At 47.6% G+C, this 72,089-nt stretch overlaps 1 protein-coding gene across 6 annotated transcripts; it reads left to right on the top strand.

Annotated features, from left to right (window-relative positions):
* Positions 1–16,783: 16,783 nt before the first annotated feature.
* LOC133350267 (monocarboxylate transporter 13-like) lies at positions 16,784–60,882 on the top strand. 6 transcript variants are annotated; one of them, XM_061564452.1, is made up of 7 exons: positions 16,784–16,947; positions 50,226–50,352; positions 55,860–56,149; positions 56,776–56,919; positions 58,048–58,181; positions 59,112–59,955; positions 60,571–60,882. In XM_061564452.1, exons 3-7 carry the CDS (start codon positions 55,945–55,947, stop codon positions 60,783–60,785), a joined length of 1,542 nt encoding a protein of 513 aa, XP_061420436.1. In that variant the 5' UTR covers positions 16,784–16,947; positions 50,226–50,352; positions 55,860–55,944; the 3' UTR covers positions 60,786–60,882. The 6 variants fall into 6 exon arrangements, with proteins under 6 accessions (XP_061420436.1, XP_061420444.1, XP_061420453.1 ...); XM_061564460.1 differs by having other exon boundaries at positions 50,226–50,367; XM_061564469.1 differs by lacking the exon at positions 50,226–50,352.
* Positions 60,883–72,089: the final 11,207 nt, after the last annotated feature.

Below are 72,089 nucleotides of genomic sequence, written 5' to 3'. Positions count from 1 at the left end.
ATCGCGCGCAGCTCATGCCCGAGTATACAATAAACACGATCAACACGGAGCGATGTTTGTCCACGGGGGCTGCGGATCGAAGGGGTTTTGTCGTCAGAGTCCAGCCGTGATTTTGAAATGCCTGCTGTCGTGTCGTGGCGAGCAATTCCGCCTTGTGCGCTTCGCACACAGACGCGTGCGCGTTTTGTGCGTGTTGTTTTTAAAGTAATCTATTTATTAATGTATTCAAGGTGTAACCGTGTCTGCGGAATATGTGTATGCACAAGAAATTGTAATATAGAAAATATATATATATACACATACGTCGGCTCAACGGTTAAAACGCAGCGCAATAAAACTCAAGGCGGATATAAATATTTACATGTAGATGAAACCGATTTCATTTTGCCTCGCCTGATAACGCAATATACAAGCAGCATGCAAATGCACATTGTCAGAATTCATTACACGCGCTCCGTGTGCCCCAGCAGTTGCGAGAACCACGCCGGATCTCTGGCGCATGAGCATTCACTTCCTGGAGGTCTTTTCTTATTATTATTAACAGCGGGGGCATGTGTTTCGGTCGCACGTACGATCGCTGCCTGCCCCCAGTGTTCGCAGCGCCATATGTGATTCCATGCAGAATTCCCAGGGTCAAAAGCTTCGAGTAAAAAAATATATAGAAGGGAAATAATAAAATAATTAAAATAAAACATAATAAAATAATTCTCACGACGTTTCATTCAAACGCTGTCTCCCCGACAGACCTGGTCTCCACCTGAGGACGGCTGCTTGCGTTGTGGCCGAAACGTCGTGAGAATTATTTTATTATGTTTTATGTTTATTATTTTATTATTTCTCTTCTACGTGACTTTACCGAAAGAACCAAGAAGATGAATCCCTGCAGTCACGAAAGCTTTAAATCGAAAAATATAGAAGTCTACCCGTGCACAAAATGAGCATTCTGGAAATTGCTCGATTCCACTATTGGTACCCGAGCCCGTCTCTTGGAAATTCCACAATGCTATGGCAGGGCCCAGTGTGTACATCGCGTAGCAATGACAGGAAAGCTGACGATGGCAATGTTGGATGGTGTTGACTTTCCAGGAAACATTGGGCTTTGCGGCCACTATTTAATTACACAGAAATCATTGTTGACATTTCCACAGGAAGTTGGCGTCAAGGCGGCTTTCAGCAACGTACAAGTTAAACTGAGCATCCGTAATAACAGTTTGTTTTGTTAGATCGTGTAAATATATAAATGCTTTGTTAAACCTGCCACCACCTGACACAGCCAATTAGTAAGGCTTGTCACGTAAACGGAACGTGCCAATTGGTTACTACAGCACACTGGGTGTGTTGGAAGTAACCCCCACAAGATTTTTCGAGTTGTGGGTTTACTCTCCAACACACCGGATGTGCTGAAGTAGTAACGAATTTCCACGTTTTGTTTCCGTGACAAACATTACTAATTGGCTGTGGGTGATGGCGGGTTTAACGACACATTTCTATTCATGTGATCTCATCCCAAAAAATACATTTGTTATAGATATTGGACGCGAAAGACTGCACGTTACAGTAAATTGTTAACGTCACTCATTCCGTCGGCAATGCAATTCTACAACCTTTTTGTGCCTTTTGGCGTCATCTGGTCCAACACCATGTGAGGCTAGGCTCTAAGACAAGCTGTCCCGGGTGTGGACCAATCAATTTCAAGGACAGTGCATACATTATCAGAGTTGTGTTTTTTGTTGCATTCCGACCGCAGGTATTGTGGTCAATGCAAATATGACTCCTTGTAAAAAAGGTGTCGTTTTGTTGCCAGATAAAAGGGTAAAAAAACAATTATGATATTTTACTATTGGCAAAGGAGGTTCCAATGGCGGTACAACCTTTTTGTCAATCCACTGCTAAACGAGGGTCATTATTTGACGATGCAATACTTCACCGCACTGGTCGTCAGTACGAGGTGGTGAAGGTGGCGAGCATTGATATCGGAGCAAAATACATGACAACAGAGGCCTACGATAGCCGTTCCATGCACGGTGGCCGCCGATCCAAGCCCTATCCAGGCCCAAAAATCTTGCTTAGCTTCTGAGAACCCAGTGATTTGGGCGTAAGCCATCAAGCTATTGGCCATCACCTAATTAGAATAAAGGTTCCTTGTCCCCTTGCTCCAGCAAGCATGGGGCGACGCTCATTCCCAATGGCTGGCCTGATTGAGGGTGAACGTTCATGTGCTGGGTGCCAGTTATCTCCCCAACACGGGCACTTGATTTTCCACACATCGATGAACCCCCAAGGAGGATATGAACCCATGCCCTTCCTATTGGTGAGTCAAAATCTTTATTTGCAGCGTGGGGAGGTGTGTTGACAGAGGAGAGCGTTGGACGATGTCTGACCACGTGAAGCCATCGATGGTCGCCCATTTCCTGCCCAAAGCTGCAACTCATAAACACCGAAGCCACGGAAAGCAAAGCTCCAGTGGCAGTAGGCAAGGAAAACCAGGCAGGTGCCGCGCAGCGATCAGTGCACTCAATTTGCGATTGGAATGTGTATGGGGGTCCATACACATTTTTAGATAGTCAACAGAGTGGTCATCCTGTGGATGAACCGGGTCCCCACCATGGGAATGTGAATTCCACCATTGGCTCAGAGCCCCCCAAAAAGAGGTGAGTGCCACCCTGAAATAATTGAGCAATAAAATAATCAATTCTAACTTGTACGCCTTGATGTTACGGTTCATTTACACAACACAGACTGTTGGGGCAGGTGTTGTTCGAAAGCATCAATGAAGGCGTGCATGGCAAACGCAAAAAGGTGATGTTGCCAATCCCATGGGCGATCCAGTGCTTTGCTTCGCCAGTGCTGGTCTCGCTGCCACACCGGAGCTGGTACTCGCCCGTTCTCGACAGAGTCAAAATAAAGGACGCCCCGGAACAAGCCTAGATACCCAGTTGCAAGTGGTGCTACGTATCCACGGCAAACAATCGATCACTACGAATTTAGCGTGGTGCACAAACCATCGCAAACGTCCCAGATTTATCTTAATCGACCGTCAAGAGTGCCAGTCGGAGAGCGCCTATCAAAGCCATGGCATCATCCACTCATGATGCGAGACATTATCTTTGGTTTCCATCAAAATCCCAATTGCATTGTCTCAATAAAAAAAATGGCATGAGGTTAAATCCAAAGCTATTGAATATTTTACAGTTTCATGCAAATTACATTTCTATTCAATGCGGGTAGAAAATACGATGCAATTTGGCATTCAGAAGTGTTGCCGAAATGCCGGGGGTAACTCATGGCACTGTGTATGCTCTTTAGCGCCGAAAACCAATATAACAAGTTCTAAAAATGAAACGCGAACCATAAACGTGAAATGTTAAAGGGGGGATTATATACGAAACATATTCCAAGCGACAAATACTGTGTACCGCTACGCCGACGTCAAAGGGAAGTGGGGACGGTGGCCATCCCTGTTGGTGGGACCAATCGCTCAGGAGACAACACCGGTGGACATCGCACAAAGCGGTCCCTTATTTTACTGACCCCGGAGGGATGAATGGCTGAGCCGACCCACGAGGTGTGAGCTGTACCCGTGATCTCACCCGAGACTTTTGCTTGACGAGGCAGCCGGCACTTGTGATACTGTCACTTTCCTCACATGCGTGCAGCTCACAGTCACACCGAGGCTCAAGTTTATATTTGTTTTTTGTTGCATGTGACATCTGAGGAGCCTGGGAAGGCCTCCATCCAGCAGCGGATAGACAATGGCTGATGATGGTGGTCTATTAGTAAAGTGACACTGTTGCTGCTACTGATGATGATGATGGTGCCCATCGCAAGGGTTTCACAACAACGGGTGCTGTCACCAAGCTTTTGTATAACAACAATGTGGCATAGGGACATGGTGCCGCTCCTTGTTTTAAACGGCCCGGACATGAACGAGAGCTTTTGTCCCGCGAGCAGCACCGCGTGTTGATTTTTTTACCTGCACGGCAGCAAATAAAAAGGCACGGAGGCCTCCCCTTCGGCCCATATCTACAGAGTGCTGGGGAAAGTGCAAGCGCCTATTGAGTAAGGGCTGTCAGCACTCAAAGGAGTGGTGTGGTCAGTATCCTGGGTGCCTCAGTCCAAATGGTGATGTTGATGTTCACCCAACAGGTTCTTGTCTCCTGCGCATTGAGGCTAGCTCTGGGTAAGTGGGGTACAGGCGAGAGAAACAGAATGTCGATTTACAAGTGGACAAGAAATAAAGACCTCTACCGTCTGGCGTGTGTGGACGTGTGCCTGCGTAGTCGTGGACAATACAAAAGCAAGGCACGGAGTAGGCGGGGGATGGTTGTGACACGAGGATGTTAAGGGGAGTCGTGAAAATAATCTGGGCAGAACGAAACACGAAGAAGAGGTGAAGAATCGCGAAGTGCATTATGGGGAGGAAGAACATGCGGATTGACCGGCTAGTAGCGCATGTCTGCCGTACGCTGAACTTCTTTCACACCGCACGTAGCCAACGGTGCCAAGTGGAGGCGCGGGGGGGAATGGCTCGTGAACGGGAATGGCTCGCCGGAGAGGCGATCGACAAAATATTCTTCGACGAAGGAGGAGAGCGGCGGCGGTGGACGATGTTCAACAACGAGTTGACATGCGACCTGATGAAGGCAGCAGTGGGAGACAGCGCAGCATAGAGGGGATAGTCACGTCCCCCCGTATACGGACAGGACACCAGAGGTCGCAAACGGGTTTTGATTCCTTACCCGTACCCGGCCGCACCAGGGTCGCAATCGGGTTCCCGTACCCTACCCGATACCCGGCTACCCGTACCCGTATCGGGTAGGGTACGAGTATCGGATACCCGATTGCGACCTCTGGGATGAAGCCATGTTGCAGGCGCGGGTGGGTTGATTCTAGGAACTTGAATTGTGAGAAGAGACAAGACGTTGGGAAATGAGTGACAAACGGTGACTCACCAGTGACTCACGGCCTACCCGTACCCGGCCGTAAACGGGTACCCGTACCCGGCTGGGTACGGGTAGCCGGGTATCGGGTAGGGTACGGGTATCGGGTACCCGGTTGCGACCTCTGCATGACACTGGATGAAAAGGGGCAATTGCCACGAGCTCGGACCTGTGAAGGCCGGCACGGCACACGGTGGGCGTGACTAGCGAAGGGGTTTGGCAACCACAATAACAAGAAGAGACATTTATTTATTTTCTTCTTAGAATAATGTCGCGACGCGAGTTCCTGAAGAGCCGCATGCAGCTTCGGAGCCAAGGGGTTTCCCTACCCCCTGGGCTCTCACTGGGCACATACCCCGCCGTTTAAGGCCGAACAGACCTAGGGGGAAAGGTCCAGGACTGGCTCGCATGTTCGTCAACCTGACGCTGGGCGCGAGCGAGATTCGATCTCGGATCACCGGGTGTCGTAGCGCAGTGCGCTAACCACTACACCACCACCTCCTCCGCCCAAATGGTTAGATCGCGTAAACATACATGTGGCGGTGACGGGTTTAACGACGCGTTCATATTTATGCGATCCAACCCAGAAAAAAACCCAAACAGTATTGTGAGCTTTTTTTGATTTAAAGCTTTCGTGAATGCAGGGATTCATATTCTTGGTTCTTTCGGTAAAGTGACGTAGAAGGGAGATAATAAACTAATACAAATATAAAACAATAAAAATTCTCACGACGTTTCGACTGCAACACACGCAATCATCATCAGGTGTGAAAGCCACAGCAAGAAAATTTTCCATGCTGTGGATTTTTCTTGCTGTGGATTTCACACATGATGATGATGCTCGCTTGTGTTGCAGTCGAAACGTCGTGATAATTTTATTGTTTATATTTATCTTATTTTATTATCTCCCTTCTACGTGACTTTTTATTGTGAGCATGAAGCTGTATCACGGACCAGAAACAAGTCGACATCGCTGCCCTCTCGGCAGCGAAGGGAAACGCCGCGATCAAATTTAGCTGGGGTGGTGGTGGTGGTGGAAAAGAGCTTCCGAGAAAGAGAGCGGGGGGTGTTTCCCAGTAGTTGGCTGGCGAGGGGGCGTCTGCGTGCGCACCGCGGTTTTGTGGCCAAGGCGAAAGAGCAAAGCGTTGCTCTCGACATAATTCTTAGAACTCCCTGCCCAGAGTACCGTCGTGCCCCAGGCTTTCGAAGAGCCGGGCTAAAGTACACACACACACATCAGTGGGAAAAACAAACAAGCATCGCCAACACGACCACCACCATCGTCATCACCGCTCTGCCTTTTGACGGAAGTATAAACCAGCTGCAAGCGAATGTTTCTTCGGAGCAGGAGAGAAGTCAGGCAAGAAATGTGTTCATCTTCTTGGTTCTTTCGGTAAAGTCACGTAGAAGGGAAGTAATGAAATAATAAATAATAAAACATAATACAATAATTCTCACGACGTTTCGGCCACAACGCAAGCAGCCGTCCTCAGGTGAAAACCAGGTCTGTCGAGGCGACAGCGTCTGAATGAAACAGCACACGAGCTTGGAGCATATAAGCTGGGCTGGAAGGGGGGGGGGGGGAAAGAAATGTGTTCTGTCTGACTGACCGTAGTCGAGTCAATTTATTTTGGGTTGACACGTGGTTACACATCTGCCACCCACAGCGCCATTGGACGGCGAACGCATTTCACGACGTGAAGACAAAGGTGCAAGCCTGCATTTGCGAGCTCACAGCATTGCTGGCAGAAGAGACTCCACTAGAGGGAGCTCTGAGAGAGCGCTCACGAGAAGTTCTCGTCCACTCAATTTTAATTTGGAGCTTTCGTGACTGCAGGAATTACTCTTTGGTTCTTTCGGTAAAGTCACGTATCAAGAGGAGAAAATAATAAATTAAATACTGGCATACGACGTTTCGATTGCAACACAAGCAATCATCAGCAGGTATAAATGAAATAGAAACACAAATCTAGTATACTTAGAAATGTAATGTAATACAACTGAGAGTCGGATAACATTACAGTCAAACACCCTACCTGGTTGATTACGTTCTTCCTGAGAATGCTAAATTTGAGAGAGAGATAAAACACAGAACCAGAGACATATAGACAGACATATAAGTAGAGACAGATATCACAGAGATACATAGAGAGAGGCACATACATAGGCACACAGAGAAACCACGCATCTGTGTCGAGGCCTTAATCGAGAGAGGGGGCACGCCGGCAAGACTTCTAGCCCACCAGAGGCGACCTACTGATCGACTGCCCATCCTGAAGCTGCAATTTCTCCATTTAACAATTCCCCATCAATTTGTTCGCCGACGACACCCAGATTTTATTTTTTCTTTCCCTCATTTACCACCGAATTTTCCTCCCGCATTTCCGACTGCTTAATGACTGATAATTGTTTTTTTACCCTTTTATCTGGCAACAAAACTGACACCTTTTTAACGAGGAGTCATGTTTGCATAGACCACAATACCTGCAGTCATAATGCAAACAAAAAACACAACTCTGATAATGTATGCACTGTCCTTGTTGTCCTTTGTTGCCAGATAAAAGGGTAAAAAAAAACAATTATCATATTTTTTACTGGCAAATGAGGTTCCAGTGGTGCTTAATGACTGTTCGTCCTGTATGTCACACCACCATACCTCTCCATGAATCCTTCGAGAACTGAAATCCTTTTATCCCCCTTCTCACCCCTCCCCTCCACCCTGTCCCTACCATCTCACTCCCTGCTGCTAAGGGGCCGTCCATAAATGACGTCACTCTATTTTGGACAATTTTTACCCCCCCCCCCCCCCCTTCGTCACACGACGTCACAAAAAGTCAGACCCCCCCCTCAAATATGACGTCACAAAGCTCTGCCCCCCCCCCCCCCAAATAAAACATGCTTCAAATCGCTTTAAACTATTGTCATTGTAGTGCGTATTTAATGTGGCGCTGCACTCTGATGTTGTAGGAGAAAACATTTATTAATAAGTCTATTTAATAAGGTAGAACGTGTTGTCTGTATTTATTTAAAGTTGCGCATTTTTACGTGACGTTACATTTCTCAAACCTCCCCCCCTTCGTCACACATCGTCACAAATGTCTGACCCCCCCCCCCCCCAGGTGCGTGACGTCATTTATGGACGGCCCCTAAACCCCTGGTTCCCTCCCTCGTTTTCACCCAGCTCGACTACCGCGACCTCTTCTGTTCTCGGCCTTCCTGCCCCACGCCGTCGCTCCTCTTCATCAACAACAGATACAAAGCGACTCAGCCCGGATCGTGTTCGACCTCCTCCTACAATTCCCACACTTCTACTCTCCATTCCCAACCCCACTGGCTCCCTGTCGATTCTCCTGCTGTTTGTTGACATTTCTCACTCTCGTCGACAAATCCCGCCGTGGTCTTGTCCCCACCATCACTCGCTGCTCTCCTCTGTCACATCCACGTCGTCTCCGCTCCCAATCTCGACTGTCCCCCCTCTCTGTGCCCCCCTCGCCCTGCGCCCAGTCACCCCTATCACAACACATACCCCAACCCCTATCACTACACAAACCACTATCACAACACCTACCCCAACCCATATCACTACCCCAACTCAACCCCTATCACTACACCAACCCCTATCACTACACCTACCCCAACCCATATCACTACCCCAACCCCTATCACTACTCCAACCCCTGTCACTACCCCTATCACTACCCATACCAAACCTCTATCACTACACCTACCCCAACCCCTATCACTACCCCAACCCCTATCACTACCCCAACTCCAACCCCTGTCACGACCCTTACCCCTGTCACTACCCCAGCCCCAATCACTACCCCATCCACTATTACTACCCCAACCCCTATCACTACCCCAACCCCTGTCACTACCCCAACCCCTGTCACTACCCCAACCCCTATCACCACCCCAACCCCAACCCCTATCACTACCCCAACCCCTATCACCACCCCAAACCCTATCACTACCCCAACCCCAACCCCTATCACTACCCCAACCCCCATCACTACCCCAACCCCTATCACTACCCCAACCCCCATCACTACCCCAACCCCTGTCACTACCCCAACCCCTATCACTACCCCAACCCCTATCACTACCCCAACCCCCATCACTACCCCAACCCCTGTCACTACCCCAACCCCTATCACTACCCCAACCCCTATCACTACCCCAACCCCAACCCCTATCACTACCCCAACCCCTGTCACTACCCCAACCCCTGTCACTACCCCAACCCCTGTCACTACCCCAACCCCTGTCACTACCCCTGTCACTACCCCAACCCTAACGCCTGTCACTACCCCAACCCCTGTCACTACCCCAACCCCTGTCACTACCCCTGTCACTACCCCAACCCTAACGCCTGTCACTACCCCAACCCCTGTCACTACCCCTGTCACTACCCCAACCCCTGTCACTACCCCTGTCACTACCCCAACCCTAACGCCTGTCACTACCCCAACCCCTACCCCTCCTCCTAACCACCCCCATCTATCCTCCTTACCGTCGCCATAACTACAGCACCACTTTTAATAACCCCGCTCTTAATTTTAACCACTGTCATGGAATGTACAATTTTTTAAATGTAATTATTGTAAAGCGCCTTGGATAAAGAGCTGCTATTAAAAAAATCTATGGAAGATAAGATTTAACCCATTTACACCCTTGGGTGGACAAAAGGCTGGGGGTGATTCATGAAACCATCCAATTTGCTTCAATCGCCGCGCCGAAAAATCAAATTAAAGCGGGGACCTCCGGATTGCAAGGTCCAGTGTTCGTACACATTAAATCACGGCCGTGTTCCGTTTCACAGTGTGGTGCTTTGAACACACTGGCACGAGACATTTGAGTTCTACGTCAATGCGTACGGCGTGGAGACAACCGCGTGACAGGTTCGGTGTGTCTCTGCCGAAAGCAGCTCACGGAGCAGATTTCACAATATCTGGTGGCCCTGCAGCTTGTGGTAGAAATCCCATTCGTCCCATCGCAGAGGCGAATTTTGCTTTCTGTTTTCTCCAGAGGACAACCCCCCCCCCCCCACACACCTGCTTACTTCCCACAACGCACCGCTCGTTTCATTGATCCCAGAAGGATTGTGGGCTTAGGCGACCCCCAATCCCAGGGGCATGGGTGTCCAAGTGACAACATTGTGACTTCGAAGTCGAGTGGAGCTACTCAAGAGACGTGAAAGGCGGCGACAGGGGGAGCCGTGACGAGAGCGCGAGACCGCTTGGCATGAGACCGTCACCAGCCACTGCACGGCAGAGGTCGCAACCGGGTACCCGATACCCGTACCCTACCCGATACCCGGCTACCCGTACCCGGCCGGGTACGGGTAGCCGTTTGAGACCCTGGTGCGGCCGGGTACGGGTAGGCCGTGAGTCACTGGTGAGTCACCGTTTGTCACTCATTTCGGGTAGGGTACGGGTAGGGAACGGGTACCCGTACCCGGCCGGGTACAGGTACGGGTACCCATTTGCAACCCTGGTGCGGCCGGGTACGGTTAAGGAATCAAAACCCGTTTACTACCTCTGCTGCAAGGCAAGGGGGTCATCCATTGGGTAGGAACGCAAAAATACGTCAAAATTTGACCCCTCCCCCACTCCCTGTACGCACGCGGAATTTTTACACCCCCCCCCCACCTACGTACGTACGCCTGACCCCCCCCCAACACCGAATCCTATAGAACGGCCGATATTTAATCCACGCAGCAACGATCAAGGATTGATAATATTAACGTGTTTAAGCAAACAGACAGTCCACCGCCGGACTATGTAACTAATTTGAAGGCCAATGTAGACACATTAGTATCGAGGCTTCACCCCCCCCCCCCCGTTTCCTATGCGTACAATGTCAGTAGACCCGCCCCCCCCCCCCCCCCAATACTCAAACGTACGAGTTTTGGTTAACCCCCTCCTCCCCTCTGCATGCGTACGCACTAAATGAATATCCCCCAAATGTACTGTGTTCGAGGTGATCGTTCCTGCTCCACTCCTCTTCACGTGATGTGAATATAGCCCCTTTGCACGTGCGTGCAATGGTGGAGACGTGGTGGACGAAATCGATGAGAGGACGCGGTGGGGACGAACCTGTGACGATGCGTGACTTCGGTGAAAGCAAAACTGACGGCAATAGATGATGGATCGAGTCAATGGATGAATGGGGTTGACTGTGGAAGGGGCCGTCCATAAATGACGTCACACACCATGGGGTGGGGGGGGGAGATATTTGTGACGATGTGTGACGAGGGGGGGGGGGGGTTGAGAAATGTGACGTCACATCAAAATGCGCAACTTTTAATAAATATAGACAACACGTTCTACTTAATTAAATAGACTGTAATAAATATTTTCTCCTACAACATCAGAGTGCAGCGCCACATTAAATACGCACTACAATGACAATAGTTTAAAGTGATTTGAAGCATGTTTTATTTGGGGGGGGGGGGGACAGAGCTTTATGACATCATATTTAAGGGGGCGGTCTGACTTTTTGTGACGCCATGTGACGAGGCGGGGGGGGGTAGGTCGAAAATCGTCAAAAATCGCGTGACGTCATTTATGGACGGCCCCTAACCTCCTGAATGAATTGAAATGAGGTTTAGTACCTCGGCAAAAAAAAAACAATTCTACACACGTCCCGAGGCCCTGTGGGAATGTGCTAATACAGAACATATGTAATAAAAGGACTCAGACACTTCTTGCTGACTCCGTGTCCTTTATTTGGGGTTCGCGTTCTCCTTCCCACACGGCACTCCTCCTGAGACTCTCTCCCTGGCAGCCCCACATCTGCCTTCGCTCCCGTAGCCTTCCACGCTCCTGCAGCTCCGCTGCAGGCTCTTGGTACAGCCCTCTGGCTGCTCCCCCAGCAGCTCCATCTCTGCTCCCTGTTCCTCCGTGCGTGGCGATCTCGCCACCTCCCAATGTCAGCCCTTCGTGGCCTCTGGCTATCTCGCCATTTCCTACCTCAATCCTCCACTCTCTCTTCCACCCCGCTGGCTGGCGCCGTCATGAGCCCCTCAGCCACCAGGCTGAGGCACGGCGACCACCCAACGTGTTCACCACCCTTCACTCCCCCGACTGCTCCCGATAGCTTCCTGTCTCCCCGCTATAACTTCTCCCCCACGTCACCCTGACTCCTCCCTCTCGGATCGTCATATCCGCCCCGCCCATTTACGCCCGCATTACACATACACTGCTTTAAGAAGAGCAGTGGACAGTCGTATTGTCATGGGGAAAAAAAACATTAATTCCGATGCTCGTCATTCAACGAATGCGCGGACAGGTAAGAATTTATATTAATCCCAGGTAAATAATTATATTGAGATGTTTATAATCCTCAGGCAGTTCAATAACCGTGGCATGCCCTTGCCATGGACAATATGAAAACCCTTCAATGAATACGATGCAATTGCAAAGTATAAACGTCAACTTCTTGTAAGCACGGTCTCAGTGGAATAATAACCTCTGAACACCTTTCATCTGATTCGTTTCATATGAATTTCAACAGATCTGAAGTTAAACTTACCTTCAGGGGTGCCTAGGGTATATTTTTCATACAGCACACAAATATTAATACCTTGTTAAACGTGCACATTCAGATGGACGTTTGTTAATGCCTCTAACCATAATTACTCTAAATCATTAGACCTCCTTTGCCAGTACCAAAATATAACAATAGGGTTTTCCCCCTTTTTTCTGACAACAAAACTGAAACCTTTTTACGAGGAATCATGTCTGCATTAACCACAATACTTGTGGTCAAAATGATAGTGCATTGTCTTTGAGCTGGTCTAGCAACAATTGAGACGAGGCTCAAAAGAAAGCTGTTTCTGGTGTGGACCAATCAGTTTCAAGGACAATGCATTAATTATCAAAGTGTGTTTTTTGTTTGCATTTTGGCCAAAGTATTGTGGCTAATGCAGACGTGATTCCTCGTAAAAAAGGTTTCAGTTTTGTTGCCAGAACAAAGCGGAAATCCCCTATTATCATAATTACTCTCTTTAAGGAGTCTCGAATTGGGATTATGGCCAGTTCATGAATGAGCACTTTTTAAAAGGTAACGGTGCAGCCCTGCAATTGCTTGCCCATGCTCCTGTTGTCAGAAGGAACTCCACGAATAGTGAGATCGAAGGAGGCAACCTGCGGCTCTTTAAAGACTGCTGCTTCGTGATGTTATTTATCAAGTGACATCGTCTCGCATTCACCCACACGGCATTGCGCCACTTTAAATATTGAGGGGGGGGGGTCTATGCAAACATGACTCCTCGTAAAATAGGTGTCAGTTTTGTTGCCAGATAGAAGGGTAAAAAAACAATTATCATAATTTTTACTAGCAAATGAGGTTCCAATGGTGTTAATGCTTACCCCGAGCTCTCATACTCTGATGGTGCATTGTCTTTGAGTTGTGCGCCTTTTGGCGTCATCTGGTCCAACCCATGTGAGACTAGGCTCTAAGGAAAGCTGTCTCGGGTGTGGACCAATCAATTTCAAGGACAGTGCATACATTATCAGAGTTGTGTTTTTTGTTTGCATTATGACTGCAGGTATTGTGGTCTATGCAAACATGACTCCTTGTAAAAAAAGGTGTCAGTTTTGTTGCCAGATAGAAGGGTAAAAAACCAATTATCATATTTTTTACTGGCAAATGAGGTTCCAATGGTGGGGGGGGGGTGTTTTTGTTGTACCGAATTTCGAAAAATATTTTCACTTCTTATTTTTGGCTTTTCGACCCCTGCTCTCGAGGCTATTTCGCCTATTCTTCCATGCTGGTCAGACAAACTTGGAAAGGGGTGGTTTGGTAGCCACACTCTACCCCACCCGCATGCAATCTGCCGATTCACGAAAGCGTGGTGTTACCCAGTTTATATTTGTCGGTAAACAGGAAACACGCCCAGTCCGTTCAGCTGCCGCGTCTGGAGATCAAACCGGCAAATCCACTGGTCACAAAAGCAAAGTTTGTGGGGAATAAGAGCCATTTTCTATACTTTCTAGGCATAAGCATTTACGAAATAACACTTACTACCCAGGAACAAAAATTGTGTTTTATAGTGTAATTAATGACGTATTTGTTGTTGCTGTTGAGATTTTTGCCAACCCGTCATGAATTCGCCCGGTTGTCTGTGATACAAACATCCCGAATGCATTCGCACTTTCAACCTTATGAAACGGCGTTAAAAAAAATCGTATCGGAACTCGTTGACCCTTATGTGATTAATTAAACCGCATAATATATTTTGTTTATTAATGTTTAGCACACCTCAATATCAAATGCTGCACTGTGCTCCGTTTTAGGACGAGGTTTACGTACGCTCATACGCAGAGGCACAAACTCGATATATTTACGATTCGATGCAGAAATAACAGATGCTTGGAATTAAGGAGGGAATAAAGATGCGTGTGTGTGTGTGTGCTTTTAACCCCCGAAGTAAAAGTAGGGCAAGGGCGTCAATTATGTAAGCAGGGATTGAGCAAACGTCTTTGGAACAAACACGTGGCGTCAACATGAACGGAGGCCGTGGTGCCCTCTCACACATTCTAGATTTGAAGCTTTCGTGACTGCAAGGATTCATACTCTTAGTTCTTTCGGTAAAGTCACGTAGGTAAAAAATGAAATTAAAATTAATAAAAATAAAATAAAAATCACGACGTTTCGGAGGCAACACAAGTCTCCTGTCATCAGGTGGGACCGTCACAACCAGATTTGCTGCATCAAGTGATATCAAGTGATACAGCAAATCTGGCTGTGACGGTCCCACCTGATGACGGAGACTTGTGTTGCTTCCGAAACGTCGTGATTTTTATTTAATTTTTTATTCATTTTAATTTCATTTTTTACCTACGTGACTTTACCGAAAGAACTAAGAGTATGTATACCCTCTCACACACTCACAGCCACAGACGTCCTCGGTCAACACTCACAGCGCCTTCTTCCGACATACCTCAGGCAACACTCGCAGCGCCTTGCTACAGACATTGGCAACACTCTGACATTGCGCGACTTTGAACTGTTTAAATGGATCAGAGTGTTCCACTATTTTCCATCCCGTGATGAAAACTTGGTTGTGTGTATAAATATTTTTTTCATGCAAGGTCAGAGTTTTCTCCCGGCTCGCATGAGCGTAGGCGGGTGCTCTTATCGACTTGCAGCCTCCTGAGGCCGGCAGTGGAAATTCCACATTCCTCAGACAGGGCCGAGACATTTGTAGTAGTAACAATAATGTCAAACTGTGCCACAGTTATTCGTGTGGTACGACATACAGGCGGGAAGGCAGCAGCCAGGCAGTGAGCTGACACAACATTCCCACACAAGTTCTGCTGTCCTCTGTATATGAAGGGTGTTTATCGGCCATTCATGAGTGTTTCCACGTGGGCGGAAACTGGAGCACAGGGGTAAATCCTAACCCATACAGATGGAACAGGTTAGGTCCATAGAAACCGCACCGCCTTCTCCTGGCAAGGCAGGATATATATCTATTTTTAGTTTTACTAGGTAAGGCCCACTGAGCCATGTAGCTCTTTCTCAGAAGCGACACGTGGACGTGTAGAGCAGCGTGGTGGTTCTAAATGTGGAGGGGGGAACTCCAGAGGACACGGAGAAAAATCCACACGACCACGGGGAGAATCTGGCGCCTCAACAACCACGAGAAGGGAATATCACAACCTTTGCATGCTCCACCAAACATCACATCCACAGTGCTGGATTACAAACATAGACGACCACCGCCCAGCTCGCATACTAACTTCATCTTGTGGTGCTTTCCTTTGCCAATTCCTCCACGAATTGCGGGGCAGTCGTCCACAGATCAACGATCAACACCGATTCGAGACTTGTTCTACATTTCTATCCGGCTATTCCTTGTGTATATTTATCTGTTTACCTCGGAGAGCCTCTCCCAACACTAATAGCTATATTCTCATTTGAAACTTTCGTGACTGCAGGGATTCATATTCTTGGTTCTTTCGGTAAAGTCACGTAGAAGGGAAATAATTAAATAATATCGATATTAAACAATAACAATTCTCACGACGTTTCGACTGCAACACAAGCAATCATCATCATCAGGTGTGAAATCCACAGAAATATTTTTTTTTTCTTTCTGTGGATTTCACGCCTGATGATGATTGCTTGTGTTGCAGTCGAAACGTCATGAGAATTTGTGTTTTTTATATTTATATTACTTTATTATTTCCCTTCTACGTGACTTTACCGAAAGAACCAAGAATACTAATAGCTGTGTTCTCTGAGTACATTTGCCGCTAGCCGCTTGCGCGTTCCGACATTTGGCGTTGGCGTCTCGGAACGGGAAAGGGTTCATGGAAACGGTGCATCTACCGTGCTCCACTTCTTGGCAGTCCCGAATCGGGAGTAGAATTTCCGCATTGCCGTGGCGAGGGTGAATATGTCTTCGCACAATCGACACCGCTGAGGTTTTCCGCGAAGCGCTCTTGAATTTCGCATCTGGAAAAAAAATCACCTCCGGCCAGGATTTTCACCGATTTGCGCTCACTTCAGCACCGACGGCTCAGCAGTGGACGTGCACCACCTTGCAGGGCTGAAAGACACCATTCGCGCTCCATCTCACGCCACTGCGCTCAGTCTCCGCCACATTGAGAGAATTTGACATTATCGCGCCGGATGTATGACTTTCATGCGTCTGCTATATGCGACTCGTAAGTATATTTCTCAGATGTTGTTTTACGAGTCGAAAGCAGCCCCCCTCGTGGCCAAGTCACACGGCGTCGCTATATATAACCCCTATTCCGCGAAAATAAACAGCAGCACGTTTGACACCCGGGTGCCACGCGCGCGTACCGATGGAGACGAGACACAGAGCCGGGCACACTGAGCCCTTGCCAACGCTGAGCACCCCACGCCAGCACACGCGCACAGAACGAGCGCTTCTCATCATCGTCGTCGTCGACGTCCTCAGAGCGGGCTCAACTCCCACCCAACAGCTTGCGCCGCATCGCGCCACATATCAGCTGCATAGGAGCCGGTAAGTGTACGCCTGATTGTTCATCTTCTGTGTGTGTGTGCGTGCGTCTATATAGGGAGTCCTGGCCGTAGTGTTGGCCAAACCACCCCCTTGTTGGCCACACCACCCTCTTGTGCGCCGTGCCGGCCTTCATAGAAACGTGCGTTTAAGAGTAGTTGGCTGTTGATATGAATGTTCACGTGATGAGCCACTTCGTTGGGCTATCATTTGTGATTGCCAGGTCGCTGCTGAAAAAAAATAGCCTACGTAGCTCCCAGTGGGCCTTACCTGGTCAACAAAAAAGTGCTCGCTAAGTGGAATTTTGCCCCAGCAGCCTGGAAAGTCTACACGGGAGGGAGGGGGTGGTCTTTGTTTGTGCGGGGGCAGCACCATGAAAATCCTCTCACCCACGACCCACTTATCCACCTACTACTTTGCTCTGTCGGTTCACCGTCCACAACTCCAGTTGACCACGGGGGCCCCTTTTCCACATCTCGTCTGTTGTTATTTTTAAAATATTTTATATTAAGTTCACTTGCTTGCTTGCGTGCTTGCTTGCTTACGACCGTGCAAATCTTTCGGTCGTTTTTTAACCCACTTCCCGTGATCCAATCGAGCTGACATTTTGCACACAGACTCGTTGTGCGAGACAATTAATGTTCGTGAAAAAATGTTTTTCAAAATTTTACACTGTTTAGGGAAAACAAATTAAATATTTAATTACCAATTGGTTAATACTGGCAGACAATCATCTGGCCCATAGGTGGCAGCCATCTCAAGCCAGAGGACGAGAGGACTCTAGTCGCCACGCATATAAAGGATTTAGAGTGAAAAACTTTGTTTTTACGGGTTATACTTATTTCCAAACTTGCTTTGACAAAGAACGGCTTCCTATTATCTGCAGGTTTTTGTTTCACAGCTAAGAGGAATAGGTGCTCACCCACAACACTTGCGCGAACAACCTGAGTAGGCTATGTAAACGAGCGGGGGGGGGGTCGAGGTGACAAAGACAAAGATCCCCGTATAGCCTTAACAGACTGTTGTGGCAACTGCTGTTAGCGAGCACCTATGAAGGCCAGAACGGTACACGGTGGGTGGCCAGCACCACGCCCGGCATCCTTTGTCTCCCCGGTGGCGATGTTTACTACACACCGCACCAGGTACTCATTTGAGGCCGAGTCTACCTAGGGGAGGCCCAGGACCGGTTCAGATAATCGTCACCGGTGAGCCAACAGCAGTACACTTTTTGTACAAACACAAATCCTGGCTGTGGCCTCATATCCGCGTGGTAGGCGGCATCAGAAATGTCCGTGTCGGAGCTTGTGTTGCAGCAGTGTAGTCGCGTAAGCGCTGGGAAGGCAACAGGGTAACTGAACACTATATGGGGGGGAGGACTTTGCTTGATGTGTGTGTATATATCGGTGCCTTTTGGCACAGTGGTTAGCACATTATGTTACAAACCCGGTGACCTTCATTTGAATAACGACCGTGGCTAACCATCAGTGGCGAGTGATATCCGAACAAACACTGGACTTTCCCCCCATGTGTCGACTCAGCCTTAAATGAGTTCCGCTGTATAAACTTCACCACAGGGGAGACAAAGGTGTCCGGGTGTCGGTGCTATCCACAACACCACGACGCGCACTGTTTAAGCCTTCACGATTGCTCGCGAACAGCACTTGCCCCACTCCTCTAGAAGGCTATACGGGGAATGTCTTTTTGGGGTGCATGTGCACTGTTCTAGTATCACGGCAATTTGGGTCTTATTCCAGGCTGCTATGGCTGTCATCGCCACGTGATGGGGAATGTGAAAATCAATTAATGGGGGGGGGGGGGTTCGGGGGGAGGGGTTGGCAGCCTACTAAATAGGTGCTCGCAAACAGCACTGGCCCCTAAGGTCTTCAAGGCTAAAAGGCGAGGGATCATTGACCTCGTAGAATTCAGTCGTGCAGTGGATCACACACACACTGCACTACGACCTAGGATACATTCCTGGCACTGATGCTAAAAGGAGATCGTTGTTTTTGCGTGTGCTGGGCATGTCACTACTTGACCCAGCCAGCGCAGCCTCCAATCCATCGTGTCAGAACGCCAAGTGATAGGACTCAAGCCGAGGTTGTTGTTGTTGTTTCAAGAACCTGTGAACTCCTCACACAATCCAATCGCGATAAACCAGGGATGACTCACAGGCGAGGGCAAGCTTGGCTGTCTCAAGACGAAAGCGATCGCTCACTGCTCTACGTCGAAGCAGTTGTTGCATCGCTAAGCGGGGGACAAACAGCCTCGGTGCGGTGACCCACAGCGGAATGGCTTTGTCACTGACTGAGTGACTGGTAACCTGCGCTGTCGCGGTGAGCGTCTGGGGAATGATGATGATGATGATGATGCTCCTGGGCAGCTGGTGGCAGCCGCCCTCCAGCAACAACGGGAGGCGGGAGGGAGAGCGGCGTTGGGGAAGCATAAGCACAATGAGCTTGCAGAGTGGGGGGATTTGTAATAACACGACAACATGTGTACAAAAAAGCATTCGGCCACTTGCACTATGCCAAAACCATCGAAAGTTCCAGAAGGACTCCATTGTGGTCGTCCTGTCTTAGGCCACACTCAAATGAAATGTGAGTAAACGTGACCGACTTGCAAGCAGCATTGAGATGGGAGAGACAATTGCTGGCCGGTTTTCATCATCATTAGGACTCATCAGTCCATAATGGTCATCAATGCTCACTGCTGAAAGGTCAACCCCAGGGGAACCACACTTCCACACGATGGGGTCTATTAGCCTGATTAATACCAACAACAATAAAAGCTGTAAATAATGAGAAACGCCCATCATGACGTAAAAAAAAATGTGCAGGCCGGAAAAAAACATCTATTTGATATCACGCGCAAAAACGCGTGCAAAAAGCACTCAGCCTCTTGCATTTATGCAAAAAAACATTAGCAGTTCCTAAAGAGGAATGGAGGTGGAGCATATGCCAGTCACTTTGCCGGCAAGCCTCTGTCACACCGAAAACTCTCCCGTGTGCGAATGTGGTCATCCAGAACCATGCAACACGATGCAATGCCCAGATCCACAACTACGAAGCATACATCACAGCGACGATGGACTACTCAGCTCCTCCTGACGCGGTTGTCTGGCTTGACCACCTTGGCCGCATTCTCCCATCAAGTGGCATGCGATCTCCAAACCTGTCCCCGGGGCTCTCCTGGGTTAACTCAGCCTAAAACGAATGGGATTGGAGCTGGCCCGAACACCTCCATTGTCGCACCGGACTTAATAGATGCTTGCTCACCGCACTTGCCTCAAAGATCTATAAGTCATGCGGAACACGCGGCCAGAGCTCCAAACTTGATCTGAAGCAGCAGTACGTATACCCTGCACATCGTATGCGGGACATTGTTTAGCGGTGATCAGAACCTGCCTGGAGAAGAAAAGTAACGGACGGTGCAGTCCTCTGTGAGAGCAGGAGAAGCTCCTGTGCTATCTTGAAGAGGCAGCAGCGCAAATCTACCAAGGAAGGACGTGTGGCTGCACCTCAGAGCTCTACATCCTCCCTGACCTGCTGTCCAGTGTGCCGCAGAGAATTCCGGGCTCTGATTGGCCTCTTCAGCCATCTGCGCACTCATCAAAACCCAACAAAATGACAAACGTGCCATGGTCATCATCAACTTTGATTGAAGAGGGCCGGAGTCCTGCGGTCCGCAACACAACCACCACCGTCCACCTCCCCTCCGATTCCCACGGCCCCCACCACCAGCCACGCATGGGCGCGTGCTCTTCACTGTTGCTACACAGCAACAGTCGGCGGTCTGTCTATTTAAACGCCAGTCGAGCTCGTTCAGCACGTGGCACAGGAGCTGAGGAGTGGTAAACATGGAATCTGTCGGCTTGCGCTGGGGAATCGGGGGTGGTGTTGCGAAACCCCTGGGCGAATGGCTCGGGCATTGCTTGTTAATCAGAGCAGAGGATAAGGAATTTCTTTCATTGGCTTTAAAAAAAAATAATAAACAGAGCCGAGGCCTCGAACGTGTGAACTCGTGATGTGTTTATCGTTTATAAAGCGGCGTTGATTTGCGACGACAATGCGTTTAAGCGTTTTCATATGGAATATATATTTTAAAACACTTTTAAAAAAACACGCTTTAAGCTTCTTTTTGCAGAACCTACCAAGCCACAGACGATAGCTGAACGAAGTAGCACATCGCGTAGAGATTCATAGCAGCCATCCAGCAGTAGATCGGTCGTCACATCGTAAACATGAATGTTCTGTAGTGATGGAAGAACTCCACAACTCCAGGAAATGGCCCCGAAGCTTGCCATAATGTGGGCAATTAGACCCAAGCCGAAACATAACATAAAAAAGAATGTTTAAAAATATAAAACATTTTATGATAGAATATAGTAGTATCATCAGTATGACATAAGTATACCAAGTTTGCAGTCGATACCACATTGGGAAGTGGGTTAAAATTGAGCTACAAGATTTGAGGATACAACAATAACAGACATTGGGACGCTGTCTTTCCGACAGCTCTGTTTCTTCACCTGAGGACGGCTGCTTGTGTTGTGGCCGAAACGTCGTGAGAATTTTATTATGTTTCATTTTTATTATTTCATTATTTCCCTTCTACGTGACTTTACCGAAAGAACCAATAAGATGAATCCCTGCAGTCACGAAAGCTTTAAATCGAAAAATAACAGACAGAGTGAGTAAATAAAAAGCGTGTATAAAAATATAAAAAGGGCAGGAGGGGTGGGGGTGTCGTGCTCACAATACCAGCGTGGCTTTAATTGGTGCTCTCTATCAGCATTTCCACCTACCGGCTACGATGCCAAGCTGGTGGCCTGTGCCTATGGTTGTCTGCTGTACTCAAGTTCAAGTTCCTGTATTAGGTATAGCCCTGTGAGCCATTCGGCTCTTGAATCGGGTGCAACCGCAACAAACAAAAAACATAAACATGAACAAAAACATCTTAAAGTGAATATTTAACTAAGTGCAAACAGAAAATCCAAGAAAAGACAGCAAAATATTGCAGAAAAAATCACCGTACACCAACGCTATGTGCAAAAATCCCAGTGGGATGCAAGTCAAACGACCAACAACAACCACAAGACCACTTAGATTAAGGTCATCAGTCTAACTCTGTACTACAACAAACAAACATGGCCAAACTAATACACTTTTCGAAATCACCAAAATAAAGCCATGAAAGCAATGAAACAGTGATCATAGGAACTGTGACGGAATTTTCACAATAAATGGCATAAACAACATGTACTACCAAAACCCTCGGGCAGTAGTACAGTGCAGGGCGATTTGAGTCCGGATGGATGGTGCTGTGGCCAGTACACTGAACTCAAAACCAGAAGTCGCAGATCAAGCCCCATGACAGGGGCAATCCACCGTTGTATCGACACTTGCTGGGATTTATGTTAACCTCATGGCTTGCCCTGGTGATGCTTGACGTAGTTTCAAGCGTAACATTGTACAGGGTGCTTCAACATTTTTTTAACACTTATATGGAACTAACGGTTTTAATGGGAAAAGAACGGATAAATACACTGTGACATGATAACAAATGTATGTTAATAGCTTGAAAAAGTCAGTCTCCCACTCGTTCATCATCGTTGTCAACACGTGCCTGGAATCTTCTCCAGGTGGTCTCCAGAGCCCGGAGGCACATTTCTTGTGGTATTGTTGGAAATTCTCAGAAGTGTACAATTTTTTTATATTTCTATATTTTTATTGTTTCCGCCTGAGGACGACCGCTTGTGTTGCGATCGAAACGTCGTGATATTTTATTTTTTGTTTAATTTTATTTTTACACCTACGTGACTTTACCGAAAGAACCAAAGAGCATATATCTAACATTAAAAATGCATAATCAATAGTTGTAGATGTACCACACATACATATTTTTTTAGGAATGATAGATACATTTGCACTTATCAGTGTTGATAACACCTTTTTCCACTGAAATTGCGAATTGTTATTTTAATCAATGGGGAGTGTGACAATGCAAAAATAATCCCTAGCATTCACAGTGCATCACCGTAAATTAATGGGGACTTTGAGGTGCTCAGGAGATGGCGGTACAACAATGAATTCTTGAATCAATCTGCGTGTGGCTTTAACCGCTAACCCCGTGGGTTTTGTCCATCCCACCTGAATCCAATATCTCAGTAATGGAATTTGCCAAAAAAATGCCCCATTCCCAATGCAACAGGAACCCCCCTGAAAAAAAACGATTCCTGAAACTTGGTGAGGCTTCCCTGGCTAAAGAAATACAATTCTCATAATTATTTCTATTTTCTTGGTTCTTTCGGTAAAGTCACGTAGAAGGGAAGTAATAAAATAATAAAAATAAAACATAATAAAATAATTCTCACGACGTTTCGGCCACAACGCAAGCAGCCGTCTTCAGGTGGAGAACAGGTCTGAAGACGGCTGCTTGCGTTGTGGCCGAAACGTCGTGAGAATTATTTTATTATGTTTTATTTTTATTATTTTATTACTTCCCTTCTACGTGACTTTACCGAAAGAACCAAGAAGATGAATCCCTGCAGTCACGAAAGCTTTAAATCGTGAGAATTATTGTATTATGTTTTATTTTTATTATTTTATTACTTCCCTTCTACGTGACTTTACCGAAAGAACCAAGAAGATGAATCCGTGCAGTCACGAAAGCTTTAAATCGAAAATTATTTCCACTATGATATAGATGAACCACAAGAAGAACAGACTCATATATCGCGCAGATCCTCGCAGTGAATTACTCTGGCACGCCAGAGGCACGCGACTTCATTCACAATTTCAGCGCCCACGCAACTGCCCACAGCCGTAATGCCTCCTCGTCCGCCGCATACAAATCAGTCCCCGCGTAGCCTCTCTCTGCCTCCCATTACACTGGTCAACACACTTTTTCTGGCACAAGGTATTCCAACGGCTTTAAGGTAATTTTGGGGGTGCTGATTCCAAATCTGGCATCAGTTTTTGTCTATCGCATCAGGTTTTTGAGATATCAAATGCTGCATTTTCAATAAAAACTGCAGAAGAAAAATATTAAATAAATGTGGATATCTACATAAAATGATATTATAAACACACTATCCTAAAAATACAGCACCATATTTTAACACTAAAGCAGGCACTGACTTGCAACAACTTGCAATCATAAGTGACACAGTTAATTTTGGGTAAAATCAATGAAAATGGGGTATGCCGATAGCATAAAAATGAGATGTGATAGAGCAAATCTGAGATCAGATTTGGAATCAGCACCCTGAAATTAGTCTAGAATAGCTGCAAAAGTCCAGGCCAGAAAAAAATGATTATTTTTTTGTTGACCAGTGTTATTATTCCAGAGGCATCGCTAAAACCAACGGAAATATTGAAACCTTTTCGACCGCTTCCTACGGCCAGAGCCGCTCAGCTTTCAGCTGCCCACGTTTGGAGGCGTTCAACGCTGGAGGGGGGAGTGTGGCGTAGCGACCCCAATTGAGGGGACACGGTGCCACACAGCCGCTTGAGCCATCGGCCCCACACCACCACCCTGGATGGCAAATTCTAAACGGTGTCTGTTTTTGGAGTGGCTTTTATATCGAATATGTAATAATAATAATATTTCAATTTGTAACGCGCGCAAATTTGCAGACGTAGTGGACGCAACTCAGAGTCGCTCGAAAGCATGATTGTAGAGGTGAGTTTTTAAGTCTCTCTTGAAGGAGGCGATTGAGGTGATGCTGCGAATGTGCAGAGGGATATCGTTCCAGACTGTTGGGGCTGCCACCGAGAAGTGGCGCATAGACACGATGACCATCCTGGATCTTGGTATCAAGAGGAGGTCGTGAGTCGCGCTGCGCAGGCATCTGCAAGTTCACTAAATAAGGTCACCGTTGTACGTTTGACAAAGAATAGAATATTGGGGCGAAAGAAAACAACAACGTGATGTGAAATATCTATAGACTGTAAGAGCTTTAAAAAAAATGAAAATAATTTTGAAAATATCAACGTTACTTACTTTTTTTGCTAAAGCACCATGACAATGTCTGTTTTTCTAGGGAGACCTACTTTCAAATAAAAAGGCCAAGAGTCAAGAAAAAAATGGAGCAGCCAATCATCTCCGTTGATAGCCCTGAGCTCGTGGTGGGAATTGCACGGTCCCATTGTGGGGTGCAGTCCCTGCAGGATATCCACGGTATGAAATAAAAGTGTGTACTCTCGATGCGGCTGTGGTGTCCTGGTTCATATGCTGGACTTTGCAATCCAGAGGTCGCCAATTTGGAGCAATCTCCAGGCACAGCAGTTGAAGCTATAGATACGCTTCTGAAATCCCCCTCGCATCTGTAGCAGTATAATTGGGCATACCACGGTTAGTCAATCGGCAGGTTACATGTGGTCAGGTGAAATGTGGAAACTCTCACATCTTCCAAGACATGTGGCCAGCATAGAAGAGTAAGCCAAACATATCCTACAGAGGGGCTCCCTAGAACTCATACCTGCCAACCCACACGGTTTACCCGTATTCTTGTGGACGGAAATTGAGTGTTCAGATCCATGCCTATTTGTTTGTGTTTCTCCCTTGTGATGGGACTTTGTAGGATGAACGTTGATATTTATGAGGGACAGGGGGTGACCAACAAGGTATTAATTGGTCTGTAGTAAGGTAGGGCACTGATAAGGGGTTGACAGCTATGATAACTTATTCTGGTGGAGGCCTTTCTGCCAGCAGTGATATTATCAAGCAATTGCAGGGCTGCGCCTTTAAACCATAAATAAAATACAATTTGTTTAAAAAAATTGGTAAAACAAGGCAACATTGTATATTTAACTGTACTGTATATATTAAATTATAAATAATAAAATGTTAGGAATCAAGTATATGTTCTGACATTTTTGTTATTTTACAAATGGAAACTTAAGTGAGTGGGGTATGACCAAATATGTTAACTCTCATTCTTCTGATTGCAACTTAAGCATTTAACTACAGCAGGGCCGCCCGGCCAGAAACGAGAGTCCAATCCCCTAACAATAACAGACAGATCTTCTTGGTTCTTTCAGTAAAGTCACGTAGAATGGAAATAATAAAATAATAAAAATAAAACATAATTAAATAATTCTCACGACGTTTCGGCCACAACGCAAGCAGCCGTCCTCAGGTGTAGAACAGGTCTGTCGAAGAAGATGAATCCCTGCAGTCACGAAAGCTTTAAATCGAAATTTAATAACAGACAGACATTAAAAATACATTTCATCTCAATCTAAACGAGGAAACTCTGGAAGGAAACGGTGACTTGAAAACAACTGCAACTTTAAAATCTAAACCCCCAGATAAGAGTGATAATTAAGAAGCACATTGATATCACGCCATTAGTGCATCGACCCTATCCATAGCAACCTTGACGATAAACCTGTTTGCGTGACGTCGCACGGTGCTGGGGCAATCTATCGTGCATCATTCGACCGTCACCACGTATTAGTGAAGTCGTGCCTCCCACGCACTGCATCTCGAAGTGCCACAGCAAGCGTTGGTGGGGGGGAGGGGTAATTACACGGGAATCAAAAAGGAAGTTATTGCAGACAAAACCCAATAATTCGGGACGAGACATCAATTATGATAAGCCTATGTCGGGGCGAGCCTAATCCTGGAGACAGCCACCGTTGACTTCACCACAAAGTGGTACTCACTTAATCGACCCTGGCGGCATGATTGGCTGAGTAAATCCCAAACCCGCCCGCCTGCTCTGCCGCTCTGTTCATAAGCTCCATTACAAACCCCGACCAGGGAGAGTGGGGGGGGGCAGTCGGCGCTGGTTGCAGTGCCGGATTAAGCAGGTGCAGCGCCTGTAGCACATGTCATAAAGGGGCCCTAAATTAACAAAAAAACACGTAAATATCAAACATATGAATATTTAACTTGCACAGTAAAGTTATTGTATCGTTTCATTTGCTATACAGCCAGATAATAGTACAATACCGCCAACCTTAAACAACCCAGTCGTTCATAAAGTTGACGGCAGTATAGTACTATAGTAATAGAGCAAGTGCGGAATCACTTAACCGGAATTGATCGCTTGAACGCATTTAGCTGCGGGGCCCTTAAAAGTGCGGGGCCCGTAGCCACTATATATGTAGTAGCTACTTGTGCATATGTAGGAGCTACTACATATTGATGTGCTGTAGTACTGCAGTAGTAGCTTGTACTACAGCTACTTGTGCTACTACGATAATTACCCGTCACTGGCTGGCTGCATCAGCCAGAACCGCCGTGTGCGTGGGTCGTGGAGAGAGGCGCGCGACGCGGCAACGAAGAAGGAACACGAGAGAGAGAACTTTTTTGACTTTTAAACAACTTTTATTGCCGCCAGCAGCAAAAGCACTGGAGGCGATTCCGATATGAAATACAGTCACTAGCAAACAAAAGAAAACAAACGCTACAAATCGATGAAAGCACCGCGCACAATACAAAAGAAAAGTCACGTGGTGGTGGTTGTGGTGGTCATCGCGCACTCCACGGTGACGAGCGAGCGCTTCAGAAGGTGAACACGAGGGTGCTGTCCACGCTGGTGCAGAGAGGGCCTTTCCGGCTCCCCAGCGTTCGAGAGAGAGGGAGGGAGTGGGGTGGGTGTTTGGGTGTTTGGCTGGGTGGGGGGGGAGGCATTTGCCAAATGCTTAGGGAGACGAGAGTGGGGGCTGGGGGCCGTCTGGGCCGAGATCTCCCCGTTAAATTTAACCCGAGCGCAGCTGGTGCGCGTTTCGTGCTGTTGTGTTTGAGCGTCTCGCACCCACACGCGCCGCTCAGGTGTCACCTTACCGACACGTCCCCGCCTCCGTGTTAAATTCGGCGCGGGTTTTTCGTCGTCGTTGTTGTTGTTGAGGCCTGGTGGAAGCGCGGAGAGGTCTCGGGGTTAACCCCGTGTGGCTTGCGATGATGCCGTGTCATGTCGAAGTGTCCCCGTGCCCTCCCGTGCGCACGAGGGCAGCGCTCACTACCCAAGTTGGCAGCCCCTGAACGCCGCTGTGAAGATCGCGCACACTTGCATGTTGATGCGATTTGAAACGTGTATACTTTTTCTTGGATCTTTCGGTAAAGTCACGTAGAAGGAAAATAATAAAATAATAAAAATTAAACATAGTAAAATAATTCTCACGACGTTTCGGCCACAACGCAAGCAGCCGTCTTCAGGTGGAGAACAGGTCTGTCGAGAAGGCAGAGTCTGAATGGCACGCCTGTTCTCCACCTGAAGACGGCTGCTTGCGTTGTGGCCGAAACGTCGTGAGAATTTTATTTTATTATGTTTTATTTTTATTATTTTATTATTTCCCTTCTACGTGACTTTACCGAAAGAACCAAGAATACTTGATGCCTAGTAAAAGGTGTTCATTTGGTGTATGGACATCTTAACACCATCCTGTATTATTTCCAGGAAGGGTTAAAGCCTTTTCTTTTTTCACCATCTTGATACTGGCAAAAAGGGCCCCACAAAGTAGCATGCACTCATTGATAATGCACAAGCAATGATGGGATGATGATATAGGCGGACTACATATGCAATTGTACACATCATTCATCAGTCCACCCATGGATGTTAACATTATCAATGCTTTGGCAATGGCAGTACCCAAGCACTCCAAACAACTCCAGTTTAACACGTAGGCTTTCGCGACCAATATTATCCATAATAGAGGGTTGTTTTATTTCGATTTAAAGCTTTCGTGACTGCAGGGATTCATCTTCTTGGTTCTTTCGGTAAAGTCACGTAGAAGGGATGTAATAAAATAATAAAAATAAAACATAATAAAATTATTCTCACGACGTTTCGGCCACAACGCAAGCAGCCGTCCTCAGGTGAAAACCAGGTCTGTCGAGGCGACAGAGTCTGAATGAAACAGCACACGAGCTTGGAGCATATATATAAGCTGGGCGCCTTGACAAAGGAATTTGCATATCAAGAGGAATTTAGCATATTTATGGGAAATGCAGGAATGTGATTAGTACTACATATGCATGTGCATTATGCAGGATTAACAGCATCAAAGGGAGCTGCAGTTGCTGTTGCTGCTGCTGCAGTTGCTGCTGCTGCAGTTGCTGCTGCAGTTACTGCTGCTGCTGCTGCTGCAGTTGCTGCTGCTGCTGCAGTTGCTGCTGCTGCTGCAGTTTCTGCTGCTGCAGAAACTGCAGCAGCAGCAGCATTTGGTGTGGCAGGGCCACACCAAATGATTTTGCGGGCCTTATACGGCCCGCGGGCCGGACGTTCCCTACCCCTGCTGTTTCTCAGAATCGCTGTCATTCTTTTACTGACATAACCTATTAACGAGCGCCGATCGCTGATGCAAAAAAAAGCAATTGCATAATTACCAAATCAATCGAAACGTACCCAATATCATCATAACTCAGAATCCATGCAAGGTTGAGCCAGGCTATAGTACTTGTTATCGGATGACCACAGTGCATAACAGGTGTTATAGGTTGCTGCAGGGCAATGTTATCAGAGGGCAGTGTAGCCAAATCCGTAAACATACCGTACTTTGCTCCAACGTTCGTACTCCCCACTTTCACCAACGTGGTGAAGTATGGTCAAAAGACCCCTACGATCCGCATGGAATGGGGACACGTCTCATCTAGCAGTGGATCGACAAAAGAGCTCTACCCGCGCAATGAGAAGTGCTGCACAGTGTACACTTCAACCCAGACAGGGGTCCGACCAACAGTTTTTGTGCCAGGTCACTGCTGCCCCTAAAGCTGGTCACCCATTATGTCCCCTGTGCTAAGAAAACACCACCACCACTTTTCGATTTAAGGCTTTCGTGGCCGCAGGGATTCATCTTCTTGGTTCTTTCGGTAAAGTCACGTAGAAGGGAGATAATGTTTTTTATTATTTTTTTTATTATTTCCCTTCTACGTGACTTTACCGAAAGAACCAAGAATATGAATCGAACTCAGGTCGCCGGGTTCATAGCAAAGTGCGCTAACCACTGCGCCAGCCACCGCTCCACCCTATAATTGCATAAAATCGCGTTACGGGTTTTAAGAAAACAGAAAATAAGACGTTTATTACACTGCTGCCGATGTTAAGACAAATGGTGGCTGATTGTGAGGGAGGAGAGGTGGATTTTGGCTGTTGATCGAACACGAGGCAGCTGCTAGCCGGGCCACGCGGGATTCGGCTGTTGGGTTATCTTCATCAAGATACCACCGCGGCAACTTTGTTATTTTAAAACGGTCTTGAATGGATCTGACCAAAACACGGGGTTCCCAGTTGGGGGAGCGGGGGGTATGGAGCCTTGCGGCTGGAGGGTGAGGTTACAGTGTGGGTGTTAAGGCCATGATACGCTCGGACAACTTGAGAACAATCCTCACAGGCAATCGTCGCCAGCAACGCACTTGCTATGACCGTCAAATGGAACCTCGCTTTGGCGGTGGTAAAGTGACACGGCTCCGCTTTGCCAAGAAAAGGGGAGTTTTCCTGAAATTCGATGTTTCATCTAAGCAATGAGCTCACAACCGAGAGTAGTCATGTGACGCATGGTACACAAGAGGTCGTGGGTTCGATCTCGACTCTGACGCCTGCTGTATATTTGGGATTTGAATGTTTTCCCTGTGATCACGTGGATTTTTCTCTGGGTCCTCCGGTTTTTCCCTCCACATTTTTAAACATTCGTTGAGAATATTAGGCTGCGATAAATTTACACGTGATAAGCCACTTGGTTGAGTTATAATTTGTGGCCAGGTCGCTTCTGAACAATAGCTACATGGCTCTGTGGGCCTTATCTGGTAAAATAAAACGTAGTTTATATATTTTTTGGAAGTTTTTAGTTGCTCACGATATGAGATTTGTCAATATTTTCCTGATGACGGAGACTTGTGTTGCCTCCGAAACGTCGTGATTTTATTGTTTTATTTTTATTAATTTTTATTTCATTTTTTACCTACGTGACTTTACCGAAAGAACTAAGAGTAAGATTCGACGTCTACATTTTGCACGGGAGAAAATGTTTCGGCAACCATCGCCCTTAACGGCTGCCAGCAACAGTTGCCATGAAAGTATTTATCACGTGGCCTTCGCAAGATGCAAGGGTAGAGTTGGATGGAGGGGAGGTGGGGGTAGAGTTGACAGACAGCTATTGTGAAATTCACAGGGAAAATCTGGTGCAGCCTTACGGAACATCTAACTTCTGCATATCTGTCAACCCATACGGTTTGCCCCGTATTCTTGTACTGGGAAAATAAGTATTCTGGTCCATACGGCATACAGCCGTTTCAATACGGGATGATTTTTAATGTCTATTTGTTTGTGTTTCTCCTTTGTGATGGGACTGTAGGATGAACGTTGAGATGTATAAGGGGCACGGGGTGACCAATACGGCCTGTATTGATCTGTAATAATGTAGGGCACTGATAAGGGGTTTGACAGGTATGCTTCTGTCCGTGGCTCTGTTCCCTTAGGGGTCAGCACATTCATTACTGAGTCGTCTTGCACACAGAGCCAACGATAGTTCAATCTCTCTTAGCACTGCCCAGTCAACGGCTACAGAGAATTACTCAAGGGCGATGCCTGCTGTACAATTGGACATCAGTAATCACTGCAAAGTCATGTACGGGACTAGAAACAATGACTGGTCCTGGCCATAAGAATGTGGAATTTCCATTTCTGTCTCTGAACCGTCAACGTAGATAAACACTCTACAATGCTTACCCTTTGGTTCTTTCGGTAAAGTCACGTAGGTAGAAAAAAAATAGATCACGACGTTTCGATCGCAACAACAAACGACCATCTTCACCTGATGACAAGCGACCGTCAAGCGACGATACGGCCCTTCTGCAGAGGACATGCTATGAGTTACCTTCAAAACGCACAAGGTACACCCAGTGGCGGCTCGTGACATGTCCACCAGGCGGTGCTGTTGTGAGTGACCTCTGAAAAGACGGTGTCCTAATGAAGAAACACCCCTCATTCTAGATTTGAATTTTACTTATTTTTTTTCTTTTATTTTTTTTTCATTCATTATTTTCTTTACCTACGTCACTTTACCGAAAGAACCAAGAGTAACAAAAACCTCGTCGTGTTCTTGGCCTTCCCGTGAAAGTGATGTAACTGTCCTATCCACCAACGGTAGGCATTTACAAACAATACGAAACAAGACAACCACGCACTCAAATGCTGTCCCCATGACCCTCAAGTCCACACTGCACGCCGCCAATAGTTCTCAGCTATGCATCACCATCATCGTCGCCACTGCATTCGAAGACTCTCACACCGCAGCTGTTCGGCAACTGGGCATGATCACACGCGCACGCACTCAGCCCTAGGCCTCGGCAAGGTAGGGTAATTTACCCTTTTTACCGGATAAAAGGGTAAAGGTAAAGGTGTCGACATGCCAAGGGGTAAGGTCAAGGGTCGGGTAAAGGTAGCTCGGAAGAATTACCCGGTAGGGTAAAGGTATATGCGCGAAGTATTACCCGGTAAATACGGTGCCTTGTTTACCGCTCAAAGCTCCGTGGCGCAGTCCGTGGCCTCCATTTAATAAGTAATATTTTAGAAAAAACTTTTTATAAAACACGCATTTATGAAATGTACTAGTAATGGCAGAACTCCACGACTCCAGGAAGTGGCCCCGAAGCTTGCCACAACGTAAGGGACCGTGTGCATTTACAGCCAACGTCAGTTGAGCGTGGACAATTAGACCCAAGCCGAAGCATAACATATACAAAATGTAAAAAAATATATTTTTTTTTATGATATAATATATTGTCATCAGTATGACATAAGTATACCAAGTTTGCAGTCGATACCACACTGGGAAGTGGGCTAAAATTGAGTTACAAGATTTGTAACTCAATTGTTTACACGTGCGTGGGAGGGAACAGGAGGACCCGTAGAAACAAGGGGGAAACGCGGTCCTGTATTCCACGCAGACGGAACAGGTGGAGTCCACATTCCTGCTGTACTGCCTTCTCCTGGCGAGCGAGAGTAAGGCACTTCAAACGCCCACACGAACATCTATCGTTGCGATTCGCCAACCCTCGCTGCCTACACGGTGCTTGGATAATTAGAGACGTGCAACCCATCACCGCTGCCGTGAAAACTCACAAACGCAAGGGGCAATGCTCCGTCGTTTGCTCCTACCTTCTGCGAATGCACGTGCCTTTAATTGCCCGCAAAAGACAAGGAGTGGTGGGACGAACACGTGGCTGATCCTCCTCGGTTCCCGAGTTCTGATGTCGCCCCTTGCCCGATGTGCCAAGCCCCCCCCCCCCCCCCATATCAGGCAGAGTCAATGTGGGTCAGAGGTCGCAACCGGGTACCCGATACCCGTACCCTACCCGATACCCGGCTACCCGCGGGTACGGGTACCCGTTTGCGACCCTGGTGCAGCCGGGTACGGGTACGGGTAAGCCATCAAAACCCGTTTGCGACCTCTGATGTGGGGCAAGCTTATTATGCTCTGTTGACAAACTCGTATTCTGTTGTGCACGCGTGGACAAGATTGGACTGACATGGCCAGGATTAGGGCACACTGCGGAAACCGCTATGACACTGCTGCACACACACGCAAACAAAGACAAAGATACCCCCGGATAGCCTGAGCAAGCTTTTCGGGCAAGTGCTGTTAGCGAGCATCTATGAAGGCCGGCACGGCACACGTGAGAATGGGTTGCCAACACCACGCCCGGTCGCCTTTGTCTCCCCATTGCTGATATGTATAGCAACTGCTTGAGGCAGGGACGACGTAGGGCAGGCCCAAGATCAGTTCCATTGGTCGTGAGCGGTAATTGAATTCAGGTCACCGGGTTCATAGCGCAGTGCATGAACCGCTACGCCCTTGCTCCCGACACAGACGCACACACGGCAGACACAGATACAAAGATCGGTCTGCTCATTCACACAGCTTGAGATATTACGCTGACCATTAATGAAGATAATGATGTTGATGATTTACTCAGTCAAGGTTTTGGGACTGCGTTTGACTCGAGAAAAACAAAGCATCAACCATCACGTGACCCATGGCCCACTGCTCACCGACCAGCATGGTGAAGCATGGTTGGGCATGCTCCGTGACCGGTAATGGTTGTGGTGGAAGCCTTCATTCAGCAGGGGATTAACCAAAAGGCTGTGATCATTTTCTTGATCACTTCTTATAACGTAGAAGGGAAGTAATAATATAATAAAAATAAAACATAACAAGGACGGCTGCTTGTATTGTGGCCGAAACGTCGTGAGAATTATTTTATTATGTTTTACTTTTTTTATTTTATTACTTCCCTTCTACGTGACTTTACCGAAAGAACCAAGAAGATGAATCCCTGCAGTCACGAAAGCTTTAAATCGAAATTCACTTCTTATAATTCAATGCACATAAGTATTGTAATCGATGTTAATGCCAACTGGATATGGTGATAGTACCGTATGTGTGCATTCACGTGCAAGTCCAGATGTCGCTCTGAGCCACCGATGGAATTTCCACGTTCCTATGGCAGGGACGATTTTGTTTAATCCCTTGGACAAATAATGGGCCAACTGAATCCCCAACTGGGATGCGAACCGCTAAATGTGTGAGTTGGAGGCTCTGCCGAAACTCCAACTGGTAAGAGACACTGCGCACACACAGTGCTGTAGACCTGACGGATCTTGACTTAAAACGTCTCTGTTTAAAATCGCTTTTTCTCTCTCTTTGGTTATCTTAAAAAAAAAATTATCACGTCTTCTTTCGTTGGTTGATGTTAAACTATTTCCGCTTTTCCATGCATAGCGCCCTGAGAGCGATTGTTTAAGGGGCGCTTTATACGTTTCAATTATTATCGTTTGTGAATTATGATCATTTCCAACTACATTGGCAGTGCATAGTGGTACGCATCTAAAGATGCAACCCTGCAATGTCTAGCTCACATCACTGCCGGCGGAAGGGCTTCCACGTGAGGAAGCTCTGGAGAGTCCGTCTAGACTCTAAACCAGGGGTCGGGAACCTTTTTGACTGGGAGAGCCATAAAAGCCAAATATTTCTAAATATATTTCATTGAGAGCCATATAGTATTTTTAACGTATAATAAATTAAATGTCTTACTTTTAATGCGACTTCTGGTCACGGGACCCGTGACCCGATAAATGTTATCTTCAAAACTAATTTCTGTTTACTTTAAAATGGCACAGTATTATTAAGCAATATCACAAGTATTTTAAAATCAGTTCCAAACAGATTTTATTTTTATTTTTTTATTATTATTTTTTTTCAACTCAAAATTGCCTTGGAGCCATATGCCGTCACCGGAAGAACCATATATGGCTCGCGAGGCATAGGTTCCCGACCGCTGCTCTAGAGGGTACTCGTCTTACCACAGTGCAAGCTCAACCCTGCTGCTTAGCGGATGAGATCGAGCTCATTCTGGGTGATCTGTGGTCATGGGCTCAAACGTGTGTACGTGTGTATGTTTGTATGGGTCACCGCCCCCACTTGTTTTTGCTAAGTGAATATGAAAACGACAAAAACCCGCGAAATGTGTTTACAAATTCTAAAAAGGTTGATCGATAGCGACACCCCGTGATTACGCTTGACCTTAGCCGACACCTCCAACTGGGTTTTCTTTTTCGTTTTCGCCGCAAAGTGTCTGTCGCCCGCTGCCAAACGTAGCTCGTGGGAATCCAGCCGCATCACGCACCGGAAAACACATTTTAGGCCCAGGCTTGGGCGGGAATGGCGAGTTGGAATTTACTGGAACTCATATCGGACCCCTCGTTCGGAGCAAAACGAACCAACTGTGAATTCGTGTCTGTCTCCAGACTAGCCGTGGGGCTGCACTTTTCATTATTGTACGCCGGCATGCAGCTCGCTCAATCCAAACCAGACTCTACATCAGGGGTGGGGAACCTTTTTTCTGCCAAGGGCCATTTGGATATTTATAACATCAATCGCGAGACATACAAAATTGTCAACTTAAAAAATCGCCCGTTATATTTGGTCAAACATTTAATGAACTCACCCTTAATGTGATGGGCTGGAACTGCTTCTCTTTGGCGAGGCGTGTGATGTTAGCCGGTATTGGTGATGTTGCTGCTACTCGCAACTGCTTTTCCAGGTTTGCTCCTAGATTTATTGAATTTCGAGTCCCGCCTGCGGTTTCCTTGGCAGGGCCACACCAAATGATTTTGCGGGCCTTATACGGCCCGCGGGCCGGACGTTCCCTACCCCTGCTGTTTCTCAGAATCGCTGTCATTCTTTTACTGACATAACCTATTAACGAGCGCCGATCGCTGATGCAAAAAAAAAGCAATTGCATAATAACCAAATCAATCGAAACGTACCCAATATCATCATAACTCAGAATCCATGCAAGGTTGAGCCAGGCTATAGTACTTGTTATCGGATGACCACAGTGCATAACAGGTGTTATAGGTTGCTGCAGGGCAATGTTATCAGAGGGCAGTGTAGCCAAATCCGTAAACATACCGTACTTTGCTCCAACGTTCGTACTCCCCACTTTCACCAACGTGGTGAAGTATGGTCAAAAGACCCCTACGATCCGCATGGAATGGGGACACGTCTCATCTAGCAGTGGATCGACAAAAGAGCTCTACCCGCGCAATGAGAAGTGCTGCACAGTGTACACTTCAACCCAGACAGGGGTCCGACCAACAGTTTTTGTGCCAGGTCACTGCTGCCCCTAAAGCTGGTCACCCATTATGTCCCCTGTGCTAAGAAAACACCACCACCACTTTTCGATTTAAGGCTTTCGTGGCCGCAGGGATTCATCTTCTTGGTTCTTTCGGTAAAGTCACGTAGAAGGGAAGTCATAAACTAATAAAATCGAAATTTAACCGCCTCTACGGGGAGGGATTCCACGTAACTTTGAGATCCTTCAACAAGCTCCGGGATAAGAAGGCTTAGCTAATCGAGTCTCTCACCTTTCTAAAGAGATGCTGCGACTCTAAGCTTAAATATACGCTGCCAAGCCTGGTGGTGTTCATTCAGACGCTGTCTTTCTGACAGACCTGTTCTTCACCTGAGGACGGCTGCTTGCGTTGTGGCCGAAACGTCGTGAGAATTATTTTATTATGTTTTATTTTTATTATTTTATTACTTCCCTTTTACGTTACTTTACCGAAAGAACCAATAAGACCACCACCATCATCATCATCATCGTGAGCCATGGTCAATCCACTGCTGGATGAAGGCCTTCCCAAGCCGCTGGCATTTGTCACGTTCCAGCGATGATGTAATAATGCTCGAGTCTGCAACTGCTAAACAAACACTTGGTATGAATTAAGTGAAGCAGCCAGACTTTGCAACCCAGACCATGTGCTATGAAAAAGAGCCAGTGCCTGAAACGCCACCTATTGTATACGTGTTTTTGATTTTGATTTGAAGCTTTCGTGACTGCAGGAATCCATACTCTTTTGTTCTTTCGGTAAAGTCACGTGGTTATCTTCTTGGTTCTTTCGGTAAAGTCACGTAGAAGGGAAATAATAAAATAATAAAAATAAAACATTATAAAATACAATTCTGTTCTCAGGTGAAGAACAGAACTGTTCTTCACCTGAACATAACTGTTCTTCACCTGAGGACGGATGCTTGCGTTGTGGCCGAAACGTAGTGAGAATTGTATTTTATTATGTTTCATTTTTATTATTTTATTATTTCCCTTCTACGTGACTTTAACCGAAAGAACCAAGAAGATGAATCCCTGCAGTCGCGAAAGCTTGAAATCTAAAAATATCACGTGGTTATATTATTTTATTTCTAACCACGTGACTTTACCGAAATAACCAAATAGTATATATTTGACTGTTGTCCTTTTTAAACGCAATATTATTTACCGATGTGTTGAGTTATGTGTGCGCTTTGCACCACTGCCAACGGTCACCCTGACTGACCAGACCTCTATGAGGGTGTTAAGACGTTTTGATTCATAGACTCGAACGAGAATCGATGGTGGTCACAATAAAGATGATCTCCACCCAAGCGAACGGGGTTGGCTTTGATGAAACACCGCGAGACTCGGCGGCATCCGTCGCGACGTCTTACTCCCGCGGCCGTGTCCACAGCCGTCGTTCGTTCATTGCCGTCGTGGGCAGCAGATGGAATTGGCCTGAAATCTCCACTCTCTCTATGACTCACGGATGATAATGATGAAAATGCATTTTTCCATAATTTAATAGAGGTTTTTTTTGGGGGTTAGATTGCATAAATATAATGTGTCGTTAAACCCGCCACCACCCGACACGGCCAATTAGTAAGGTTTGTCACGTAAACAGAACGTGCCATTTCGTTACTAGTACATCACACCAGTGTGTTGGAGAAAAAAAAATCCACAACATTTACAATCAGAGTACGACCTGTCGCCAGTAATTACAATCAGCATCAGCAGGCGGATTTGTGGAGAAATCCTCCTGTTTCGCTCCTTAAATATAGGGATAGATGTGATGACGTCACATGTGAGCCCTTCACGTGCGAAGGGGCGGGGGGGGATTAATGAATGCTTATGAATTACAATGGGTGTCCATTGGGTTATTCATCATTCAATTTGTATTTCAAAGAGAGCCCTTTTAAGCAGGGACACCTCAGAGGACTTGACACAATGAGCCGCTTACCCCTCATCTCATCTCAAACAAGTGAAAGGCCACCCCAGTGGCAGCTGTCCATGGTTCGCAGGGTGTCAAGGCACCTGGCCTGCCACCGGGCATGCGTTTGCCGGTGAGGCGGCAAAGATTGCCTTGTGTCATCTCAATGGAGTCATTTGCAGGTGATTTTAGAATTGTGCCAAATTTGGACCATGACACCGGCACACAACGGCCGACAATGCATTTGTATTACGTCAGGGGGTCTTTGACATCCACTGTGAAGCAGGCGGCGCATATGGAATGGTCATCGCGCCCACGGCAATAAGCAGGGCGGCCTGTCGGATTTCAACCTCTGCAACGAACCGCGAATGAGCTTCCGCCTGGCTGAGTCACCGCGGTTCCCAAAGCTGTTCTCTCCGTTCGATCGTTTGTTTTGTCCATTCTTCAGCTCAATGTCATCCCTTGTCAAAAAGCAAAGTTGCACTTTGGAAAGGCAACTTGATTTTTCTTTCAATTGTTTCTGCATTGGTTCTTTGAGCGAAAAGCCGAATGGAGGACAAAATGATACAACTTCCGGTCACTCAATAGCAGTGCGATTGAAGCGATTGGCGGTGGCTTTAATTGTGCTCAGTATGGAATTTAAGACACGACGTGGTTCGTGGTTGTCCAAGGGTCCGCACCGGGCGAGTAAAGCCACGTGGGATAAGTCTATAGTCAGGTGGCCAGGTGGCTTCGTGGTCCACCATATGTCCTTTGGGTGGGCCGGGGAATGCATGACCAGCTGTGCTGCCCCAGTGACCCAGAGCCACACCCGATTTGTGTGTTTACAAAGCGAGAGCCACGCGTTCATTATTTAAGCCCAATGTTCTCTCGGTTACCGTGCCTTTAGGGGAAAGATTCTTGAACGCAACTGCCCGATGAGCCACGAGACCTGCCTTTATTCGCCCGCGCGTCAAAACAACTCCAATAAAAAGTCAAACCCAAAGGCCGTCAAACTGTACCTAGGCAGCAGCTTTTGGCCGGCCATCGAACAAAGACGGTGACCGCATGGCGCGCTTTCAGGTGCGCTTCTGCAGCCGTCTGGAAGGCTCTTCCTTCCGATATTAGGAAGCAACTGGAGCTATGCACTTTGTTGTGATAATTATCGAGGCAATGCACGGGCCCGTTACACCACGTTGTTGTGTCGCGTGTTCGAGCCGTCGACATGAGCTTCTCCGGTTGGAGAAAGCAGGGGGCTATAAAGATGGGGAGCAGGCCCCGCTACCCCTAACAAGCCGGGGCGCCACCAGAAGGGGTAAGGTCAGCATTCAAGTAAGGGAGACGGGGTGGGTGGAATCAAATTGGCCCTAAAATAAATCAAAAGAGGCGGCTATAGAGCGTTCGGATTTTTCCTCCACTCATTCCAGTCCCACTCTCGTCTAATCCGTAGGGGTTGTACCTCTTTATCATCGGTCTCCCTCTCCTGACCCCTCCCCCCACCCCAAGCCGGCTAGCCTAGTTCAGGTGTTGTATGAGAGGGGACCATCTGGCCTCGAATTCCCCCTCCTTTCCCTTAAGCTTATGGCTTAGATCCTCCATAACCACGTGTGCTGGGAGCGTACTATACCACTGCTTGCACGTGGGTGCTTCGTGGTTCTTACAATTAACAAGAATAACCTTCCTGGCTATAATATTAAAGGTTTCAATGAGAGCGTGTTGATGCCTTGAGGCCGTGAGAGGCTTCAGTCCCCACAGGGTCGGTCTCTCTCCTCTATGGATGGGGGACAGGGTCTGTGCCTCATAGGGTGATTTTATAAAAAAAGCTCATAATCTCGTTACACAGTTTCACAACATCAGGGTAGAGGCAGAAGGCGTGGAAATAGTTTTGCAGCGTACCTGGAGGACATCTAGGACAGTCTGGTGAAGTGTTCATGAATTTATCTCATTCCTTAAATACGCCCCGTGCACAAATTTGAATTGGATGATGCTTGGGGAGGGGGCTGCTTTAGGAGCTCGCCACTGGAGCTCTGCACTTTGAAGTCATCTAGACTGAACACTCATTTCTTCAGGGCTGCTTTCTGTGCTTAGTTCGTTGTCCTTCCGCCGCACCTCCGATTAGCATGGTTGGCTACGTACGGCGTGAAAGAAGTTCAACGTGCACACGTGCCAACTTAATTCAAGCCCAGCATAAGTCATCGTTTCTCCATTCAGTGGCTTAGTGTGGTCGGCCTGGGCCCTACTGTAAGGAATGAAAGAGGGCCCACTGCCCGATCACCCCCACCTCCTCCCCCTCGTTGTAGCTTGGCCCATGGACCAGAGGTCGCAACCGGGTACCCGATACCCGTACCCTACCCGATACCCGGCTACCCGTACCCGGCCGGGTACGGGTACCCGTTTGCGACCCTGGTGCGGCCGGGTACGGGTAAGGAAACATAACCCGTTTGCGACCTCTGCCATGGACCCTGGTGCAGTTGCACCTCCTGCACACTCGATATGTGCGCCACTCTATTGTCGAACGGGCACTGAGGTGGTACCCGTGCCTGTCGGTGGAGGGCTGTTGAATTCAAATCCCGGTTGGAGGTCAACAACTCCCTTTCATCCGCGGCGGTCAATAAAAAATAAGTGCCAATTAGCGCAAAGTTGACGGCGGTCATCGCCCCGTTGTGTTTTTGAAGAGGGGAGATCACGCGGTGAGGGGGTGATCCTTGGCAGCCCAAGTATCGGCGAAATGCTTCGCGTAGTTTTCCATTGGCTCCACCACGACAGAGCTCTTGGCCAACACAGAATCGTAGGCCAGGTGTGAATGGCGCTCCTCCAACACGTGGATCACAATCCGTCGCGATTAGCTCGTGATGCCCAATGGGTGTATTCGCATACAAAAGTGGCTGTTGTACCTTTACGAGAACCATTCGTTTATTGTCATAGGCACACGCTAGAACCTCGTTCAGCTTATATGGAATCAGTATCATTTTTTCTAGATTTGAAGCTTTCATGACTACAAGGATTCATATTCTTGGGTTTTTTCGGTAAAGTCACGTAGGTAAAAAATTACAATTAAAATTAAAATAAAATAAAAAATCACGACGTTTCGGAGGCAACACAAGCCTCCGTCTTCAGGTGGAACCGTCACAGCACGCTCGCTGTATCATTTACTTCGAAACGTCGAGATTTTTTATTTAATTTTAATTTAAAAAATGTTACCTACGTGACTTTACCGAAAAAACCCAAGAATATGAATCAGTATCATCATTGGCATCATCAAGGATTGGGATGAATGTGAATCCGGATTACATTTTCAAGGTTTGACAATCCGAATCCGTGTGCCGAATGAGAATACACATCCACAGAGCTGCAGTAATAATAACAACTCCAACTTGTCATGCGCTGCCACACACTGGATTCACTCACTGTCGACGAGACAGAACGACTCAAGGGGTGCGAGGAACCACAGACAAGTGGGAAGGCAAACAGCCAAGTTAGCTGGTGCCAAATTTCCACCCAAAGCTCTGCCGTCCTCTATATACTCAGATGTCATCGAGTCAATAAATGAGAGTTTACGCATGTGTCGTGATGTTAAATGGATCACTACGGCGCGGAGTGCCAAGTGCAATAGGAATGGACGCAGTCTAACACACCGTGCAGTACCATTCAGTGGCCACTAGGGGCATGGTACTGGGTGCTTGCAGAAGGAAGCCAGATGAGTCCTACCGACAGAGTAGGGGATTGCAGCCTCCGCCAGCACCGCAGGTAATCGCCACAGAGTCGGTCACTGGGGGAGTGTGGCAGAGGTCGCAAACGGGTTTTGATTCCTTACCCGTACCCGTACCCGACCGCACCAGGGTAGCAAACGGGTACCCGTACCCGTACCCTACCCGATACCCGGCTACCCGTACCCGGCCGGGTACGGGTACCCGTACGCTACCCGTACCCGTACCCTACCCGAAATGAGTGACAAACGGTTACTCACCGGTGACTCACGACCTACCCGTACCCGGCCACACCAGGGTCACAAACGGGTACCCGTACCCGTACGGGTAGCCGGGTATCGGGTAGGGTACGGGTATCGGGTACCTGGTTGCGACCTCTGGAGTGTGGTGGGGGCGGCTGGCGGTAGGGGGGGGGGGGGGCATGTGTGGACGTGGTGGGCTGGGGTGAGCAAAGTGGGCCAAGGGTGAACGAGGGGACACGGGAAGGGTAGCTGAGAAACGTCTGGAGAGTTCCCGAAGGGGGCGAGGTTAAGGGCGGAGCCAGAGAAAAAACAGGTGCGGTGTAGCCTGGAACTGTCGAGAATATTCCAGAGGTGGGCGCGGCCGAAGGTGGAGCCAGACCGCGCCGAGAAGGATAAAAGGGGAGCTCCGATCGTATATCGGGGCTGTCTGCAGGTGAAGCGAAACCCAAGTGCTTCGTCTTCGACATCGTGGGTCAAACAACATGCTGGCTGCTCTGACCCGATTATAGTTATCCCGTATACGAGAGGAATAGGCGTATTGTGATCCCGTGTGTAACAAGCGTGAGAGATAGGCGATTTAGTCACGTGTGTAACGGTGTTATGTAATTGTAGAATAAACGTTGTTGCCTCCTAAATAGTGTCTCTGCAATGACTCACTACACATGTGTAATGACTCTGACGACAAGAATATAAGAAGGCCCATTTTTAAATCCTTTATATTAAGTTCACTTGCTTGCTTGCGCGCTTACGACCGTGCAAATCTTTCGGTCGTTTTTTAACCCACTTCCCGTGATCCAATCGAGCTGACATTTTGCACACAGACTCGTTGTGCGTGACAATTAATGTTCGTGAAAAAAATCTTCCAAAATTTTACACTTTTTAGGAAAAAATAAATTATATTTAATTACCAATTGCTAAATGGTGGCAGGCAATCATCTGACCCATAGGTGGCAACCATCTCAATCCAGAGGACGAGAGGACTCTAGCCGCCACGCATATAAAGGATTTATAGTGAAAAACTTTGTTTTTACGGGTTAATTTTTCATTAGTTTGCACCATAAGGAAGCCTACTATAAAATGCACAATAAGGGACCCTAGGCTTCTTGGCTGTCTTCCATATGTTGTCTACCTCCGAACGTCCCCAATCCTCGTGCTCTCCCCTCATACATCCCTCAGCCTCCCTTTCTCGAATGTTCCCTCACCCCATTTCCCTCAGCCAATCCCCTGTCATTTCCCTCTAACGGATCCAACCAGTCGCCCCTCTGGGTTCCACCACCGTTGTTTCCCGACTTTTTACCCTTCAAAACTTTCCCCTCCAATCACTTCAGAAGCCCTGCCTCCTGACCAATCCCTGTGGAGGCCTCTTTCCTCCAATCGGAGACCTTGATTTATCCATAATAGAGGTCTTTTGGCTTAGATCGCGTAAATATGTGTCGTTAAAACCCGCCACCACCCGACGCAGCGACATATGTATATATTTAGTCGATCTAACCCAAAAAAACACCTCTATTATGGATATTGATCGTGAAAGTCTGCTACGTGTTAAAGTCAATACGATGTCCCTGATTTGCGTGTTCCCCAATCCATGTGTTTTTCTTTCTGTCTCTCGGTGTAATTCCCAGCATGCATCTCTCCCGCGATTCTTTTCCAATTGACAGCTTCCGTTCCATGTCCTTTTTTCGTGTCCACGTTTCTGAGAGAGACGGAAAATGAAAATGTGCAACTCGTTTTTAAACCATGCTGGAGTTTTGTCCGGTGTGTGTTTTTGTGTGTGTGTGTGCTGACAAACGTGGGGAGCGGGAGCGTAGCAGTTAGCGCTACGCTGCGCTATGAACCTAGCGACTCCCACCGTTCTTCAGGACCTCTTTGACGCTTCGCGGTGGGGGCGGCTGGCGGTAGGGGGGGGGGGGGGCATGTGTGGACGTGGTGGGCTGGGGTGAGCAAAGTGGGCCAAGGGTGAACGAGGGGACACGGGAAGGGTAGCTGAGAAACGTCTGGAGAGTTCCCGAAGGGGGCGAGGTTAAGGGCGGAGCCAGAGAGAAAACAGGTGCGGTGTAGCCTGGAACTGTCGAGAATATTCCAGAGGTGGGCGCGGCCGAAGGTGGAGCCAGACCGCGCCGAGAAGGATAAAAGGGGAGCTCCGATCGTATATCGGGGCTGTCTGCAGGTGAAGCGAAACCCAAGTGCTTCGTCTTCGACATCGTGGGTCAAACAACATGCTGGCTGCTCTGACCCGATTATAGTTATCCCGTATACGAGAGGAATAGGCGTATTGTGATCCCGTGTGTAACAAGCGTGAGAGATAGGCGATTTAGTCACGTGTGTAACGGTGTTATGTAATTGTAGAATAAACGTTGTTGCCTCCTAAATAGTGTCTCTGCAATGACTCACTACACATGTGTAATGACTCTGACGACAAGAATATAAGAAGGCCCATTTTTAAATCCTTTATATTAAGTTCACTTGCTTGCTTGCGCGCTTACGACCGTGAAAATCTTTCGGTCGTTTTTTAACCCACTTCCCGTGATCCAATCGAGCTGACATTTTGCACACAGACTCGTTGTGCGTGACAATTAATGTTCGTGAAAAAAATCTTCCAAAATTTTACACTTTTTAGGAAAAAATAAATTATATTTAATTACCAATTGCTAAATGGTGGCAGGCAATCATCTGACCCATAGGTGGCAACCATCTCAATCCAGAGGACGAGAGGACTCTAGCCGCCACGCATATAAAGGATTTATAGTGAAAAACTTTGTTTTTACGGGTTAATTTTTCATTAGTTTGCACCATAAGGAAGCCTACTATAAAATGCACAATAAGGGACCCTAGGCTTCTTGGCTGTCTTCCATATGTTGTCTACCTCCGAACGTCCCCAATCCTCGTGCTCTCCCCTCATACATCCCTCAGCCTCCCTTTCTCGAATGTTCCCTCACCCCATTTCCCTCAGCCAATCCCCTGTCATTTCCCTCTAACGGATCCAACCAGTCGCCCCTCTGGGTTCCACCACCGTTGTTTCCCGACTTTTTACCCTTCAAAACTTTCCCCTCCAATCACTTCAGAAGCCCTGCCTCCTGACCAATCCCTGTGGAGGCCTCTTTCCTCCAATCGGAGACCTTGATTTATCCATAATAGAGGTCTTTTGGCTTAGATCGCGTAAATATGTGTCGTTAAAACCCGCCACCACCCGACGCAGCGACATATGTATATATTTAGTCGATCTAACCCAAAAAAACACCTCTATTATGGATATTGATCGTGAAAGTCTGCTACGTGTTAAAGTCAATACGATGTCCCTGATTTGCGTGTTCCCCAATCCATGTGTTTTTCTTTCTGTCTCTCGGTGTAATTCCCAGCATGCATCTCTCCCGCGATTCTTTTCCAATTGACAGCTTCCGTTCCATGTCCTTTTTTCGTGTCCACGTTTCTGAGAGAGACGGAAAATGAAAATGTGCAACTCGTTTTTAAACCATGCTGGAGTTTTGTCCGGTGTGTGTTTTTGTGTGTGTGTGTGCTGACAAACGTGGGGAGCGGGAGCGTAGCAGTTAGCGCTACGCTGCGCTATGAACCTAGCGACTCCCACCGTTCTTCAGGACCTCTTTGACGCTTCGCGGTGGGGGCGGCTGGCGGTAGGGGGGGGGGGGGCATGTGTGGACGTGGTGGGCTGGGGTGAGCAAAGTGGGCCAAGGGTGAACGAGGGGACACGGGAAGGGTAGCTGAGAAACGTCTGGAGAGTTCCCGAAGGGGGCGAGGTTAAGGGCGGAGCCAGAGAGAAAACAGGTGCGGTGTAGCCTGGAACTGTCGAGAATATTCCAGAGGTGGGCGCGGCCGAAGGTGGAGCCAGACCGCGCCGAGAAGGATAAAAGGGGAGCTCCGATCGTATATCGGGGCTGTCTGCAGGTGAAGCGAAACCCAAGTGCTTCGTCTTCGACATCGTGGGTCAAACAACATGCTGGCTGCTCTGACCCGATTATAGTTATCCCGTATACGAGAGGAATAGGCGTATTGTGATCCCGTGTGTAACAAGCGTGAGAGATAGGCGATTTAGTCACGTGTGTAACGGTGTTATGTAATTGTAGAATAAACGTTGTTGCCTCCTAAATAGTGTCTCTGCAATGACTCACTACACATGTGTAATGACTCTGACGACAAGAATATAAGAAGGCCCATTTTTAAATCATTTATATTAAGTTCACTTGCTTGCTTGCGCGCTTACGACCGTGAAAATCTTTCGGTCGTTTTTTAACCCACTTCCCGTGATCCAATCGAGCTGACATTTTGCACACAGACTCGTTGTGCGTGACAATTAATGTTCGTGAAAAAAATCTTCCAAAATTTTACACTTTTTAGGAAAAAATAAATTATATTTAATTACCAATTGCTAAATGGTGGCAGGCAATCATCTGACCCATAGGTGGCAACCATCTCAATCCAGAGGACGAGAGGACTCTAGCCGCCACGCATATAAAGGATTTATAGTGAAAAACTTTGTTTTTACGGGTTAATTTTTCATTAGTTTGCACCATAAGGAAGCCTACTATAAAATGCACAATAAGGGACCCTAGGCTTCTTGGCTGTCTTCCATATGTTGTCTACCTCCGAACGTCCCCAATCCTCGTGCTCTCCCCTCATACATCCCTCAGCCTCCCTTTCTCGAATGTTCCCTCACCCCATTTCCCTCAGCCAATCCCCTGTCATTTCCCTCTAACGGATCCAACCAGTCGCCCCTCTGGGTTCCACCACCGTTGTTTCCCGACTTTTTACCCTTCAAAACTTTCCCCTCCAATCACTTCAGAAGCCCTGCCTCCTGACCAATCCCTGTGGAGGCCTCTTTCCTCCAATCGGAGACCTTGATTTATCCATAATAGAGGTCTTTTGGCTTAGATCGCGTAAATATGTGTCGTTAAAACCCGCCACCACCCGACGCAGCGACATATGTATATATTTAGTCGATCTAACCCAAAAAAACACCTCTATTATGGATATTGATCGTGAAAGTCTGCTACGTGTTAAAGTCAATACGATGTCCCTGATTTGCGTGTTCCCCAATCCATGTGTTTTTCTTTCTGTCTCTCGGTGTAATTCCCAGCATGCATCTCTCCCGCGATTCTTTTCCAATTGACAGCTTCCGTTCCATGTCCTTTTTTCGTGTCCACGTTTCTGAGAGAGACGGAAAATGAAAATGTGCAACTCGTTTTTAAACCATGCTGGAGTTTTGTCCGGTGTGTGTTTTTGTGTGTGTGTGTGCTGACAAACGTGGGGAGCGGGAGCGTAGCAGTTAGCGCTACGCTGCGCTATGAACCTAGCGACTCCCACCGTTCTTCAGGACCTCTTTGACGCTTCGCGTGAGGTTATCAAGAGGCCCAACGGGCATTCTTCGTGCTCAAATAGTCTCCTGCATGTGTTGTATCCTTTTCCATTTATTGGTCAAACATATACATAATAATGGGGAATGTATGTGTTGGTCGAGGTGACGGACAGCCCAGTAAACATGGCAGCATTGGGCCAACGTTGCCACGTGATTGGAACAGTGGTCCAGACGTTGGCCCATGTTTACTGGGATGGTCGCCCATTGAACATCTGTGTCATCCAAGCACAGTCTGGAATTTAGATCCGTTTGCAGATGTCTGCCTTCTTGTGAGCATTTTGCTTGTTTTAAGTCTTGTATGGATTTGGATCTCTGATTGTAACCTTTGTGGGGAGCGGTGGTGTAGTGGTTAGCGCGCTGCGCTACGAACCCGGCGACCAGGATTTGATTCCTGCTCACGGCCAACACCAGTGACGATTACCTGAACCGGTCCTGGGCCTCCCCTAGGTCGACTCAACCTCAAATAAGTATCGTCACTGGGGAGACAAAGGCGACCCGACGTGGTGCTGGTCATAGATGCTACTCGCCAACGGCACTTGCCCCAACAGTCTGTTGAGGCTTCACGGGATATCTTTGTCTTTGTAACCTTTTCCCTATTCCCCCCCCCCTCCCCCGTTTTCTCTCACTCACATGTCCCCCCTGCTTTCTCAAGCTAAACAACAACAACGTCTGCTGTGCAGAGATATCTTGTGTTTTCTTCTGCCCCTATGCACACAAGCAGCTTTGGTTTTGTGCAAACAGTTGTAAAACATTGCCAGTGACTTACGGACTTGTTTTCACCGAATGCTGCTCGTTCCTACCCCGTCCTTCACCACACGGTGTGCGTTTGTCAAAAAAGACAAAGATCCCCCGTATAGCCTTAACAGACTGTAGGGGCAAGTGCTGTTAGCGAGCACCTATGAAGGCCGGAACGGTACACGAGGGGGTGGGTGGCCAGCACCACGCCCGACCACCTTTGTCTCCCCAGTGGCGATGTTTACACTTCGCACCAGGTACTCATTTGAGGCTGAGTTGACCTAGGGGAGGCCCAGGACCGTTTCAGATAATCGTCACTGGTGTTGGCCGTGAGCGAGAATCGAACCCGGGTCGCCGGGTTCATAGCGCAGCGCGCTAACCGCTACACTACCGCTCCCCACGACACACACACGCACACACGCACACGCACACACACACACGCGCACACACGCACACGCGCACACGCGCACACACATGCGCACACACACACACGCGCACACACACGCACACACGCATGCAAGCGCACACGCACACGCACACACACGCGCACACACGCACACGCGCACACGCGCACACACATGCGCACACACACACACGCGCACACACGCACACGCGCACACGCGCACACACATGCGCACACACACACACGCGCACACACACGCACACACGCATGCAAGCGCACACGCACACGCACACACACACACGCGCACACACGCACACGCGCACACGCGCACACACATGCGCACACACACACACGCATGCAAGCGCACACGCACGCGCGCGCGCTCGTCTGGAGCTTGGATGTGACTTTAATTGTACGGTGCCAATTTGGAGGTGCGGCAGGGAGTAATCCAGAGACTGGCAGACTGGGTTAGTGGACCACACAGAGATGGCATGGACCCTCCACACATGCTGCACTTGCATAAGGCTGTACCGAAAAGGTAGCTTTAACCCCATGTTTTATAATTTTGAAGGATATAAGATTATTTAATCATTTATAAAATACACACTTTTTTTCCACATTGATATGAGATTCATTTGACCTCACAAGGAGCGCTATTAAAGTAGGCTGCGTATCATGACCTGCACGCATTGCCCTCCCACTTTCCTGGCTTTTAAACCACGCTACTGACACGTGTGGGTCATTTTCACATTTTAAGTGTGACGTGGAAAAATATGCATTTGTTTTATTTTTGAATTAAACCAATTCCATAAACTTAATTTGCAGAAATTAAACACCGTAACAGTGACCTCATAACACGCTGAAAATTCAATGATAATGCCTCATCAGCAGTTACCGGCCGCGGTAGATTACTGGAATGTCTACATGTGGAACACGTAACTCCCCAGCACTGCATATGCACAGGGTGTGTTTATTTTTCGATGGCCACTCCAGTTTCCTCCCGCACATCGCAGAAGCGCTCAAGGAAGTCGCTTAAATGTCTCGAACGTCTTTTGAAAAAACCGTCCGTCTTGGAACGGGTAGGATTTTCCCCGAGGTAAAGAGAGAGAGCACAAGAAAATCATTCAGGGGCAGCGCCGTCGGGGAAGAGAGGAGGGCGCATTTCGGCGGTCGGTATGCGCTCGCATCCATGGGACGGTACCTTTGCTCCATCCCCCGGAGCGAGGTGCATGAGGAGGGTGCGGCCCAACGTGCAAGCCTCAGCGGTTTTTTTTTTGTGTGTGTGTTGTTGTTGTTATCTTCGTCCCAGGGACGCACTTTAAAACCCGGCCGGCTTCGCCTTCGACAGCACGGGGACGGGGCGCGCTCCACGGAATCGCGAGCGCCGCGGAAACGGGGATCATCGCCACCGTTGGGGTCCTACAGCGCCGCCAGATGTGAGTTGAACGACGGTGAGCTGAGTTTTTGTAGTCGTGAATGGCAACGTCGCCATCAGATTGTGAGCTGAACACGATGGTGAGCTGAGTTTTTTGTAGTCGTGAATTGTTTTGGTATAGTTCAAAGTTTTAGAGTTTCCTTTTCTCCAACGAGTGGTAGGTGAAGCTTAGTTTTATTCGCAGCCAAGAGCTGGTTTTGTAAAATTCCAAACTCATATGGAGAGGGTCAGTCTCTCCTGTTGACCTGTTAAAAAAAAGAGGTGCTCAATTTTAGCCATTCGCTTTAAAAACATTACATTTGATCATTTAAAAAATTGCTGGGATTCTTTAACATGTTGGTGGAAAAGCAAGAATTACCGATTGGTTTTTGGCAACAACAACAAAAACTGGTTACCGGAACTTTGTTGTGATTTGGCTCTGGTGTAAAGAACAAGTCGCTTCCTTGCAGCACGTGCACCAGCCGGTATGAGATGCCGGTACGAGAAGTGAACATTTCCCAGAATTTGTCATTTATGGCAGCGACAGCGGAAAATAATTCAAAGCGTTTCATGTAACTGGGGTCGGGGGGGGAGTTATGAATTGAATCTCTTATTTAAAAAAAAAATACTTGGTGATGTTGCGGTCACATTTGCCGAGTGGTGCACAAACACAACCACCAAAAAAAAACTTGACACATTCGTCAACAAAACTGTGGCCTTAAGTTACAAAATGGATAATAGGTGACATTTTGGGCAATGGGCCTCTCTTCGTAGCACATGTATGTATCATGTATGTTGAACTTCTTTCGCACCCAACGTAGCCAATCAGAGTCGCGGGGGGGGGGGATAAACTTACGTAATATTAAAAAGATCCCTTGACTCTCGGATAGTTGTTCTTTGTCGACCATATGATAGAAGCTAACAGATCACAGAGCCAGTGTAAAATATTATAGATTTGAAGTTTTCGTGACTGCAAGGATCCATACTCTTTGGTTTTTTCGGTGAAGTCACGTAGGTGAACAATAAAACAAATGAAAATGAAAAAAAATTATTTGTTTCATATAAATAAATGTATTTGTTTTCATATCAATAAATGTATTTGTTTTAATTTTAATTTGTTTTATTTTTTACCTACGTGACTTTACCGAAAAAACCAAAGAGTATGGTGTAAATATTGTTACAATCTGGCTCTCTGAACAAGCCGAACACTCATCAATGAGCTTGGCCTAACATTCTTAAGACTTGGTGAGGCTTTCCTGGCCAAACTGAATTATTATTATCATTATGATTATTTTTCAAAGTCACGTACACTTTTAATTGCAGAAGTCAAATATTGGTTGGGTTGTAGTTTCAAGTTGGTGAAGTCAAATCAGAACATTCACGTGCATTCTTCGAGAAACGCTTTGTTTACCTTGCCCGGATGGTCTTCTTCCGAGTTCGCGCATCTTGCTGTAGTCAAGTCAAAGTGAGGCGATCATAACAATAGTGGGTTTTCCCCTTTTTTCGGTCAACAAAACTGAAACCTTTTAACAAGGAATCATGCGTGCATTAACCAAAATGCAAACAAAAAACACACTGATAATATATGCAGCTGTACGCCTTTTGGCGTCCTCTGATCTAGCACCAACTGAGACGAGGCTCAAAAGAAAGCCGTCTCTGGTGTGGACCATTCAGTTTCAAGGACAGTGCATATATTATAATATATGCATTGTCAAAAAAACACACAAAAAACACACTGATAATTATCAGTGTTTTTTTTTGCATTTTGACCACAAGTATTGTGATTAATGCAGACATGATTCCTTGTAAAAAGGTTTCAGTTTTGTTGCCAGAAAAAAGGGGAAAAATCCTATTATTATATTTTGGTACTGGCAAAGGAGGTCTCATGATGAGGAGATCATATTGTCTTCTCGGTGGCTTGCTCGTCATCGTAAGATGTTTCTCAAAACGCGTGGCAGAGTCCATTGTCGGCTATGGAGACTTCACGAAGTTTTTTTTTTGCGCGGAGAATGCGATGAAAACAAACAAGCAATCGTCAAGAAGGGAATGTTACCCGGCGGCCTGCAGCTCGTAGGACTAAGCGGACAGACCACACTAGCCTCCCTTGAGTTCACTGAGGCAATGGTTGGAAATTCCACATTCTCATGGTGGGGAACAGTCTCTGTTGAGTTTTTGAGTCAGCTGGCCCGGATTTGGCAAGGACATTTAGCCCGCTCTTCACCCAGGCAACCGGAGAACACAGACTTAGATGTATTTCTTGACTTATCACTCTAACAACAAACGATTCAATATTATGACAAACGCACAATAAAAAAATTGGCATAAACATAACAATTGTGAAGAAATTAAATAAACGGAAAAAATATTGTGCTGTCTGGGACACTTTCCAATATTGATCCAGCATGGGCAGAGTTTGGGAGGTGGGGGCACGGGGGGGGGTGGGCAATGTCCCCCCCCCCCCCAAAAAAAAAACTGCACACCTTTATTAATTTATTTTCAGTAGTTCACAATTAAGATAAAAATGCAAATGAATTATACGCACCCGCGATTCCTAATGTGAGGGACAAAGCGAACGTCTGCCCCCCCTCCCCCCCCAAATATATAAGTCAAACTCCACCGATGCGATCCAGGCTCCTATTTACATCTCACTGGCACGGCCGACTCATCTCCAAGAGGGAAAACAGCTGTTGATGTGCAGCACTTGAAGGCGCCACCTAGCATGGTGTGGTACAATCGGTAAACTTTCACCTTCGTATAGAAATTCGGTTTCAACGAAACCTCGTGTATAAACAGGACAGAGTTTCTCTCTACTAGATGACCACTGTTGCCTCCCCATGAGAGAAACTAAATAATCAACCACATTAGTGTCCTAGACCAGGGGTCGGCAACCTATGGCTCCGGAGCCGCATGCGGCTCTTTACGGGCTGCTTCTTGACGATATGTACGTATGTAGAGTATGTACTCAGATGCATTGCGGCTCTTGAAATACTGAATTTTGTACCGAATTGGAAATAAATGGCTCTTCTTGTTATTTTGGTTGCCGACCCCTGTCCTAGACGAATGCAATCCCACCCCAATGGAATTTAAATTCACAATCTTCCACAACTGAGTCAAACACTTTAACTGCATTGCTACATGGGGCATGGCACAGAGTTATGGGTTATTATTATTATTCAATGACGATGGTGTTAAACGACGTTATTGTCAGACCTTCCGTACACAACCGCTGGTAAATATCGACCCTGAGCTTTTCGTAATAAGGTTCATTTGGACGATTGACAACAAGTCCGCAAGTGTGTACGGACCGGCAGTCACTCAGTAGGGATTCAAATCATCTCCATGATCTCTCTCACTCTCTCTTTAGTATTGGGCAGCATTTATCCCCGCTGTTGATTGTAAGCGAGTGTTGAAATGTCCCATTCCTACAATGGAACCCGGTCTCTCTTTAACGCAACGCTCACTTTGTGAGTTCCCTGTGACCTCATCCGATCTGAGCGCTCCCGTTAGCAGCGGTGTCGATGAGCTGAGTCAACTCCCGGCTGAGAATTCAACGTATTTCTTCAGCTCGGAAGCCCCCCCGCTGTACGACCGAGTGAGCAGTTACCCATTGTCTGAGTGAATGTATTAACCCGTGTGCTGCACCACCGTCCTGGCATCTAAGTCATCTATGAGTGTTTGCACTTGGATAGACCCAGTCACCCTGCCCATGCTTGTTAATCTATAATATCACGTCCGCGTAACCTCCAGACATATACATTCCGAGCAAGTCGTCGTGACCTATTAAAGCGGAATTAACCTTTAACCGCGTCCGTTAGGCTGGCACTCCAATCGGAGAGCACGCATCGCGATCAAGTCATTGGGTTCACGCACGGTCAAGCGTTGACTCGGTCCAGAATTCTTACTGGGTGGATTGAATGAGCACCGCTGCTCAGAAAGTCCACACTACACATTTTCGCGTGAGATAGTAGAATGTGGTGTGCAGTAGGTAAAGCATAGAAAAAGTGGTTCATTTGGGAACGATGACCGAAATCAATGCAAAATTACCATCCAGGCTCAGCAATCCAACCTATTTGTTTGAACAAATTGGCTCCGTTGATGGATGAACCGAGTACTACGCTACCCGCCATCTCGTCGCTAAGCCTGGTCAACAGACCGCCCTATTTTATTTTCTAGCTACGTGACTTTACCGAAAGAACCAACGATTATTGATCCCTGCAGTCACGAAAACTTCAAATCAAGATTGCCTTCGAGGTGATTCAAACCCTCCCACGGAAACCGGGGAGGTGGCAGCGTGCTACCGAACCATTCTCTTGAGGTGCAGCTGCATTGAAACGCTGGTCGCCTCAAATCAAATCGTAATCTCAGAATTGTAAAACAGAGTTCAAATTAAGTTCGCAGGTCAGATTCGCCCATCATACCTCTGGGAGAGATACAAATAAGCGCCACCTCTTGGGACATCGACAGTGGTTTTAATATGGAAACACTTGTCATGTCTATTGGAATATCGGATATATTGTACTGCCTTAAGTATGGAGACAACTCAGGTGTATCTCGGTGAATCTCAGGAATGACCTTTCAGCAGATACTTGGCTAATTTAATTCTTGAGTGTTTGGCTTTGTGTGGAAGAAAGCCAGAGAAAACCCATACATACGAGAGAGTAACACTTATAAGTGAGCATGGGGAAGGGCAGGCTACTGATACAGGCAGGCGAGTAGCCTCCAAGAGTGTGGCATCTAGACCTAATAGCAGATGGTGGGATACTGCTGGGGCAGATATTGTAGGTCGCGTGTCTTCTGCGCAACAGCTGGAGAATTTGGCGGAGGGTAGAAAGTGTTGGCGAGATGTCCTCGCATCAATGACTTTGGCCATGATGACATATTGATCTTGAACCAAGGAATAAGTGGAAATAATATAGTGCAGGAACAAATGATATGTTAACTACCTCGCCTGGCATACAGGAGGTTGTGGGTTCAATCCCGACCAGGATATTTGAAGTTTGCATGTTATCCTCGTAGTCGTGTGGATTTTCCCTCGGATCCACCGGTTTTCCCTCCACATATAAAATCAACGTGCGTTTACAGTAGTTGGCCGCTATAAATGTCCTCGTGATGATAGAGACACTTCATCTTGGGACCTCCTTTGCCAGTACCAAAATATACTAATATGATTTTTCCCCTTTTTTCTGGCAACAAAACTGACACCTTTTGCAAGGAATCATGCTCACATTAACCACAATACTTGCAGTCAAATGCAAAAAAATATATATCAGAGTATTGTTTTTTGTTTGCATTTGACCGCAAGTATTGTGGTTAATTTAAACATGATTCCTTGCAAAAGGTGTCAGTTTTGTTGCCAGAAAAAAGCGGAAAACCCCTATTAGGATAGAGACACTTTTTTGAGCTATCATTTGTGGCCAGTTTACCTCCCAAATATAGCTAAATAGCTCAGTGGGCCTTACCTGGTTAAAATAACAAAAATGTCTTAGCTCATGTACTTCGTTGTTTTTGATGTCGTCGTTGCTGTGGCAGCCGTCGGCGAGTCGGCTCGCGCGTGCGTCCATCCCAAGCGGCCTGGCGCCCCACCGTGGGGACCGTGCCTCTCGAGCAGCGGACGATGGGGGCCAGACGCCTCGAGAACCCCCCGGATGGCGGCTGGGGCTGGGTGGTGGTGGCAAGCTGCTTCATGTCCACGTCGCTCACGCATGGCGTGCAGAAGAGCTTCGGCGTCTTCTTCGTCGAGTTCATCGACTACTTTGACGAGAGCCGCAGCCGCACGGCCTGGATCAACTCCATCATGTACGGCGTCTCCCTCTTCATCGGTGGGTTCGGCGATTTGAGCCGTTGCTGCTTCGTCATCCGCCGCGTCCCGTGGGCGAACACCGCGCGCGAACATCAGTCTGCTCGCTAACGGCAGCATCAGGCCGGCGGTGTGTGACCAATAAGGTCCGGATTGTTCTCTAATAAGGTTGGGCACTGATAAGGCGTTGACAGGTAAGGATTCTAGATTTGAAGCTTTCGTGACTGCAAGGATTCATACTCTTAGGTTTTTTTCGGTAAAGTCACGTAGGTAAAAAAATAAAATTAATTAAAAATAATAATAGAAATAAAATAAAATAATAAATCACGACGTTTCGGAGGCAACACAAGTCTACGTCATCAGGTGGGACCGTCACAGCCAGATTTGCTGGAGGAGGGGTGGGGAGGGGCTTATCTGAATGTGGTAGCCAATGAATGGAACGTATTAGGGGAGGGGGGGGGGGGGGGCTAAAGAGAACAACAGGTGCACATGCTAGAAAAGAACGCCAATGCACATGTTGTTTTTACCCAGTGTTGGTTGGCAATCCAAATACAGGTAAGGAGTTGCCGTTCAGCACTGGGCCTCCGCCGCCTCTGTTTGACTTCCCGTCCCGTGCGTGCGTGTCCTCGGCGTCTCCCTCCCGCGCAGGTCCCCTCGCCGTCACGCTCTCCGCTCGCTTCTCGAGCCGCAGCGTGGTGATGGTCGGCGGCCTCATCTGCGGAGTGGGCACCATGCTCGGCATGCTGGCGCAGAACATCACGCACCTCTACATCACGGTGGGCTTCGTCACGGGTGAGCGCGCGTGCGAGCGAGCGAGGATGGATGAGAGAATCTGCGCGCGCGGCCTCAAGTTTGACGCAAATAATGAAATGATTGAGGCGTTTTCGACAGGCGAATCAACGCATGGCTTACACGTAAACATGTCAACGTGCGGTTCTTCGTGATGAGGCTGAGAAGAACAACGCGCTGAGCTTGGTTTGATGTTGAGCAAGTGTCAGACTGGGATTCGACCACAGAGGGTCTGTGTAGTCCTCTGGCACAGGCACCGAGTAAAGCTCTCCAGTTGCCTGGGTGAAAAGTGGGCCACGTTTTTCCCCAATCCTGACCAGCTGGCTCAGAAATCTTCATTTATCCCTGGGGAAAACCGATAAGCTGCGGTGCTCTCTTTCACGGATGTCCGGCAATAAACAAACCTGGTGTGCCGAGGGCAGGGGTCGGTGCTGCATGCGGCTCTTTCAGGACTGCCCCGTGACTTCATTCACATCGCATTGCGGCTCTTGAAATTTCGAGGTTTTTTTATTTTTTACCCAATTCGAACAAAAAATTGCCCTTCTTGTAATTTTGGTTTGCAGACCCCTGGCCTTAGGGCACCGCCTAACTCAACACAAAATTCAACGCATTCGTCAATGACGCTGCCTTGAGTGACCTTCCTTTTTAAGGCAGTTTTGGCCTTGCGCTCGATTCATGAAGAGGGGCTACCTGATTGGTGGGCGTGGCTATTGTAAAGTGGGCGAGGCTGATGGGGGATGCCAGCTCACCATGTGTCCCAGTTGACAACAAGACAAAGATCCCCTGTATAGCCTTTAACAGGCTGTTTGGGCAAGTGCTGTTAGCGAGCACTGGCACAGCACACGTGGGGGTGGGTGGCCAGCACCACGCCCGACAAGCTTTGTCTCCCCAGTGGCGATGTTCACACACCACACCAGGTACTCGTTTAAGGCTGAGTCGATCTAGGGGAGGCCCAGGACCAGTTCAGATAATCGTCACTGGTGTTGATCATGAGACCGGAATGGAAGCTGGGTCGCCGGGTTCCCAGTTGAGCCCTTCCAAAAATGTGGTAACGTTAACCCCCCCTCCCCTCCCCGAGTCACCTGACCTCCTGACCTCGGTGACCCCGCCGTGCACTGCCCCCCCGAACAGGCGTTGGGAGCGGCATCGCCTACACACTCACCAACGCCGAGGTGGGGCGCTACTTTGACAAGAGGCGAGCGTTTGCGGCCGGAATCGGGGTCTGTGGCAGCGGCGCCTCGTTCATCCTCGCACCGCTTTTCCAGGTGTGCGGCCATCCGCGTGTCCTGAACTTTCATTCGTGCAGTCATTTGTTCGGTCAGAGTTATTTCAGCAGCCTTGAGATGGTTTTTTAAAAAAAATGCATCTCAATTGCTCAGAAAATGCCTGAAATCCCAGGTTGGGTGGATCGCAGATTTCATCATGCGCCGAGGACTGCTAAAATGCAAGCTACCCAATATATATGGTAGTCTAGAAATTGCAACGATATGCTTTTTTTTTGCAAGGTTGCAAAGTTGAATACACGTGGGTGAATTTATTTTCCTCTCGCATGCAAAGAAACACTGATCAAGGCATAATACAGAGTTTGTGTTGATTACACTCTGTTGATATGTTATGACTGACATTCTAATCTTAATTGTAATTATTGATTGGATCTTATTACCAATTGTATCCCAATTGCAGTAGCAGGTCATTTGTGAATGTCTTTAATCAGCAGAGCAAGATGTCAGGGAATGGCCAGGTAAGATGACGACACAGAACCATACAATGGGTTAACACGAAATTTCAATGCAAAACATTGTCGACTGCCTTGTGACTTATATGGTGTCCTCATGTCGTCATAAAAGCTGGCTCTGTTGCCACTTCGGAGGTGCAACAAAACCCAGAACATATCTGGACATTCAAAATATCTAACAATAGCGGATTAAGAAAGAAGGCCTGCATGTGAATGCGTTGTCTTGAGTTGTGTATTATTATGCAACTGACAAAAAAACGCCCAAGACTTTTAATGTCCCGGGCAGACATACATTTCCAAGGACAGCGACCTCAAAGAAAGGACGATCCTGGCAAAACCAGTACGGGTGGAATGCCTCGCGACACCGACACGGCCGCGCATCGCTGCCGTAAATCTCGGCACCGGTCCGGCGCTCTCCTCGGTAACATTCCGTCTTGCCCCCTCCCGCCCTCCGCCGCAGTTCCTCATCGAGCAGTACGGCTGGCGCGGCTCCCTGCTGCTCATCGGCGGCGGCATGCTCAACGTGTGCGCGTGCGGCGCCGTCATCCGCCCGCTGTACCTCAAGTCCGAGGTGGTGGCCCCGAGCCCCGACGCGCCGCGCCGCCTCGCCAACATCCGCGTCGCACTCGCCGAGCAGCGCTCGCACGGCCGCGCCGACGGCACCGGCAAGTCGGCCGACGGCGCCAACGACACCACCGTCGCCGTCGCCGCCACCACGCGCATCGTCCTCCCGCCCGAAGAACCCGACGCCGGTTTGCCGCCCACGCGGCAGCCGCCGGAGGAGCATTCCCCGTACGGGCGCCAGCACAGCACGTTCCGCTCGCGGCTCCACAAGCTGCTGGACCCGACGCTCTTCCGGAACGAGCAGTTCACGCTCTTCCTGGTCTCCAACACGCTCTTCTCGTTCGGCTACCTCATCCCGTACGTGCACCTGGCGGCGCGGGCGCGCGAGCTGGGCGTGGGCGAGGCGAGCGGCGCGCTGCTCCTCTCCGTCATCGGCGGCGTGGAGACGGCGTCGCGCGTCGCCGCCGGCTGGCTCTCCGACTTCAAGCTCGTGAGCCGCTTCGACTTCTACACCATCTGCGTGGCGCTGTGCGCGCTCACGCTCTTCACGGGCCCGCTGTGCCGCACGCTGCCGACGCTGCTCGTCTACGCCGTGTGCTTCGGCCTCTTCGTCGGCTCGTGCCGCTCTCTCGTCATGCCCGTGGCGGCCGACTGCGTCGGGGTGGCGCGCATGCCCAGCGCCTACGGCGTCACCCTCATGTTCCAGAGCGTCGGCATCCTGCTGGGACCCCCCGCGGCAGGTGAGCGGAGCCGGCGGCGTCGTCGTCGTCGCGAGCCACGTCCTGCTGAGCGTGGCTTGCACGGGGTTTCCCATCTTCGCCGGGTAGGATGTCGTGGGCGGCCGCCATTTTTAAACGGGCCCGAGTTATTGACCTAAAAAAAGTAGTTTTTCACAATTTTTTGTCCATAACTATATTTGTATTGTTATTATTTACAATTTTGTTATTTTACCAGGTAAGGACTACCGAGCTATGTAGCTCTTTTTCAGAAGCGGCGAGGCCACAAATGACAGCTCCACGATATGGCTCATCACGTGGCAATTTATAGCAGCGAAATACTCTAAACGTGGAGTGCAAAAACCAGAGGACCGAGAGGAAAATCCGCGGGGAGAACATGCAATCTCCACATAAACAGGCGTCAGGGTTGGGATCGAACCCACGACCTCCTGCATACCAGGCGAGATAGTTAACATCTCGCCAGCGTTGCTGCCCCTATTCGACAAGCCATCCAGCTCTCCGTAAGAATGGCCATCGCTCCACGACGCGACGCATCGTCGCACCCCGAGCCGGGTCCGTTTGGGGCGCCTGTGACCCCGAGCTGTCGGTACACCCCCCCCCCTCCACTCGTCCCCGCAGGCTGGCTCCACGACATCACGGGCAACTACGACATGTCGTTCTACATGGCGGGCGCCGGCCTGGCGCTGTGCGTGCTCATCCTGCTGCTCGACCCCATCGCGAGGAGGCGGCGCCGGCGCCGCTGGCAGAAGGAGCAGGAGCCGGAGACGAGCAGCGACGCGTTCCTGCCGTGCCCCTCCTCGGACGTGTACGAGAAGCCGTCTGCTCTGCCTTGACCGCTGCCCCCCTCCCTTTCCCCCACCTCCTCCTCTGCCCCCCCCCCTCCTTCCCCGAGGTGATTCAAAGCGACTCGATGAGCAGCGCTCATCTCCATCGGTGGCCCTAAGCCAGTGGTGGGAATTCCACATTCCTATGGTAGGGGCCAGTCTCTCCATAGGTGAGTTGATGGCGGCGCATAATGGCCGTGTCGGAGGCACCGAGCCAGCATTGCTGAGGGCATGGGTTCGAATCCGGGTTTTGGTCAATTATGGTGCCAAAAAAAAACCTTTGAGTAGTCAGATTATGTGACTTTACCGAAAGAACCAAGAAGATGAATCCCTGCAGTCACGAAAGCTTTAAATCGAAATTTAGTCAGTTTAATTCAGTTAATTCTGCTTCTGAGGGCTCAAGTGAATGAACACTGTCTATTAGATGAGTGGACACGTGGAAAACCACTCCCTATGTTTGTGAAGTGTGAAGGAGTTGCACGAGTGATGGGCGACCGAGGATAATTGCAGCAACTCCGCATCTGTCGGTGGTGTCACCTTCCAGGGTCTTTCCCTCCCGCGACCTCTTCCTATTTCTAATTTGACTGAGCAGGTTCCAAAGAGGACACTGCCTGACTCTACGCGCACAAAGGGGATGTAGAAGGGGATGAAGCTAAAAGAGCCGAATAAAACGTAAATCATATCAGTTCTGTGGACCAGTAAAAAGTCATAACAATAATAGTGGTTACCCTTTCTGGCAATAAAACGGTTGCGTTAAGATGTTACAACACCATTTGTGCATGCTCACCACAAGCACGTGTGGTTGATGCAGACAGGATTCCTTGATAAAAGAATTATGTTTCGATTTAAAGCTTTCGTGACTGCAGGGATTCATCTTCTTGGTTCTTTCGGTAAAGTCACGTAGAAGGAAAAATAACCTGAGGACGGCTGCTTGCGTTGTGGCCGAAACGTCGTGAGAATTATTTAATTATGTTTTATTTTTATTATTTTATTATTTTCCTTCTCCGTGACTTTACCGAAAAAACCAAGAAAAAAAATAATGGTCGGTGTTTTAACATATTAACACAGCTGTTTTATTGCCAGAAAGGGTGAAACATATTGGGTTTTTTTTTATACTGTCAAGAAAGGCCCAATACAGTGAAAAGTTAGCTAAATGTATTAATGTAGCATTGTGCACCCAGAGAGAACGTGTTCTGTGTTTCTATGGGCAGAGCACGGTTATAATTGCATACACTACTGAGCAGGGTCAATCCTAGGGGGGTCACCCTTGTTGGACGCGAAAGAGAAGATCAAGTGATGTTTGAATATGATTTGAATAAGCAGCAACCATTTATGTAGTCACAATCAGCAATATGTATGTGTGAGTGGACGCTGCATGTAAAATATGAACGAGCAGCGATGTAATGACTCGTACAACCTGCTCTGCTTCTGACAATCCAGGTTCGATTCCTGACCGTGATCTAACCGAACCAGTAATTATTCGCTACGAATACACTGTGGTAACCTGTAGACTGATGGAAAAATACCAAGATAGAAAAAAAATATGAGAAACTTGATCAAGACGATAAAATCCCACCACCAAAAAAAATAATCATGCTCGAAACGAGATCGTGGCCTTTGAACCGAGACAATTCATCGAATCGCTAGGGGCAGGGGCAATTCCTTTGCACGCCCATTCAATGGACTGTGCAACAGTGCGTGTGATAACAATGCACAGGATACACGTGCTGTACAATAGTACAGCACGTGCCCTCAACAAAACCGAAGGCAGTTTCATGCTCAAACGAGCACTAGCCGGCACACACCTCCACTGTTGGTCTTCAGCTGGTGGTGGAAATTCCACATTCCTATGGCAAGGGACAGAGTCTCAAAGGCGTAGCCACCGTTGACCTGCCAACGAACGATTCAGCTTCAAACCAGGTGGATCTCCTTTTCCAAAACCTTGCGATAGGGTTGCCACCTCCGGGTACTAAAGACGGGACACGTAAGAGGAATATCTCTGGAATGACAGAGGACAGAGCCACACGTGAATGCACTGCCTTGAGGTGGTGTACGATTACGCCACCGACAAAAAAAACGAGAGATTTAACGTCCCGGGAAGATGGACAGAATTCCTAGGACAAGCAGCTACCTCGGCAAGAGGACACTCTTGGGAAAAACCAGGACAGGTGGCAACTGCACCGTGGAGGGACGATGATGATGATATCATGCTCCAACAGCTGAGTTACATCCTCATCCTGTCCGCACATGCTCCAAACTCATGTGTAGTGTACTAATTCACAGACACTAGTAGGAGGTACTCTCTCTCTCTTTTATTCCGGCCTCCCACAGCCAGATCGCAGCAGCCCCGACTATGAGTGGGAGCTCGTCCTTTTATCCTGCCCAGTGTGGCCAGGCTCCGCCCTCGGCCCCGCACCCCTCTGGATCTCCCAGAGGGCTCCGTGCTGTGCCCACAGGTCCACTAGAATGGGCTGCTACCCCTAAGTCCATTGTCTACCAATCTCCCAGCGACACGCGCTACAGTGACTCATCCAATGTCACCACACATGTATGGAACATGTGTGTGAATGTGTACACTTTATTCATAAATGTGGTTAGCGCGCTGCGCTACGAACCTGGCGACCCAAGTTCAATTCCCACTCATGGCCAACAGCAGTGACGAATATCTGATCCAGGCTTGGGCCTCCCCTAGTTCTACGCAGCCTAAAATGAGTACCGAGTGTGATGTGTAAACACTGCAACTGGGGAGACAAGGGCGGCCGGGCGTGGTGCTGGCCACCCACCCCCTCATGTATCGTATCGACTATACGGGGGATCTTTGTCTTTATTCATAATCTCATATGCTGTATATATGTGTGTAAAAGGTCAAAAATTGTTTAAAGCAGGACTAAAGATGTCACACAAACCTATTATTAGGTTGTATTATTATTAGGCTTATTGTTAAGCCAAAGTTAAGGTATTATGCATAGTGCCATACAAACATGTGCAATGATGCTGCTGAAATACATTGACAAGTGTGAGTGTGTGTGCCCTAATATAAAAACTGCTTGACTACCCCTTATTGGTTTTTGCCATACCATGCTCACCACAATCACCCGAAGTGATTGTTTTTGCTGATAACACCCATTGATAATCATCAATTATTTAACCAGCAAAGCCTCCTTGGGTTTAAAAACTTTGGGGGGGTTTTCAGGAGCGAGGCTGCATTTGGGAAGTTTGATTTTAAAAGTCCAAATATTAAACGCGCGAGTTAAAAGCTAAAGGATTTGTGTAAACCGTTCGAGAGCGATTTTAAACCCCATAGAGATCAAAGTTTAAAGGTCACAACGCAACCGCGTATTTGAGACCGTATATGATGCCTTTGTTTTTATCGAGGGAAAGCGATTACGTTTTTAGATTGATTCACCGCGTGGGTCCCGACACTTGTAAATATTGCACCTGGAAATTGACAATGTGCGTCAAAGTTCTTGTGATTGGCCGCGATTTGAACCCGCGTAACCCAACTGAATCCAGGTCAGAGCGGGCAGCCGCAAGTGGGGCTAATGTTGCTGCGTTTTGTACAATGCCGGTTTGGAAATTGACAAAAGAAATGCACGCAGCGAGTGTGTGCGTGCCGAACACACGAAGCATAAAAAATACTGGAACCCGAATCCCTTTCACCTTCACAAGGCAATGGGACTTGATGCTGTAACCGATCCAGCACTGACCTGGATTTGAGTCCTGATTTCAGACCTGAAAGCAAATGGCCATTCTGGTTTTATCTTTGTCTCCTGTGACTGCAAAAGTATGCTTTTTCTCCAGGCTTGAAGCCCATCCTCGGGCATCGTTAAATGTTGTACCGTACTTGGCAGTCGTGGACGAGATATCCGTTGTAATGCAACGGTGTATATACATGGGCCGAGAACCTCCACCGTGTGATTGTAGTGGGTGAGGCCTACAGAAGGCTCACCGGAATTAGCTTTGCCCTGTCCTCCCAAGTTTCTTGGAGGAACCTCTCTACTCGTTGCAGAGAGGTTCACGGTTCGATTCTAGCAGGCTGCCCCAGTTAATACTGCGGGGGTCTACGAACCATTCAATAATATTCAACCATTTGTTTCATGGCGGGCGTTAGATATCCCGTGATGTCAGCCGAAAAAAGTAAGCCGTTGCATGCTGGCGTCACGGTAAAATTTTGCCAATTTATTTTTTACAATTACGGCGCAAATTACTCAATTGGCGTTCCGTACATTAACATCGCCCCCCACTGGAACAACTTCAAACTACTTTGAATATAGCCTCGCGCCATCAGAATGTTGCGAATATCAAATGTATGAAATGCCTATTAATAAATGGACGCATCTCGCGCACAATTGGAATATACGTGGCGACACAACGTGAAGGAAAGACATTACAAATGCAGAATAACCGTGGCAATCATCGCACAAGCAGTGCGTCGCCGCGACTACCACAGATCTAATCGTGAAGGAGCCGTTTCGTGAGCACGCATCACATTTGGTGTTGAGAGTCGAGTCGTCCCTTCCATGACTTTGAGTTGCTCTGTGCGCCAAGGAGCTGATGTGCGTGCCGTCGTTTAACACCGCGAAATGAGAGGTACGTGCGAATTCTGTTCACTCCTCGTTATAAATAAATCAATCTACGTACATCTATTTTCCTGTGCCCGAGTCTCTTTATGAAGCGGCACTTTCACACTCGCAGTGCTGACGCGTTGCCAGGATTGCCGATGCTCCACAAAATGCTGCCGTCACTAAGATATTGTACAGGTGCGTGCATGATCCTTTTGCCAATCCACTGCTAGTTGAGGATCCACGTGATGCTGTGCAGTTCACGGAGGGTTGTTTGACCATACTTTACGAAACCGATGGTCACTACGGTATTGGTGGTGACGTGAATAGACATGGGAGCTTAATCGGGTACAACAATTGAATTTGCGTGCACTGCCCTCTGCTGTCTACCGAAGCACTATCCAGGTTCAACCCAGCTTGGCTTCCGAGATGGGGCACGTTGTCTGGGTGATTTTATCGTCTGGTAGATTAAGGGATGACAGCCTGTGTGGAAACCAAGCACTGTGACCGGCGATTCACTCGGTGTCACGTGCACGACACACCCATCTGCAGGGCAACTACCCCCACGAGCAGGAAGGCAGGACAGAAAGTAGGTCTCGGTTTAAAGCTTTCGTGACTGCAGGGATTCATCTTCTTGGTTCGTTCGGTAAAGTCACGTAGAAGGGAAATAATAATATAATAAAAATAAAACATAATAAATTAACATTTTATTTTATTATGTTTTCTTTTTATTAAATAATCATTAAATAATAATAAAACATAATAAAACAAATTTTTATTTTATTATGTTTTATTTTTATTACTTTATTATTTCCCTTCTACGTGACTTTACCGAAAGAACCAAGAAGAAGGAGAAAGTAGGTCGCTGTCTGACATTTTCATCCCTGAACTCTTCCCCCCCACCCACCCCGCCAACCCCGTTTTACGTGTGGACGTTCTCAAGCAAGAACTTTCGAAAAATGAAAAAGTATTCGGACTCAGTGAGGCTACCTCGAGATCAAATGACCAAATGGACTGGCACCCCTCTCTTATGGCAACCACTGCTGACTTTCCACAAAGCGGCATTCATTTTAGCGACCGCAAAGGCATGATGGGCTGAGCTAACTGCCGCCGTGTACTTCGACTTGCCACGCGATTCTAAGTCCTGCGCCCTTACCTACAGCAAACATTAATTTCAGAACAATTGGTTTCAGCTGACTGTGCAATCTGACCGAGTGCAGTGTGGGTGTCGGGGTCAATCGCCTTGTTAAATTTAACTGCGAAGCTATTGAGATTCATTATCTCAATTTTTTTGCGAGGAAAACCTAGTTAACCCCAGAGGGGGGTGGGTGGGTGGGTGGGTGGAGGGCTAGGCGAGACATTACTCGGATTTGTATTTATTCTGTCGTAACAATTTAGTTTTGCGGGTAATTGCGTGACCTCAATCCGAGCCGAGGTGTTTTTTGCCCGTGCAACCTGAGACAGGTCAAAGGTCGTCGTTTCATTTACCAGCCCTGCGGTGGGGCCGCCCGGCTCGTGCGGCACGCGCCGGTCGCAAATTCACCGCGGCCGCGTTGAATACTCTGCCGCGTGGAGGCTGAGTGCTGACGCGAAAACTTTACGCAACTTTTTATTGTTTAAAATTTGCAACAACTTCTCGGCTCTTTCGGTAAAGTCACGTAGAATGGAAATAATAAAATAATAAAATACAACATAATAAAATAATTCTCACGACGTTTCGGCCACAACGACAACAACAAAAACGTGTATACGTACCTTCCTTTCTCTATTTAATAAGGGATGGGTGTGGAATTCCATATTTTAAAAACAATACAGATATTTATAGTTTTTTAACGCTTCCCGGTGACAGCTGATAGGATGTATGAAAGTGTGTGTCGATATATATGCGTGTATATCAACATGACTCAACCTGCAGCAGTGCAAAGTTGTGTTTCCACGAGGGACTTATCCAAAAGGCTGTGGCTCGTAACTTGACGACACAAACGCGTGCAAAAAAAAGCACCAGGTGTTTGCAAGCATTAGGCCTTTGGCGACCCCTTTAACGAATCATTGAAGGACTAATATTTACACTTAACAACCCAAACTTGCATCACTTACCGTGCCACCTTCATTCATGAGGTTTAAATGCCATTATTATTTTTGTGTAATAATGAAACGGTGCTTACAGAGAGCTATAAAGTTGGCCGAAAGCGACTGCATTTCCAATAGGATGTATGTGTTTTGTGTAGAGATAATTAACTATATCCCTTAAGGCCCACTTAAGGGCTGGCTGGGCTGGCTGCATCAACTGTCTAAACACCAGCTGGGTACGTGTGGACTTTTACCAGAACACTGATCATGCCTGAAAAGCGTGCTCAGAGCCATTGTACAAACAGTGCTGCCCATGCTGCTAATTCGCCTTCAAAGTAGGGCAGTTAACAAAAGGCAATTATTAACAGGGAACGGGTCAATCATTTGTTGAAATCAGCAGCATTTTTTTTAGCATATGCCACCTGAGTTTTCAAAAAAAAATCTGCCTACCGCCACCTAGCATGCGTGTCGGCGCAATGCCTGGCAACGTTCATCACATTCTCTGCGTTTGCGATGGCGACTGTTGAAATACAATTGGGGTACTGAACTGGGAACGTTTAATGTCAACTATTATAAAATTACCTACTGAAAAATAAATGTTTTAAGCAGAGACTGATATGTGACAGAGACGTCTTGTCTACGTATTCGTTTTGTTATGTTCTCAACAACAGCACTAATGGCCATCTGGAGATATTATCTCCATCGCTGTCTTTCCGCATGGTAGTTTTAAAACACCGCGTTGCACTATTTGAGCTGGGACGCAGTGGTGCGCGCCTATAACCCAGTACTGTGGAGGCAAGGCTTTGTGGGCCACACAAATATTGTGCGACTGCCTTCCCGTGGACACAGGAGGAGGAGTCCATACCCTGGCTCGCCAGATGAAGGTGGTAAAGCGAATGTGGTATCCAGCTGTTCCGTCGCCACGGGATACAGCGTTGCCCCCTCGCACGCGTGAATTTGCTCCGGGTGCCCCGGTTTCCTCCTGCGTGTAAAACACCCACTGATTGGCTGGAGACATCTCAACAAAGCGATCAATCTTTTATCTTAGGTGCCAACATCGCCCTCAATAAAGTAGGCATCTGTGCACGTGTGTATTCATACAAAGAAGACAAAATTTCGATTTAAAGCTTTCGTGACTGCAGGGATTCATCTTCTTGATTCTTTCGGTAAAGTCACGTAGGATGGAAATAATAAACTAATAAAAATAAAACATAATAAAATAATTCTCACGACGTTTCGGCCACAACGCAAGCAGCCGTCCTCAGGTGGAGAACAGGTCTGTCGAGAAGACAGAGTCTGAATGACACACTATTTAAGCTTAAATAGTCGCTCCAAGCCTGGGGCGTGTCATTCAGACTCTGTCTTCTCGACAGACCTGTTCTTCACCTGAAGACGGCTGCTTGCGTTGTGGCCGAAACGTCGTGAGAATTATTTTATTATGTTTTATTTTTTTATTTTATTATTTCCATCCTACGTGACTTTACCGAAAGAACCAAGAAGACAAAGAGGACTGCGCAGCTTGAGCAATTATTGGGCTGCCGCTTCCGATTGTTCGCGGTTTCTCCTATCGCCTCTGAGTCGTCCTCTCCCCCGAGTCAGACGACGCGTTATAAAGTTGAACGTTGTTTTTTATTTTTTCCCGACGATTCTGACCGTTTTTAGTTTGGTTTTTGCCCTCCGATTTACCAGCAAATTTTCCTGCCAAAAACCATTCGACGCTTGAGATCAGGGCGCAGTGACCTACTGCTACGAACATTTAGTGCTGGGAAGTAATGAATCACTGCAGTCACATTCCCAACAGCAGGCAGTGAAATTGGGTAAGACGACTGCATTATAAGTGTGTAACAAAATTACCATTACGGTACTGAGCTTGTACTGGATGATTACTTTTCAAGATAACTTTTTTTTATATTATAAAAAAGTTAAACAAATTACACGTATAATTATGACAGCACTTTGTCAATCCACCGCTGGATGAAGGCCACCCCATGCAGTGTGAGTCGTTGGGGTTGTTTGACCATTGGTGACAAAGGCGCAGACCTGCAATGTCTGGCTCACACCACTGCTGGTGGAAGAGCCTCCACGTGAGAGAGCCTTGGAGAGAGTCTCTCTAGAGATGTGACTCTTAACATTGCAGCCTTTCACCCCTTTGGTTCTCAATCGTAAAAAACAAATGTACAATGTAAATACATATGTAGTGACTTACTCGGAGACGCGAAGACTCGGAGGCACTTCTTTTATTACACGCTTTTTATTAACTCACTCTGTTGTTGTTGTCGTTGTTGTATCCTCAAATCTTGTAACTCAATTTTAACCCACTTCCCAATGTGGTATCGACTGCAAACTTGGTATACGTATGTCATACTGATGACAATACTATATTCTATCATAAAAATAAAAATAAACATCTTTTAAAACATTATTTTTTATATGTTATGTTTCGGCTTAGCAGCTCTAATTGTCCACGGTAATCTGACGTTGGCTGTAAATGACCACAGTCCCTTACATTATGGAAAACTTCGGGGCCACTTCCTGGAGTTGTGGAGTTCTGCCATTACAAGTACGGTACATTTCATTAAAGCGTGTTTTTGAAAAAGTTTTTTTTTTTAATATTACTCATTATTTAACCGAGCACCCTTTGCACAATACACGCCCTACGCTGGTACACACTCTTCTGTCGCTCGCTTATACACAACGCTAGGTGCGTCGCTAGCCTACACACAACGCTAGCCGTCTGACGGTGCTGAACCGAGACAGCCAACTACTGTCTAACAGCGCAATGTCGAGTGAAGACGACAACGACGATGGCGACGAAACGACAGCGACAATGGCGACGATCTTCAACAGCACGACGGGGATTCCACTCCAAACGACAGCCCCGAGCTCTCGCCCAGAGCCCCCTTTTATGCTCCCAGCGTGGCCTCGCTCCGCCCCGGCCACGCCCCCTTTCTAGAACCTACTAGCGTGTTCCCGGGCTTCTCCCACGTGTCCCTTCTGTTACCTTCCCCCCAGATAGCCCCTCTGGTGTATCACGTGGCCTGCTGACGTCAGGGCTGCTGTAAACCGCAGATCCCCTTCCCCGCCAGCAGCCAGCGCTATGCTGCTACAAAGCTAGTTCTATGTCACTACACATACGTAAGGTTTGATGAAACAAAGAAAGTTGTACTTAATGTGCCCGTGCTTAATTTGTGTTTCGGTTATTTACCTTCTAAAAAAATATGCCCGTGTCTCGCACCCCCAGAAAGGGCATCTCCGCACCCCCAGGGGGTGCGTGGACCCCAGGTTTGAACCACTCACTGCTCTAGACGTTATTTTGGACCAACTTTTCCACAGTGGCCAGATGTCTTGGAGAGAGGCGGGTGTAAACCACACTACCAAACCACACACGACTTGCCAATCAACTCACTGTGGTGCACCGATTGATACCATTGGGTGAATAGAACGGCTGGGGGGGTGGGATTTAAGAAATGTACCCATTGCTTAAACTCCCGCACCAGGCAGGGACGTCAAATTACCACATGGGGGTTCAAATGATGTTTAGTATTCGGATTCTACGGTTAGAATTCTACGGGGATTAAAATACTATCTCACACCGGCACTCTATTACGATTTTTATTTGTTTAATCGGTAAGGGCCACTGAGCTGTATAACACGTTTTCAGAAGCGACGTGGCCTCAAATGATAACTCAACGAAGTGGCTTGTCATGGTGAAACGTATAGCAACCAAATACTCGAAATGTATGGTTTTTTTTTTACTTGAAGGGGGAAATAACGGAGAGGACCCGGAGAAATATCCACGCGGCCACGGGGGGAGAAGATGCAAACTCAAAATATACAGATGTCAGGGTCGGGATCGGGATCGAACCCACGACCTCCTGTATACCGGGCGAGGTAGTTAACATCTAGCGATCCTGGCGCCCATCGTGGCATGCAGTGCATGCTCGCAGTGGTCGCCAGGGAAGATTTAAAACAACAACAATGCCATCTCTCGGACCGGGATGGCAACAGGAATGGCTTAAACATGAAATCAGCAGGTTTTATTTACATAAGCCGCTATACACTGCCACACTGCCTTTGATTGACCTTGTGTTGGAAATCGAACAACGACACCCAAGTTGATTTTGGGGCTGCACTATTATTTGTTAAGTTTGTCAAACATCCTCTCGCCAGGACCTGACATGAAAAGCATAGCACCGAGGCTTCAGGCTTTTCCAACGAAAGGATTATTACTTTCATCAATACTACCTCGTACAAGTATAACATTTTGGGAGAGAGGGGGGGGGTGACGCAATGCTAAAATTTCCAAAATTAATCAATACAACCATAATACAGCTAACAATGCGACTTTGCAAACACTACAAACAACACGGCGCGGCAAGCGTCGTTAAAAAAAATCGAGATTTTCATCTTTCGCTGTCACGAATTGACACTCGGCGATGCTGGAGACACGAGAACAACAGCGGCGGTGACGGCGATGACATCGTGTGAAGCGCTCTATGTCACACGCACGTTGCTCCCATCAGCACTCACTGTGAACAGCGCTGATGTGCGACACTAAACTAAAATTACATGTTTTATTTGACCAGGTAAGGCCCGCTGAGCTCTATGGATATTTTTCAGAGGCGACCTGGCCACAAATGACAGCCGTTGTAAGTGGCGTATCATCTCTGAACGCATGTGG

Source organism: Lethenteron reissneri, chromosome 4, assembly GCF_015708825.2.
Source record: "Lethenteron reissneri isolate LAM-NWPU_2019-01 chromosome 4, ASM1570882v1, whole genome shotgun sequence".
Classification (NCBI taxonomy): Eukaryota; Metazoa; Chordata; class Hyperoartia; order Petromyzontiformes; family Petromyzontidae; genus Lethenteron; species Lethenteron reissneri.
Note: the sequence above shows the minus strand (reverse complement) of the source record. Positions and strands in the feature narration are given on the sequence as shown.

What these genes read in the sequence shown, in the direction of transcription:
- LOC133350267 (XM_061564434.1), top strand. Translation starts at nt 50,106, where the DNA reads ATGGGACGGTACCTTTGCTCCATCCCCCGGAGCGAGGTGCATGAGGAG. An exon ending in CAGATGTGAGTTGAACGACG is followed by an intron (nt 50,368 to 55,870) that starts GTGAGCTGAGTT and finishes GCCGTCGGCGAG; the next exon opens with TCGGCTCGCGCGTGCGTCCA. An exon ending in CACGGTGGGCTTCGTCACGG is followed by an intron (nt 56,920 to 58,047) that starts GTGAGCGCGCGT and finishes CCCCCCGAACAG; the next exon opens with GCGTTGGGAGCGGCATCGCC.